The sequence below is a fragment of the Schistocerca serialis genome, chromosome 8, assembly GCF_023864345.2.
Source record: "Schistocerca serialis cubense isolate TAMUIC-IGC-003099 chromosome 8, iqSchSeri2.2, whole genome shotgun sequence".
NCBI lineage: Eukaryota > Metazoa > Arthropoda > Insecta > Orthoptera > Acrididae > Schistocerca > Schistocerca serialis.
In genome coordinates, this window is record NC_064645.1 from 623,852,881 (window position 1) to 623,924,969 (window position 72,089).

The following is a 72,089-nucleotide window of genomic DNA, read 5'->3' on the forward strand; positions in this document are numbered from 1 at the left end:
TGCGGACATACATTACCAATCTGTCTTCTTAACTGCAAGAACACGATTTGGCGTACCGGAGGCGATGGCTGGTTGCTTCGACGTCCTCGACCGAAAGGCGAGAGCCGACTACCTAGAGCACCTGTACTGGCCGAACACACAACATTCTCGCCCCCACGACAGTGGCCGTGGTTAAACGTTCCAATCAGCAACTCGAAAACCGGCGGAAAATTCCACTCTATTGCCGGAGCACTACCATTCCACCAATGGAGATTCTTGGCGCCAATTTCTGCGCTGATTTTGCTACGTCACGGAGCTATGCCCTGAGCAAGCCAATCACAGTTACTATTTTGCAGAAAGCGCGGGAATTTTCCCGCCACAACTGCCTGGGTACACAAGTCATTCCCACGCCTCGCTGGTAGCCCGCCAGAAAGTGTTTTCGCTAAGTTTCTGCGAAGTAACGGAACCTCTAGCCCAGCCGCTATTTCAGACCCCTCCGGGCGTGTCTTTTGACAATGTCGGCGTCTGCAAAGCATTCACTCGACTTCCTCACACCCGTCGGCTTAACCCTTTCCAGATCAGCAGACCCCGCCTGTCACCGGACCACCCGGGTGACGAGAGACGCTGCGTGGGAAGTCCGCGTGTGAAGGAATAGCGACTTTTCACTACATTCAATTAGAGAGGAACATCGTAAGATAGAAATATGAGAGGGGGCTCATGCCACCTCTCAATATGATAGTTTTTAAGTTGAATAAGTTTTGTCATACATGACCCATTATGTTACACATTTCAGAGTCTCTTGTGTGAAGTCAGTCATATAGACCGAAACCGGTTACTGGGATAAAAATAAATTATTGCGAACCGAGCTATGCTTTTCTTAATACTAAAGGTTCCTAAATCCCTCAAAAATTATCAATAAATAAGTATTCTGTAAAATATTGTAAAATAATAAACGTACAAGCGGCTTTCAGTAAGTAATGCAGCTAATTTTTGTAATGCAGCACATTTTCTTTCAGTCAGTTTCGGTTGAACAAATTCGGAATTTGATGTGGCACACCTTGGAATTTTCCCACTTGAGCCCCTGTAGTTTCATGAAGTTCCCATAGGTGACGGCGCAATATGTAGCCTTCAAAATTGCGTCTGTAACGGAAGTGCATTCCAACCATATAGCTGTTCCTGAGTTTTCTTTGGCGGAAAACCAGAGCATCGCAGATACTCATAGGTGCTTGCAGCATCGCAGTTACTCACAGGTGCTTGCAGAATCTCTACAGAGACCTATCAGTGAGCAAAAGCACTGTGAGTCGTTGGGTGATGCGTCTGTTATCATAGCAAGAAGGTCGCGCGAAACTGTCCGATCCCCCGCGTGCTGACCGGCCACACTCAGCTGTGACTCCTGCAGTGTTGGAACGTGTGGACACTCTCGTTCGAGGTGATCGACGGACCACAATCAAACATCTCAATGCTCAACTTGATGTCTCTGTTGGAAGTGCTGATAGACTCATCCATCAGTTGAGGTAGGCAAAGTTGGGTGCCCCCTGGGTGCCCCACCGCCTAACAGAAGACTTCAAAGAGTAACGAAGGACTGTTTGTGCAGTATTGTTTGCGCGTTATGAGGCTGATCGTGAAAATTTTATGTCGGACATCGTCAGAGGCGATGAAGCATGGGTTCATCACTTCGAACCGGAAACAAAACAGCAGTCCATGGAGTGGCGCCACACCACCTCTCCTCTAAATAAAAAATTCAAAGACGCACCCCCGGCCGGTAAAGTGATGACGGCGGTTTTCTGGGGTTGTTCTACTTGTTGTGCTCACTCATGGCACGACGATCAACTCTGAAGTGTACTGTGCTGCCATCAGGAACTTGAAAAAATGACTGCAGCTCGTTCGTCACCACAAAAATGCAAACGAACTTCTCTTTCTCCTTGACAATGCGAGGCCACACCCAAGTCTACACACTTGTGAGAAGTTCACAAAACTTCATTGCATTGTTATTGCTCATCCGCCCTACAGCCTGGATCTCGCACCATCCGATTTCCATCTGTTTGTTCCAATGACGGGTGCACTGCCCAGGAAGCCGTATGTGGATTATGGGAAATTTATTGAGGGAGCGAAACGTTGGCTGTGACAACGATTAGCAGAGTGGTAACACGCGGACAATCAGCACCTCCCAGGAGGTGGCTTGATGCTGTCGCACTCAACGGAGATGTACTGAAAACTAGGATTTTGTAACCAAAAGAGTTGGGTATAATATGGAGTATTGGGATCCTGAATACAAGCAATCTGCTTTCAGAAAAAAATATGTTGCATTTTTGTACTCCCGTTGTTGCTCTGATCTTCAGTCCAGAGACTGGTTTCATGCAGCTCTCCAAGCTACTCTACCCTGTGCAAGCTTCTTCATCTCCAAGTACCTACTGCAACCTACATCCTTCTTAATCTGCTTAGTGTATTCATCTCCCTCTACGATTTTTATCCTCCACGCTGCCCTCCAATACTAAATTGGTGATCCCTCGATGCCTCAGAACATGTCCTACCAACTGATCCCTTCTTCTAGTAAAGTTGTGCCACAAACTCCTCTTCTCCCCACTTCTATTCAATACCTCCTCATTAGTTATGTGATCTACCCATCTAATCTTCAGCATTCTTCTGCAGCACCACATTTCGAAAGCTTCTATTCTCTTCTTGTCTAAACTATTTATCGTTCACGTGTCACTTCCATACATGCCTACACTCCATACAAATACTTTCAGAAACGACTTCCTGACACTTAAATCTATGCTCGATGCTAAAAAATTTCTCTTCTTCAGAAACGCTTTTCTTGCCATTGCCAGTCTACATTTTATATCCTCTCTACTTCGACCATCATCAGTTATTTTGCTCCCCAAATAGCAAAACTCCTTTACTACTTTAAGCGTCTCATTTCCTAATCTAATTCCCTCAGCATCACCCGATTTAATTCGACTACATTCCATTATCCTCGTTTTGCTTTTGTTGATGTTCATCTTATATCTTCCTTTAAAGACGTTGTCCATTCCGTTCACCTGCTCTTCCAGGTCCTTTGCTGTCTCTGACAGCCCATAGTAGAAAAAAAAGTTGTAGACGTGACCCAGTGGTTTGCTTTTATTTTCCCAAGACCTATCACTTCTGTGTGACCCCAACAGTGTTTTCAGTCTTGATTTCAAAGGTGAGACTGGCCGTTAAAGGATCACGCTTGTCTGCTTTCACGAATCCTCTCTTTTTCTGCAATTGTGAGAGCCTTTTTCTTTGTGATCCCACAAAAGCGAATAGTTTTCGTATAATTCGTTAAGGTGGATGCTTTCATCCTCGTTCGGTTTCTGGCGGGCAGTAAGGAACGACATTTATACTACGTGAAACAAGAGAAGCGGGATACTATGTTTCACGCCCAAAACACCGCCAGGGGTTCGACTGACAGCAAAACAGCCTCGCGCAGAATGTTTTGCAGCGGGGACCAATTACGAGTATTCACTACGCGAGACTTGTCTCGCGAAACTGTTGCGCGAGGCTGACGCCCGTCGTGTAAACGCAACTGAAGACAAATTAATCTCGCGCCCGCTTCACTGCAGGCCCACTCGCCGCAGTCCCGCCAAAAGCGAGACCACGCGTCCGGAACACGTGAATGCGGTCGGCGTACTTTCTAGCGTCGCCCCCCGTTGCAGGAAGAACACCCATTACGCCTAAGCCACAACAGAAAATATTTGTTTTCCGTTATTATGCTCGACACAAACGTGTATTCGTGGTGGAGACGGTATACACAAGACGGGCGGCGGCGTCGAGTGTACAGAAGAAAAACAAACGTGGCGGTAAACACGCGGAGGAGGGTGGCCGCGGCGCGCCCGGTGAAAAGTTGGGCCTCCTTCTTCATTAAACTTTGAGGGACAGTCGCGGCTAAGTGATGATCGTCAAGAGAAATAAACGCCGCGGCTCCCGGCAAGGGCAGAAACAAAGCCAGATCAAAGATTCAAACAACAACAAAGCGTGACGCCGCGCCGAGCTGCGCCGCTCCCTTATTAACAAGTATTTTTCAAACAAGCGCTGGCGGCGGCGCGCTCTGTTTGGGCGGCGGTTCTGGCGCCGCGCAGTCGTGGCGTCGGCGGCGGGGGCGGCGTCGGAGGCGGCGTCGGCGCCAGTGAGCTAGCGGCAGCGTCTGCCGTCCGCCGTCAGACCCCACAAGGAAGCAGATAACGGTGTCCAAGCTGGTGCTATGTGCCTCGATTTCCGGAAGGCGTTAAAACCAGTCCTCCACGGTAGCCTAGTGCAGCGTTTCTCAACCGCCGTGTCGCAACACAGTGGTGAATCGCTGCTACAAATAAGGTTCAAAATGTTCAAATGTGTGTGAAATCTTATGGGACTTAACTGCTGAGGTCATCAGTCCCTAAGCTTACACACTACTTAACCTAAATTATCCTAAGGACAAACACACACACCCATGCCCGAGGGAGGACTCGAACCGCCGCCGGGACCAGCCGCACAGTCCATGACTGCAGCGCCTAGACCGCTCGGCTAATCCCGCGCGGTCAAATAAGGTTGTAAGGTGCCTTAATTATTCGTGTAGCGCCACCCTACATACTTTTATTCATATTGTCATACTCTCATGGTATTTCCCAGGTCCATTAACGTAATGAATGAGTAACTGAGATGTTCTTTTCATAATTATTACTTGGAAAATGCTTGTCAAGCTAGGAACTGAATTAGCTGTTTACTTCTGTTTGTGAGAAGCTGTATTTTTCTGTTTATTCGGCACATCCACAACGCTTTTGACATTGTACCTCACAAGCGGCTGGTAATAAAATTGCATCTTTGTGGAATATCCTCCCAATTATGTAATTGGATTCGTGATTTTCTGTCAGAGAGGTGACAGTTTGTACTAACTGACGGAAAGTCATCGGGTAAAACAGAAGTGATTTCTGGTGTTCCCCTAGGTTGTGTTGCAAGCCATCTTCTGTTCGTTATCTATATGAACGATTTAGGAGACAATGTGAATAGCCGTCTTAGGTTGTTTGCAGATGATGCTGTCGTTTATCTTATAGTAAAGTCATCAGAAGATCAAAACAAATTGAAAAACGATTTAGAAAAGATACCTGTATGGAGCGAAAATTGGGAGTTGACCCTAAATAATGAACAGTGTGAGGCCATTCACATGAGTGCTGAAAGGAATCCGTTATACTTACGTTACACGATAAATCAATCAAATCTAAAGGCCGTAAATTCAACTAAATACAGTTACGAGCAACCTGAATTGGAAAGAACACATAGACAGTGTTGTGGAGACTGTGAACTAAAGACTGCGTTTTACTGGCAGAACACTTATAAGGTGCAACAGGTCTACTAAAGAGATTCCCTACACTACGCTTGTATGTCCTCTTTTGGAGTACTGCTGCGAGGTGTGGGATCCTTAGAATTAACGGAATACATCGAGAAAGTTCAGAGAATAACAGCACGTTTTTTACTATCAAGAAATAAGGGATAGACTGTCAAGGACGTGGCACAGGATTTGGGGTGGACATCATTAAAACAAATGCGTTTCTCGTTGCGGTGGGATCTTCTCACGAAATTTTTCACGAACTTTCTCTTCCGAATGCGAAATATTTTGTTGGCGCCGACTTACATAGGGAGAAACGATCATTATAATAAAATAAGGCAAATCAGAGCCCACACGGAAAGATACAGGTGTTCGTTTATCCGCGCACTGTTCGAGACTGAAATAATAGAGAATTATTGTGAAGGTGGCCCGGTGAACCCACTGCCAGGCACTTCAGTGTGATTTGCGGAGTATCCATGTAGATGAGAGTAGCAGAGACGCGGCAGAGGAGAGCAAGCAACCGAACTTCGGGACATCCATCATAAATGCGTAGCTTAAGGTGGGTTTCAGGGCGGAAACCGCCACCACCCTCGCTATTTCTCCCGCCTCGGAGCTGCCAATGTTAACGAGAGTGGAAGTAGCTAAGCGTCAGGCAGCTAACAAGCGCTCTGCAAAGACGCTATGGCCACTTTAAAAAAATGGCTGCTGGAATCTTCCGTGGGAACTGACACAGAGTATCAACAGCTGCTTTGGAACGTAGGTAGAAAGACGGCTAGCTTTTGCCCTTGTCTCCATCTAAAAAAATAAAACAAAAAGTCTTCCTCTTGCAGACACTTGATCGAATCCCTGAAATTTCATCGGGCGGTGGCAGCAACCTCGGCAAAAATTGCCTAGAGATGGACAGCGCACGAAAAATGGTTCAAATGGCTCTGAGCACTATGGGACTCAACTGCTGAGGTCATTAGTCCCCTAGACCTTAGAACTAGTTAAACCGAACTAACCTAAGGACATCACACGCATCCATGCCCGAGGCAGGATTCGAACCTGCGACCGTAGCGGTCTCGCGGTTCCAGACTGCAGCGCCAGAACCGCGCGGCCACTTCGGCCGGCGACAGCGCACGAACCATTACCGTCCTTGGTGGATGACTTGGCACTTTTTCGGAACTTGAGACGGAAGTTAGAATTTTAGCAAGGAGACACTCTGCCTTCGGCCAGCAAGAACGACATTCTTGCAAAGATCGATCCCGAACACTGTAAAGTGGCGCACACTGCCGGCGCGCATACAGCCACGACTACTGCAAGTTATTTGTTGAGATTCGGGCAGCAGTGTCTTACGTGGTATAATTCAGGGGGCGCAGATTTGTTACCTTTGCAGAGTTAGTCCTTTCGGTAACTGATGGCCACACTCAGTTGCTTGATTTGCGGGATGCACTTTGCATCTTTGAACGGTACTTGCTCTTCTGAATTCACTTATCATTAGCACTTTCTGATATGCCTTTCATACGACCATTGGCAATATTCACTACGCGATCCCAAAATTGCTACCAAGATCAGAGTTAAACAGTATTGTTTCCTTAACTTCACATTCAATGTCGTCTTGTTGAAGGTTTTCTCACTTCAATGCCCATTAAAGGAAATAAATAACATCTCTTATAAGTATACGTTTTCATTCAATAGTTAGATCCCTCCCTTAACTAATATTTGGTATCGTACGGTGGTTGAATTGTGTATTTCATGCATAGCTATTAACTTTTAAAGGTGTGCCTATCCCTGTTAAACTTGGATTCAATAAGACATTTTCCATTACGCCACTTGATTGATCCCTTTTAAAAGAAAATTCGCGTGATTGCATACAGAGTTTCACTCAGTTTTCCCAGAAAGGGAACTTTAATTTTTTGCGCCTCAGGGTATGCACTACTATAACTACAACCACTCCACCTCATAAGTGGTGTCGCGAGATTTTTAATGTCTTCCGATACTCCACATATAAAATAACTAAAAAACAAAAAAATTATCGCCAAATCGTTTCTTGGAGTACCCCAATTTGCAAGAAATCGTCCATAATTATACGTGATTATACGAACCGTAATATAGACTCCATTCTATGCACTTTATGTATTTGCTTTATTGCTTCCGCCTGCTTAGCTGAGTGGTAGCACAAATTCTAATTCATTTTTTCGTACGCTCGTTCCTTGTGGTATGTGATGGTGAACGGCAAATTAGCCACACGCCAGCGCCCCCATTCCATGCATCTCACTGACCACCCTTTACGTCCGCACTGTGCAGTCGTCATCTCGGACGCGCACCGCCTGACATGTGCTGTGACAGGCAGCTGCTGGGATCTTGTACAACGTATGCTGGCGCTCCTGTTGCGGCGACACCCAGAATTTATCACGCCGGACGAACTCCTACGCCCAGATACCGTTTACTTTCCCACCACCAGAACCCCAGGAGTATACTGAATTCTTCCTGCTGTTGCTGCTGCTGCTGCTACTATCTGGGCAATCAGATCCCCTTCTGATGCAACAGGAGTTGCATAAACAAGGTTGCGCATCTCTCCCCACACAAAAAAGTCCAGAGGGGACATATCTGGGGATCGAGCAGGCCATGGTACAGCACCACCTATGCCAATCCACGTTTCTGGGAACCGTCGGTCCAGGAATCGACGCACACGACGACTGAAACGTGCCGGCTCCCAGTCATGTTGGAACCACATGCGTTGTCTTGTAGAGAGCGGGACGTATTCCAGCAATTCTGGCAATGCTCTGGGTGGATAATCAACTGGTTCCAGGTTGTGGACACGCTCTAAGTGAAATGGACGTAACAGTTGCTCTCGAAGGACTGTTCTTACATTCGTCTGATTCGTCCCCATGTTGCGTGGAATTGCACGAGTGCTGATTGAAGGATACCGTTCCACATGCTGCAAGACAGCTTTCAAAAATTGTAGCGTTCTTACCGTGCGACGGCGTCCCTGTCCAGGTAATCTGCTAAATGACCCGGTCTCACGCAGACGTTGGTACACAACAGCAAAGGTCGTATGATGCGGGATACGGCGATTAGGATATTGTTGTTGATAAACCCGCTGTGCAGCTCGTCCGTTGTGGTGCACTACGTAGTAAGCACCAACCATATCAGGGTACTCACTCCAGGTGCATCGCTCCATTAGTAAACAGAGACAATGCACTACTACACTGGTGGACAGCAGTTGCCTACAACTGAAGAGCGTAATACGGCCTCCACCGGTTTAAATAATCCTCATGAGAAAAAATAACATTAGGGAAAAATATTTGTTTTGATGTCCCCTACAACCTCCCAGAGTTTGTCGGTTTAAATACTTTTCACCCTATATATGGGAGACAAACGCATATATATATATATATATATGGTTATTACAAATGATTGAAGCGATTTCACAGCTCTACAATAACTTTATTATTTGAGATATTTTCACAATGTTTTGCACACACATTCACAAATGTTCGATATGTGCCCCTTTAGTGATTCGGCAGACATCAAGCCGATAATCAGGTTCCTCCCACACTCGGCGCAGCATGACCCCATCAATGAGTTCGAAAGCATCGTTGATGCGAGCTCGCAGTTCTGGCACGTTTCTTGGTAGAGGAGGTTTAAACACTGAATCTTTCACATCACTATGCGTGAAACTTGCCCGCACGCCTTCAACCGTTTCTTCGCTCACTGCAGGCCGACCCGTTGATTTCCCCTTACAGAGGCATCCAGAAGCTTTAAACTGCGCATACCATCGCCGAATGGAGTTAGCAGTTGGTGGATCTTTGTTGAACTTCGTCCTAAAGTGTCGTTGCACTGTTATGACTGACTGATGTGAGTGCATTTCAAGCACGACATACGCTTTCTCGGCTCCTGTTGCCATTTTGTCTCACTGCGCTCTCGAGCGCTCTGGCGGCAGAAACCTGAAGTGCGGCTTCAGCCGAACAAAACTTTATGAGTTTTTCTACGTATCTGTAGTGTGTCGTGACCATATGTCAATAAATGGAGCTACAGTGAATTTATGAAATCGCTTCAATCATTTGTAATAGCCCTATATATATATATATATATATATATATATATATATATATATATATATATGCGCTTGTCTCCCATGCAGCGGGCCCAGGTTCGATTCCCGGCCAGATTGGAGATTTTCTCCGCTCGTGGACTGGGTGTTGTCGAGTCCTCACCATCATTTCATCTTCATCATCGGCACGCGAGTCACCCAGTGTGGCGTTGACTCGCACTCGGCGGCCAAACTTCTCCGGATGGGGCCTCCCACCTGGCAAGGCCATACAGTCTTTTTTTTTTTGCATCTAGAAGAAAAGACATGCAAGTGTGTCGCGAAAGTTTGAAACGTACTTTGGTGTTCCCCAAAGGAAAAGAGGTTGAGAAACTCGAGTCTAGTGAGCAAAATATCAGCTTAAGGAATATAGGACCTGTTTCGGATCTGGTTTCAGAACTGAGCCGTGTTGCGGCTCGAGTTGGTGCCTTTGGTAGGTTGGTGTCGTGTAATGGGGACAGTGGCGTCTCGTTTTCTTCTTGTGTTTGCAGGCGCCACTACGTTTGCTAGCGCTGTCTGTCCGCTAGTGGCAGCAGCATCAGCGGTTATCGATACCTGGTATGGTGGTACTATCTTTGGTCGGGGAGTTCGGTTGTGACGGAGCAGCAGTGAGGTCCGCCAGCGAGAATACAAGCCGGGACCGCTGGCGGCACACAGGCACTGCCAGATCGAGTGGCTGTAGTTGCGAGGGCCACAACCTCGTTGTCCACCAGACCCAGGACGTTTGAGTTGAGTGAACATCAACCCAGTAGTGAAACCTCCACTATTTTGAGATCACGCCGTTTGTTCACGCATCGCTGCTCGCAAGGTCGCCGAGACGAAGGGCAACGAGTGGCGTGTTTGGAGTTAGCGAAATTAATTAGCCGTCCTCCACTTCTTAATATTAATCATTAAATTCCTTGTGTTATTATTGGCGAAGTTCAACCAGCGGTATTTTTCTGCCTAGTGGCCGCTAACGCCCCAGTTACCTGCCCTGGAGGTTAGCGTATTATCGCGGCAGCGTAGCTTTCGCCGCCTTGATTGTGGTTCGGATATTTTGTTTCTTTTGGACTACTTTGGTCGTAGTGGTCCCTTCTGCTTCTACATGTTCTAGACACCAGGCCGACCGGTGTGGCCGTGCGGTTCGGTCTGGAGCCGCGTGACCGCTTCGGTCGCAGGTTCGAATCCTGCCTCGGGCATGAATGTGTGCGATGTCCTTAGGATAGTTAGGTTTAAGTAGTTCTAAGTTCTAGGGGACTGATGACCTTAGATGTTAAGTCCCATAGTGCTCAGAGCCATTTGAACCATTTTTTTTCTAGACACCAGATTGTGAAGGCACAGTGCTGTCCGCCGGTTCCGCCCTGCCTGGGTGAATAACCCAGGTTTTCAGACGTTAGGTAGATTTTGCAAGAGTGTTGGTCTGCATTTAAACCGTTACTAGTTTGAGTTGCCATCCGGTTAAGTGAATACAACTCTTGGCTGCCTGTCTCATCGTTTGCGAAGTTGAGCGACTTTCCCAGGTCGATCCTTTGAGCACTGTGAGGCCCACTTCTCTCTTGATTTGATCAGATTGTGATGATTTTTTTTTAATATTTTAATTTTGAATCATTACTGTTTGGGCCTTCATCCGACAAAGAGTTTGAATTCCTTGTTAATTAGACCTTCAGCCGTGAGTGTAACTTGCTTAAGAATTCTTTTAGTTAGACATTGTGTCTTAACAGTCAAATCTGATAATTGTTCCTTATTGTCAACTTTATTAGCAATTATTTCCAAATAATGTGTGTGTGATTTAAAAGAAAAAGAAAGTGACCAACCAACGGGTACTGATTACGGCCGCGTCCACACCGCATCCTGCCTTTCCCTAAGTACCAGCTCTCAAGAACTTATTAGTACACAGAACTCAATACATCATTCTTACCAGAGCGAAATCGTGCACCCTAAAATGTTTCACTCTCACTTTAAATTAGTAAAAAGATGTAAGTCATCTGTCCGGAAACTGCAGACACTTTACGACCATAATGACATCGAAACGGAGGATGACAAAGAGAAGGCCGATATAGTAAACGTTTTTCAAAACATTTTCACTGAGGAAGATCACAATGCAGCCCCTCTTTTAAAACGTCTTGCGAAAGTCAAAATGACTGGTACCGAAGTAAGTGGCCATGGAACAGAAAGTAACTCAAATTGCTCAGCAGAAGAAAGATCACAGGACCTGCTTGCAAACCAACACAGTTCTACATAGAGTATGCGAAGAAACTAGCGGTGTAACGTGGTTGTCTGGAGGAGCGAAATGTTTGGGGCTCATAAGATACTAATTTATGGAGGTTACCACTAACAAGATCGGTACACTTGCGCCCGAAGATGCTGCCCCACGGTATGAGTGTTGGCTCTTGAGCAAAAAAGTTTGACGACCACTGGTCTAAAGGCACCTCCCACGTGCAGTAGCACACTTCTCTGTGCTTGCCGAAGAGCTCGTGCTGTTTTCTCATTTCTAGCTCTATGAGACCATGCACTCGACCAGTAGTCCACAATAGCGACTAAGATAGCATTGTGGCACGTTCTTATTGCATTTAGAGGCGGCTGAAAGCTGCTTTCTCCAATTGTTGCTCTTTCATTCAGGATCTTTACACATCTCTTACAAAGGATTTCTAAGAGTGCAAAAAAAGTTCCAATTTTCGTGGGTGTTGATGACGAAATACCTACATGCTTGTATTCTCTTTACAGGTTGTTCATTTATTCCGATTTTGGGGTTCTTCTGTCTTCTGTCCCTTTTAGTACGATATAAACTGTTTTGTGTGCTACCATTGCCAGTTTATTTTGTACGGACCAATTACTAAGGCAGCAACGCAATCAGGTCGTGACGGGCATGTAACCTGTAGTTCCCGTGTGAGTATATACGAATATTAACGGCAAATGCTTTCGTACTGGACGCTAAGTTACCAACATATTTGGAATCTGCCACCTCATACAAATGTCTGGCTGCAGCAATTTGTGGGATATGGAATGGAAACATCCTGCGAACCATTCTAGTATATCGCCCTTAGTGTGTGGGTTCGGTACCAGACAGGACTAACAGAGGATACTGAACGCTTACAAAGAAGGATGATGCGATTGGTCACACAACTGTTAGTGACTGAATAGCGTCACAGAATTTTTGAAAAATTTGAATCAGTGGTGGATGAACCCGTAATGGTCGATAACGACAAAGGTACCAGTATCTTTTTTCAGTCACTTATCTGATACAAATACATGGTTGTAATAGTTCGTAGGGATATGAAATGGTAGGGCCACATAACATCAGTTGTATGGAAGGCAGGTGACAGACTTCCGTCCATTGATAAGGTACTGGCAAAATGCAGTCAACCGTCGACGCTGCTTACTGAATACCTATGCGACCAGTCCAGAACCCTACTCAAGTATATGAGGCCTGTACGAAATAGGACTAACAGAGGATACTGAAGGCTTACAAAGAATGGCAGTACGACAGGTGATAGGTTTGTCTCATCGAGGCAAGAGCATCATGGAAATGCTGGAAAACATGAACAGGTAGACACTTGAGAATAGAAGTCAAAAAAAAAATGGTTCAAATGGCTCTGAGCGCTATGGGACTCAACTGCTGAGGTCATTAGTCCCCTAGAACTTAGAACTAATTAAACCTAACTAACCTAAGGACATCACAAACATCCATGCCCGAGGCAGGATTCGAACCTGCGACCGTAGCGGTCTTGCTGTTCCAGGCTGCAGCGCCTTTAACCGCACGGCCACTTCGGCCGGCTAATAGAAGTCAACTACTCTGCGCAAATCTACTTGCAAAGGTTAAAGAATGAGAAACCTAGGAACATACTACGATCCCCCTTTGTACCGTTCCCGTGTGGAATCGAGAGAACAAGATCAGACTAATTGCAGATGGCACAGAGGCGTTTAAGAAAGCATTCTTTCGCGCTCCATGTGCGAATGGATCGGAAAGAAGCCACAATACGTGGTACAATGGAAAGTACCCTTCGCCATGCACTTCATAATTATTTGCGAAGTTTTAATGTAGATGTTCACTGGTGTGCGAAACTTAACGACTAAAGTAACTTTCACATGATGTGTCACTGGCGAGTAAAATACACTGCTCAAGAAAAGTTTGGAATACTATCGTAAAACGTAGTCTCCGATACTAGAGGCGTCATTGACAAGGGCACTTCATGCATTTTCCAGTTAGAGCCTATATACTGGACGGCGCTTATTACTGGCGTGCTTTGCCAGTCATGTAAACATACAGCTGCGGCAGCGGCACCCCGCGATCAGTACAGTGTCAACAACAGCTTCATTCGGTTTGTGTCCAACACTGCAGTAACATGCCACGTACAGGCGTACAACACTTTGATAGGTTTAGGATATCGGCTTTACTTTCAGCAGTCAAACACAGCAAGACGTTGCCAATCGGTTACATGTCACTCAGAGTGCTGTGTCTAAGGCGTGGAAGAAGTATAGAAAGGTGGGAAATGTGAACGACAGACCTCACAGAGGTCGTCCTAGTATGACCGCATCAAGGCAGGATCGTTTCCTCCAAGCGCCGGGTCGCAGGCGCCCAAAATCTATCTGCCAGAAATCTTAGAAATGACTTCTCCCGGCAACAGGGACTCATATCTCAGGCCAAACAGTGCCGTAGAAGATTGCATCAGGGTGGTCTTCATTCCAGAGGACCAATGAAAAGTTTTTGAATCAACAGAACCGGCGCAGTCGTAGTACTTGGGCTTTTGCAAATCAACATTGGACCATAGCAGAGTGGGGTAATGCCATGTTTGCTGACGAGACGAGTATTGGTTTGCGACCGGACGCTAGGCGTGTTAGGGTTTGGAGAAGCGCTAGACGGCACCAGGAACGCCAGACGTTCGGGAACTTCATCCGTTTGCAGGTCGAAGTATAATGTTCTAGGCGGCAATAATGATGGGACGGTGGACTCCTCTAATTCCCATGTAATGCAATTTGACTGATCCCAGATACCGCCAAGAGGTCCTACAAACGAGTGTAAGGCCCTGCAAACGTGAAGCCGGTGGCAACTTCATCCTAGTCGATGACAATGCAAGACCGCACTGTACTCTAGCAGTATCCCAGTATTTTCAAAGACGCAACATCAGCCGAATGCTTTGACTAGTACAGTCTCCGACGTGAATACAACTGAGAATGTGTGGGCCCTGTTGAAGGTGGCCATCGCACAGCACGCAAATACACCCGTCGATCTTCAGGATCTCACTGAATCTGGTATTGAGGAGAGTGACCTCCTACCCCAAGATAAACTTGATGGTCTCATCCGGAGCGTGCCTCGCAGAGTAGAAGAAGTCATCATAATGAAATTTAGATTTTTCACTGTTTTTGTTTTACAGGACGTACACTTAGGAGAGAAGCTGCTTTGTTTTTTAATGATTTTTTTTTGTAGCTAACAAAAATCTTTCTTGTTTTCAGAAGGAATTATATTTATTTTGTTAATATGGTGTTGTACAAATATTGAACAAACCTCCATGGGTGTTCTATGGAAAGTCATTGTAATGAGCTCTATGATATTCCAAAATTTTGTTGAAGTACGTAGTTCTCTGACGCTTGGACCACACATAGAAAGAACTTCTACAGTGCAGCACAGAAGGTAACTGAAGGAAATACTCAACGACACAAACGGATAATACAGAATGATAGACATAGTTCCTAATAGGGTACGCAAACACCACGCACGACAGTGCATTCTCTGCAACATGCTCCCATGCTGACCACAAGGTTGGTAAGGAGTTCTTGTGATAGCGAGTCCGATTTCTCCACCAGCGCGGCTCACAACTACAGAATGGTCTTTGGTGAGTGTGAACGTGCTGCAGTACGTCTCACCAATGCGTCCCACACGAGCTCGAATGGATTTGGGTCGGAGGAGTGGGCAGGCCAGTCCATTCGTCAAATATCCTCTGGTTCCAAGAGCTCCCCACCTGAGCTATTCGATGCGGTCGCGCACTGTCATCTATAAGAATGATGTCAAGGCCAAATGGACCCCTGGAAAGACGCCCATGACATCATTGTTACGGGTGACAATGCGTGACCGCATCTAACTGCGCAGGTGGAGCACCGTATTGAACGAGAGAGTAAGCGGCGAATAGACGGGCCAGCAGCCTCTTCCCTGATCTCAAATTCCATCGAGCACGTGTCGAAAGTGCTTGAAGTGTTTTATGTAAACATCATAATTACTCTATCACGCAAACATTTGGGGTTACACTCGTCTGGAATTGAGACATTCCCCGGGGGGAGGGGGGGGGGGGGGGGGGAGGAAGGAATGTGTCTACTGGGTGCCCAACCGCACAGTTACCCTGGGTTCGGTATGGGGTGAGTAGACGGCTGTAACCTGTTGTGGGGTTGTGAACTACTGTGGGCTACGGAGGGGACGAAGCCCCTCCGTCGTTTCTAGGTCCCCGGTTCAATACGAACACACAATACAGAATCCCAACGATAGCGGCCCGGCCTATTGACTGGATGGTTCCCTTGAAAGCATCACGATCGATTTCCTTTCCCACCTTGATAGAGCTCACTATCTGACGACCTCTTCGGCAACTGGTCGTTACATCCTAATCATTCTCCCCTGCACTACATATCTTATAATATATGATTTAATTCGAATCAGATTGGTATTCTTTTCTTGTACACGAATTATTGACAGACTTGAAAATCACGTTGAGTGAAAGCATGGAGAAAATGGAATGTTATCTGATATTGCGATTTTTGGATTGATTACTGACCGCTTACCTATGTACTAACAACGTACAAGTCACACAGAATGAATAATAGGAACCGAACTCCCTATGCAGCCGAGGCTGCTAATGTACTCTTTTGCGGTGCCGCCCGACTAGTGGGTAATAAATCGCTTCAGGGGGTCCTGGTGATTCGAATCCTGGTTGCGAATGAAATTCCAACCAGCAGTACTTGAGAAGCAAGGCGACGTGGTTTCGTATACTTCCGTATCACGAGGCTTTGCACCAGTGTCCTGGGCTAAATTACAAACCTCCCCACAGTGTCTCATTCGAACGGTGACGTTAAGTTCGGCTTCTCTCTTGTCGCTATTAATAACACAAGCGGGATGCCAGAAATCTACTCACGTTCGTCACAGACATTTACAGTGAACATACATTCTAAGACACCACGGTGCATGAAGAAAGAAAATCTTTCTTATTGGTATCTTTCAGCCAATAATTTCATAAGACGTTACTTTTAAAGATGAAGGCCGCTGAAACTCTTTGTTTCACAGCTCTTCTCGTAAATGGGTACAATAGGCACTCTCTCTATGCCTAAGACGGAACTCCTCCGGTCAGAGGCAATTCCTGGTAATGAACAGCTCAGTATAAAATCAATTCTGAACAGACAAGAAAATCACTCAGACTCACTGCCAGACAAGTAAAGTGAAGCACTCAGAAGACATACTCGGATGTGAACGCAAAGCCGTCGGCGCACGGACCGTTAAGGCCGGTTCCCACTAGGGCTGCCGCGCGTCAAAACGGCGCGTCAGCGGCGTGGTTGCCATGGAAATGGCGTCAGCGGCAAGGCGCGGCGGGCTCTGCGTCGCGGTTTGACCATGTCGAACCGCTTCCGCTGCCGCGTGCCGCGCTCCAGGTGCGCGCCGCCAATCACAGAACGCGCTGAGCGTGACGTCAGGTACGGACTCCCGGGCCACACGAACTTTCGCCGAACCGCTGGCGCGGACGCGGCGGCAGCTATGAAATACTTATCATCCGATTCCAAGGAAACTATTCGGTAGAAAAATTTGATTCTTGGGCATGTTACAGCCTGATATCTTCTCTCGATAAAGGACCGAATTTATTTTCGTTATTCGTTGTGGTTACTTGCTGTATCGCATTTACGTAAACCTTTACACGAAATTTTAATGAGTGTGCAGAGGTAAAAACGCATTGCGTGGACTTTGCGTACAGTTCATTTTAGGTAATACATTATTGCGTATGAAATTTAGTCAACATATCGAAATTGTTTTTAAAGCTGAGAGCAGATCGATAGCTATCACCGTTCTCGAGATATTGACTGATATGTCGGCGGACGGGCTGTGCCGTCACCGCTCGCGGGTTGCTCGCGACGCGACCGGTACTTCGTCCTGCTCGTCGTAAACCATGTGGTTGTATCAACCGCAAATTTCGTAAACGGTTCAAGAAATCGAAATGTGTTTTTTTTGCAAACGATAACTTGTGAAAAGTCATGTATTTCGTCGCATGATAAATATCCTAAATCTGTTTATATACCGAGATATGAAAGTAACTACAGTTTTTCAGAAGGGATAGATGAATTGTTTGAAACGGCGTTTAATAGCATGTGGAATGAGTAGTTAAACCGAGACTAATTTGCTGGTACATTATAAGATGTCATTTGCTAAGTATCTACAGCTATTGATTATTTCCTTTCGTAAGTAACAAACGTTTTTTTTATTTATCCAGTGTACTTGATTGGTTCAAGACGCGTTTCGCCTTTTACTTTAAGGCATCTTCGGTGGAATCTAGAATGACTCAGTTTTGTTTTGATCTGTGATACTTGGAGATTATAAAACAGTTCACATCTTTGTTTACGTGAATGACTGATTACTTACAGTGAATTGAGTTTTTGGCGGACATATATGTTTCCCCTCACCTGCTCACATGCTGGAGGTTGAACTAAAACTTAGATTATGGAACAAAGCACATTTTCATGTTCGCTCTTTTTTCTTCTGTCACTAGCTGTAGACATTTTACCGAAAACACTGATTTGAAGTCGTAACTACAATGTGCTCACCTCATGCCCCTTCCTGTTTGGTTTGTTTATGTACATGTTGCCAACCTAAAGAATTATATGCTGAAGTTGTTTGTTTATTTCTGTTCTCCTTATATCTGTATATGTGTGGGGCTAGCCAGTGATAGTTATAGAAAGTTGAAAGTGAATGCAGTAGTTGTCGGACAGTGGTTGAAAGGTTTGGTGTTCAGCTGATTTCAGTTTTGGTTTAAATGTTTTGTGGAGGAGTGCATGGAAGACTAAATTCACTGCTTACATTAACAGATAAAATAGTAGAATAGCATTTGAACAAATGATTATTATCAGAATACTATCACCCAACCCCTTTGTCCTCACTCTTTGACGCCTCATAATATGTCCTGTCAGCTTACCCCTCTTGTAGTCAAAGTTGTGCCGTAATTTCCTCTTCCTACTCTATTTAATTCCGTACCTCTTCTTTAGTTACACGATCCTCATATCTAGTCTTCAGCATTCTTATTGATCACCACGTTTTGAAAGCATCCATTGTCTTCTCGACAAAACTGTTCATCGCCCACGTTTCACTTACAAGGCTGCACTCCACACAAATACCTTCGTAAAATAGTACCCAATCATTACAATTTATATTCCATATGAACAAATTTTCTTTTTCAGAACGCTTTTCTTGCTATTCACAGTCTTCATTTTATATCCTCTCTACTTCTGCCTTCTCAATTACTGCTTCCCTTTCAAGTCATTGAAGTCTTAGAAATGCAGTTTGGTTTCTGTGCAAGTTGTAGATAATCTTGTGTCCCTGTGTTTTATCGATGACATCTCCAGAGCTTCAAAGAATGTTTTAATTAAGATTGTCAAAACCTTTCTCTAAACATGCAAATGCTATAAACACAGTTTCGCTGTTCTTCAGTGTGTCTACTTAGTTAAGTGGTAGGATCAGTATTGCCTTGCGTGTTCAGACATCTCACAGGAATCTAAACATTGTACTTATGTTAGTTTGTACAACCCCTCCCCCTCTCCTGTCTTCATATTCCTTCCACTATCTAGCCTTCTCTTATTTGCTTAGTTCTGGCTTGCCAAATGAGTTCTTGACAGTTGCTTCTCCTTTGAGCAAAGATTTCTTTGTTCTTTCTCATTTTCATTCCCTTATGTTTTCCAAGTGCAAAATCGCGTTGCAATTTTGGACTTCCTGTCAACGTCATGTTTAGACATTTCTATTTCCAATGGCCTACTTTATTTGCTGCATTTTTATATTTTTCCCTCTTGTCAGATTTAATATTTCACGTTTTATCTAACGATTTCTACTGTACCTTCTTCCCATTCTCATACTCTGCTGCATTCACCACTTCTCTCAAAGATATCCATTCGTATTCTAGCGGATTCCTTCCTCTGTTTCAGTCAGTCGTTGCATTACGTTAACTTTAAGATTATCGAAAAACTGTGGTTCTTGACTCATTCAAGTTCCATTTCCTTAATTTGCTACCGTTTACTGTCTCTTTAGTTGTAAACTGCAGCTCGTAACTAATAAAGTATTGTAGGTTTGCGTCTGCACCGGGAAATGTCTTATAATTTAAAATCTGGTTTCGCAAACTTTGTTCCAAATATGTATTATTCTTTCATGATTCTTAAGCAATGTGCTAGATAGTGAAGAATGATGAACGGTAGTCATGAAATCTGTTTATGGTGAAATGAGAAAACATGCATAATGGAATATGTGAAAGAGTACATTGTACAGAAAATGAAAAATTGGTATGTCTTCACCCAAATTCGTCTTTCCTCCATGTAGGTGTAAGATATAGTTTTTCAAACGCACCGGGAGTTTCAGTGGGTCCTGACCCGTACCTAGTAGCTGTCCGTCATTGGCTACCGCTAGCGCCTGCCGCTTCCAGATGGGAACGCCAATTCCGCGAGCCGCCGCGTCAAAGCGGAAAACGCTTGCCGCTGCCGTTGCCGCACGACGCGCTGCCGCGCTCTAGTGGGAACCGGCCTTTACATGCGAACGTTGAGCGTTGAGCCTGCCGAGATTCTGACGCCATAGCGCGGAATAGCATATCCGAGAGCCTTTCTCAACGTGCAGAGCAATATCTAGCATGTCAGATATTCTGTACATGCGTTTAACTGTTGACCAATGAGATAGCAGAGCGCTTCCTACGTCACATGCACGCCATTTCCCTTCAGTACAGAGTCGCGAAGCGCCACATTGGCTTTCTGTTCAAGCTCATACGTATACACTGAAAAGCCAAAGAAATTGGTTCACCTGCCTAATATCGTGTAGCATACCGACATGGCATGGTCTCGACTAATGTCTGAAGTAGTGCTGGAGGGAACAGACACCATGAATCCTGCAGCGCTGTCTATAAATCAGTAAGAGTAAGAGGGGCTGGAGATCTCTTTTGAACAGCACTTTGCAAGGCATCCCAGATGTGCTCAACAACGTTCATGTCTGGTGAGTTTGGTGACCAGCGGAAGTATTTCAACTTAGAAAGTGTTCCTGGAGGCACACTCTGGCAGTTCTGGACGTGTGGGAATTTTCCTGCTAGAATTGCCCAAGTCCGTCGGAATGCACAATGTACATGAATGGATGCTTACGTACGTGTCACGTGTAAGAGTCGTATCTGGACGTATCAGGGGTCGCCTATCACTCCAACTGCACACGCCCCACACCATTCCAGAGCCTCCACCAACTTGAGCAGTCCCCTGCTGACAGGCTGGTCCACGGATTCATGAGGTTGTTTCCATACCTGTACACGTCCATCCAGTAGATACAATTTGAAAGAGACTCGTCCGACCAGGCAACATTTCCAGTCATCAACAGTCCAATGTCGGTGTTGATGGTCCCAGGCGAGGCGTTAAGCTTTGTGGCGTGCGGTCATCAAGGGCTCCGAAAGCCCTTGTCGAGGTGTTTCGTTGAATGGTTCGCAAGCTGATACTTGTTGATTTCCAACATTGAAATCTACAGCAATTTGCGGAAGGGTTGCACTTCTGTTACGTTGCACAATTCTCTTCAGTCGTCGTTGGTCCTGTTCTTGCAGGATCTTTTTCTGGCCGCAGCGATGTCGGAGATTTGATATTTTACCAGATTCCTGATATTCACGGTACACTCGTGAAATGGTCGTACGGGAATATCCCCACTTCATTGCTATTTCGGAGAGGGTGTGTCCCATCGCTCGCACGCCGACTATAACACCACGTTCAAACTCATTTAAATATTGATAATCTGCCACTGTAACAGCAGTAAACGACCTAACAACTGCGCCAGACACTTGTCTGCCGCAGCGCCGTCTTCTGCCTGTTTACATACTTCTGTATTTGAATGCGCATGCCTATACCACTTACAGGGTGTTTCAAAAATGACCGGTATATTTGAAACGGCAATAAAAACTAAACGAGCAGCGATAGAAACACACCGTTTGTTGCAATATGCTTGGGACAACAGTACATTTTCAGGCGGACAAACTTTCGAAATTACAGTAGTTACAATTTTCAACAACAGATGGCGCTGCAAGTGATGTGAAAGATATAGAAGACAACGCAGTCTGTGGGTGCGCCATTCTGTACGTCGTCTTTCTGCTGTAAGCGTGTGCTATTCACAACGTGCACGTGTGCTGTAGACAACATGGTTTATTCCTTAGAACAGGATTTTTCTGGTGTTGGAATTCCACCGCCTAGAACACAGTGTTGTTGCAACAAGACGAAGTTTTCAACAGAGGTTTAATGTAACCAAAGGACCGAAAAGCGATACAATAAAGGATCTGTTTGAAAAATTTCAACGGACTGGAAACGTGACGTATGAACGTGCTGGAAAGGTAGGGCGACTGCGTACAGCAACCACAGAGGGCAACGCGCAGCTAGTGCAGCAGGTGATCCAACAGCGGCCTCGGGTTTCCGTTCGCCGTGTTGCAGCTGCGGTCCAAATGACGCCAACGTCCACATATCGTCTCACGCGCCAGAGTTTACACCTCTATCCATACAACATTCAAATGCGGCAACCCCTCAGCGCCGCTACCACTGCTGCACGAGAGACATTCGCTAACGATATAGTGCACAGGATTGATGACGGCGATATGCATGTGGGCAGGATTTGGTTTACTGACGAAGCTTATTTTTACCTGGACGGCTTCGTCAATAAACAGAACTGGCGCATATGGGGAACTGAAAAGCCCCATGTTGCAGTCCCATCGTCCCTGCATCGTCAAAAAGTACTGGTATGGGCCGCCATTTCTTCCAAAGGAATCATTGGCCCATTTTTCAGATCCGAAACGATTACTGCATCACGCTATCTGGACATTCTTCGTGAATTTGTGGCGGTACAAACTGCCTTAGACGACACTGCGAACACCTCGTGGTTTCTGCAAGATGGTGCCCGGCCACATCGCACGGCCGACGTCTTTAATTTCCTGAATGAATATTTCGATGATCGTGTGATTGCTTTGGGTTATCCGAAACATACAGGAGGCGGCGTGGATTGGCCTCCCTATTCGCCATACATGAACCTTTGTGACTTCTTTCTGTGGGGACACTTGAAAGACCAGGTGTACCGCCAGAATCCAGAAACAATTGAACATCTGAAGCAGTACATCTCATCTGCATGTGAAGCCATTCCGCCAGACACGTTGTCAAAGGTTTCGGGTAATTTCATTCAGAGACTACGCCATATTATTGCTACGCATGGTGGATATGTGGAAAATATCGTACTATAGTGTTTCCCAGACCGCAGCGCCATCTGTTGTTGAAAATTGTAACTACTGTAATTTCGAAAGTTTGTCTGCCTGAAAATGTACTGTTGTCCCAAGCATATTGCAACAAACGGTGTATTTCTATCGCTGCTCGTTTAGTTTTTATTGCCGTTTCAAATATACCGGTCATTTTTGAAACACCCTGTACTTTGACGGTTCAACGTATATGCCTTTTCTGAGCATCAGCAAATTGAGGATCTCTCGAACAGCCATCGTTAATTATATGATTCGTTGTAATAAAATTACGAGTAACGTTATATTCACACTTAAATGATTTTTGTAGCTTGCATATTATGAGAGTATGCCAAATGGTTCAAATGGCTCTGAGCACTATGGGACTTAACATCGATGGTCATCAGTCCCCTAGAACTTAGAACTACTTAAACCTAACTAACCTAAGGACATCACACAACACCCAGCCATCACGAGGCAGAGAAAATCCCTGACCCCGCCGGGAATCGAACCCGGGAACCCGGGCGTGGGAAGCGAGAACGCTACCGCACGACCACGAGATGCGGGCGAGAGTATGCCGTTTGAAGGCAACGGCACATTGAGGATCCATCAAAAACGCGTCGTTCTTGGTGCAGTTCGTTATAAATATATTTCAATTAGTAACATGGTTACGATTAAAGTTTTCAGGACATGGTAACATGGTAGATACAGACGTTAAACATTTGTGGTCGGTATAGTGCAGTATGTAGTGTGAGGGACTTATAACAAGACATGGGAGGGGGTCATAGTTTGCGTCCCATCTCATGCAAATGTATTTTTTCACTAACCTTCACTTTTTTAATACACACATCAGAAAAGGTTTTATATCACCTCGGTTCCGAGAGTTCCGGAACCTGTACAGAGAATTGGAATAGAGATCAACACAAACATCATTTTCGCCCTTTTTGTTGCTCATGAAAACCACACATTGAATTTTGTACCACCATTCAAAGAGACCTTCACAGGTGGTGGTCCAGATTGCTGTACGCACCGGTACCTCTAATACCCAGCAGCGCGTCCTCTTGCATTGATGCATGCCTGTATTCGTCGTGACATACTATCCACAAGTCCATCAAGGCACTGTTGGTCCAGATTGTCTCACTCCCCAATGGCGATTCGGCGTAGATCCCCAGAGTGGTTGGTGGGTCACGTCGTCCAGCCCTTTTCAATCTATCCCAGGCATGTTCGATAGGGTTCATGTCTGGAGAACATGCTCGCCACACTAATCGAGAGATGTCGATGCGAAGAAGTCATTCACAAGATGTGCACGATCTGTAGTCCATGAAGACGAATGCCTCGCCAATATTCTGCCGATATGGTTGCACTATCGGATGGCAGTCACGTATCGTACAGCCGCTACGGCGCCTTCCATGACCATCATAGGCGTACGTCGGCCCCACATAATGCCACCCCAAAACAGCAGGGAAATTCCACCTTGCTGCACTCGCTGGACAGTGAGTCTAACGCGCTCAGCCTGACCGGGTTGTCTCCAAACACATCTCCGAAGATTGCCTGGTTGAAGGCATATGCGACACTCATTGGTGAGGAGAACGTGATGCCAGTCCTGAGCGGTCCATTCGGCATGTGGCTGGGCCCATCTGTACCGCGATGCATGGTGTAATGGTTGCAAAGATGGACCTCCCCATGGACGTCGGGAGTTTAGCTGCGCATCGTGCAGTGTATTGTGCACAGTTTGAGTTGTAATACGAAGTCCTGCAACTGCACGAAAAGCGTTATTCAGCATGGTGGCGTTGCTGTCAGGGTTCCTCTGAGCCACAATCCGTAGGCAGAGGTCATCCACTGCAGTAGTAGCCCTTGGGCGGCCTGAGCGAGGAATGTCATCGACAGTTCCTGTCTCTCTGTATCTCCTCCCTGTCCCAACAACATCGCTTTGGTTCACTCCGAGACGACTAGACACTTCCCTTGTTGAGAGCCCTTCCTGGCACAAAGTAACAATGCGGACGCGATCGAACCGCGGTATTGACCGTCTAGGCACGGTTGAACTACAGACAACACGAGCCGCGTACCTCCTTCTTGGTGCAATGACTGGAACTGATCGGCTGTCGGACGCGAACAGCGTCGAATGTTGAGTAATCACTGTGAAGGCCAAAGAGATGCCACAAACTCGTGTGAGACAGCGTTATCAGAATCTGACAGAGTTTGAAAGAGATTTCGTTGTGGATCTCCACTTGACCGGCTGGTCGAATCGTGCAATATCCAAACTTGTGGGACATTCGCATGTGAGAGTGGGCCGATGTTGGTCTTCATGGGAACGAGTGGGCAGGCATACTCATCGTGAATGTTGCGGTAGACCAGTTCTGCCCACAGAAAGGGAGGATCGCCGTATTCTGCCCCAAGCACGTCACAACCCCTTCACATCTGCGTCTGCCACCCGGGAACAAGTAATGGACTCCCTGAAACATTCTGTGTCATATTGAACAATCAGTAGGACACTACAGCAGCCTGACTAGGGATTTACTGGCCCTAGCCTAAGCCGCGGTTAACACGACGACACATACAGCTGTGTCCGATGTGGTGTCGTGACCTGGAAGCACGGACTGCTGGTGAGTGGCGTCACACAGTGTCCAGCCACGAACCTCGGTTCTGCAGTACCCAGCATGACGATCCTCGGCGAGTTTGACGGCGACCTCGAAAGAGGCCCCACTCTTCCAACGTATGTACTTTGGTCATGACTGGTACTAACTGAGAGGGCTCTACTGGCACACCGGTACGTCACAGCATGCTGTGTCCTCGTGTGCTATCTGTCATGCGACAGTACTGTGAGCCGATTTTTCATAGCACATACGTCTTTGAACTATCTGTGTGATGTTCAAGCACTTCCGTGGTTAGAAAGATTTCCAGATCTGTCCCCTATTGAACATGCGTGGTATCAGCTCGGACGTTAGTTGCATCTCAGTGCCAGTATTCTGGATATCAAGAACAAATTACAACATGCTGAATAAAAAGGACCGCTGCGACTGTTAAAAATCCTTATTCAGAACTCGACCGGTTTCTCAAACTACGTTTGCATCTTTAAGTGTTTATCTGTATACACAGCAACAGCAAAACGACAGGAGCACATTCTCCTCAGGCTATCTGTATTGGAGGTACAATATGACGTTATTTTAACAGTTGTTTCTCCATCAACGCTTTAAACGCGGTTCTTTTGTTGAAAATCTTTAAAGATTATTAACTTAACGTCAACTACGTTCCCAATTTTCACATTCTTAGTGGGTTTATTGACATTTACACATTTGCGATTTAGAAGTTTGATGAGAATGTTGCAGAATCTGATTTTCTGTAGACTGTAAATAAACACAAACCTTTTATTTTCCATTACCTGCCATTATCAAAAATCTAATAGATTGTTTTATACATTTGTATACAGATAAACACGTGACGACGCAAATATAATTTGCGAAACCGGTCGTGTCTTTCACTAAGGATTTTTAACAGTGGCAGCGGTTCTTCTTATTGAACACGGAATATTTCATCTGTGGATGCCCTACATACAAAATGTTATGTTCCAATTACAACAACGGTGATAAAAATAAAAATTAATTTGTAGGACACCGAGTTGGAACACTGCTTTACGCCTAAATAATCTTGGAGATACTTTGGATATGTCTTTAATATGCCGCAAACACTGCCTCAACACCAAGCTAAAAGTATCAGCCCGAAATAACATTATATCTCTAACGACTGCTACCACAATAGTAATTTGCCTATAACGCTACTCCTATGACAGAAATTTGGAATTCTTACCGCGAACGTATGCTAATGAAAAAGGTATTGGACTACGTTACGGTATCTAAAAGATTACGTTTGATAGAGAGCAGTAGTGGAACTAGCCCGCATCTCGTGGTCGTGCGGTAGCGTTCTCGCTTCCCACGCCCGGGTTCGATTCCCGGCGGGGTCAGGGATTTTCTCCGCCTCGTGATGGCTGGGTGTTGTGTGCTGTCCTTAGGTTAGTTAGGTTTAAGTAGTTCTAAGTTCTAGGGGACTGTTGACCATAGCTGTTAAGTCCCATAGTGCTCAGAGCCATTTGAGTAGTGGAACTAGTGCGAATCAAACCAAGGTCGTGGTAGTTATAAAGTAAAATGTAAATTACGCGAATGAACGAACGGTCGCCAGCCTGACTAGCAGAGCATACCACGAGTTTATACCGTTCATGAAGAAAATAAACTACTATATATGGCTTTACGCGGTACTAAGATATGTTTTACACATAGGATACGAAACAGCAACACGGTCTAGCAAGATCGTTGTACTCGTAGTGACACTAACCACAGCAACATCCAAATCCACAAAAATAACTGTAACATATATCTATTTAAAAAAGCAGATAAACATTTTTTCTTGACGCCTTCCTAAGAGAGAGCCTCCACTCCTTCACATCTATGTAAATGTAGACGAGATATGGCTTAAATTCAAAGTTATAGCATCTGAGGTAATTGAGCGATTTATACCAAACAAAATAATAAAAGATAGTCCGCCTGCTTAGCTGGGTGGTAACGTGCTCGCCTCCCATGCAAGCGGGCCCGGGTTCGATTCCCGGCCGGATTGGAGATTTTCTCAGCTCGGGGACTGGCTGTTGTGCTGTCCTCATCATCATTTCATCCTCACCACCGGCGCCCAGGGTGGCGTCGACTGAAATAAGACTCGCACTTGGCGGCCCAACTTCCCCGAATAGGGGTCTCCCGGCCAGTGATGCCATTCGCTCATTTCTCATTTCATTTAATAAAAGATGGTGCTGGTACCTCATGCTACACGAAATAGGCGAGAAAGCTGTTGTAGCAGCAACGAGAAAAGCACTCCAAATTTAAAATCTCCAAGCTCGAAATCAGCGCGCACTTTGATGCGAGATGCTTTTAATAGCTTCCACAGAATCTTCTGACAGAAAATACAAAGAGATTCTAGTCGAATGTAAAGTTCACCAGGGGCAAGATACAATCAACACCTTCACTACACAATACCAATGGTAATATCGATGACAGCACCACTAAAGCGGAATTATTGAACACAGTTTCAGAAATTCCCTCACCAAAGAAGACGAAGTAAATATTCCAGAATTCGAATCGCGAAAACTGCCGAAATGAATAACTTAGAAGTAGGTACTGTATCTTCGGTGTAGCGAAGCAGCTTAAAGCACTCGATAAAGGCAAGTCTTCCGGTGCAGATAGCATACCTTTCAGAGTATGTTGATGCAATAGTCCCATACTTAGCAATCTTATACAACCGCTCGCACAAATCTCGCCAGTACTCAAGAAAGGAAGTAAAAGTAATTCGTTGAATTACAGACCCATACCAGTAACGTCGATTTGCAGTAGGATTCTGGAACATATTCTGTGTTCGAACATTATGAATTACCTCAAAGGTAACAAATGGTCTGGCCTTCCCCACGGAAGTATTATAGGCCATCTGGCGTTACCAATTTACATAAACGATTTAGGAGGTAATCGGAGCAGCCCTCTTTAGACTGTTAGCAGATGATGCTGTCATTTACCTCTAGTAAAGTCATGAGAAGATCAAAACCAATAGCAAAATTACTATCTCAATGGTGTCATCCACGTGAGTCAAAAAGAAATCCCATAAATTTAAGTTGCACGATGCAGAACACAAATCTAAAGACTATCAATTCGACTAAATACCTAGTACTTACAATTAGGAACAAATTAAGTTGGAACGCTCATACAGACAATGTTGCGGGGAAGGGAAACCAAAGACTGCGTTTTATTGGCGGAACACTTAGAAGATGCAATGGGTCTACTAAAGAGACTGCCCAGACTGAGCTTTTTCGTCCTGTGCTAGAGTACCGCTGCACTGTATGGGATCCTTGCCAGATAGGATTGACGGAGGACTTCTATAAAGTTCAAAGAAGGGAACCTCGGTTTGTTTCATCGGGAAATAGTTTGGGTTGGGTTGTTTCGGGGACAATTCCAGACAGCGAGGTCATCGGTCTCATCGCATTAGGGAAGGACGGGGAAGGAAGTCGGCCGTGCCCTTTCGAAGGAACCATCCCGGCATTTGCCTAGAGCGAGTTAGGGAAATCACGGAAAACCTAAATCAGGATGGCCGGACGCGGGATTGAACCGTTGTCCTCCCGCGATATAGGGGAGACAGTGTCAGGAATAAGCGTTTTGGGATGACTATCATTAAAACAAAGGCGTTTTTCATTGCGGAGAGACCTATTCACGAAATATCAATCACCAACTTTCTCCTCTGAATGTGACAATATTTCGCTGTCGCTAGCCTACATAGGAAGAAATGATCGTAATAAAATAAGAGAAATCAGAGCTCATACAGAAAGATTTAATTGTTCACCTTTTCCAGGAGCTTTTAGACAGTGAAACGGTAGTGAAATAGACTGAAGTGGTTCGAAGAATCCTCTACCAGGCACTTAAGTGTGAATTATTTGAGATACACGCGGTGGCGGAAGTGGTCCTCTGCTGCTAAAGTAAAAGCGGCAAATGTACCCATGGGCCTTGCTGTATAAAGTGCTCTGAAGACCATTTTACTGACGTCGAATTTTTGTAATTCAGAACCAGCCAGTAAAAGCCACTAATAACCAGCCAACGATCTACCACATCCGAGCCATTATTACTCACTCTTGCTGCTTTCCGTGCCTCCTTCAACTTACGAAATATGAACAGTTTGCAGGCTAGCCGCCAACTGACTGTGCCACAAAGACTCATAGAGGTTTTACAGCCACATCCAGCTTTTCTACACCCACCGTGCGGGTTTCGTAGCAGTGAAACTTCCCTCCAGCTTTTACATCGTTACAAGCCTACTTGCCCTACCATTGAACCAGTTCTACGAGTACTGTTTTAACAAATCAGCATTTAAACAGAACATATATTTGACAATTACATGCACATATAAATTAAAGTGAGATGAATTGACAGGAAATACTAATGAACATTTAGATAGATGCTTAACTAAAGACCATGGTGACACAGATGTCACATGAAGCACAAGAAGATAATACTGTGCAAAACTGTTACAACATCATTCGGAAAATCACAGTAACTGAGGAGTCCAACCCCAATTCATCAGAACCTCCGCCTTGGCACGCCGTTTCCCTGCAGGGGAGTACACGTCGAGCATATGGTACAGTTCTTCCCGGACAAAACAAGTGTTCGTCGGACTGAATGAAAGTACATGACTCATAACTGCATACCTGAAAGCGATACCTATAGACAAGGTTAACTGCTTGGCAGGTATTGCACCACTGATATGCAGAGGAAAGTAGCTGCAGACGTCGGAAGGAGAAAGGTTGAACTAAATCATTTACACCCTCTCCATGGCCATCAACCAGCATGATCTACGTTGAAATCCAGAAGTAGTTTCCTTAGTTGAGTGTCAGCACTATCTATGTATCCATGTGATGCTAGAGACCAATTGTGGGCAGCAAAATGTGACCAAGTATAGGCACAGATAAACGTGATGAGTGCGTACCGCATGGAGGTGCTTTTGATTAGCTCACCTGGAGATGTCTGAACAGGATAAGAACAGGTGTTGGTGAATCCAGGGACAACCTTGACGAATGGAGACTTTTAGAAGGATGGACACAACATGAATGTGCAGGAGAATCGACAAGAGATCACCTGATGCCTTAAGAACTGTTCCAACTCTCAAAACTATTAAAAAAATGCATGATATTGTCTATGACACTTGTACAAAGCTTGTTAAACGCTAGGAAGAACTGGTACAATTTTAGATGGCATAAGGAGGTTAAAAACGCACTCTACAGGATAGTGTCTACAAGTTACGTAGGATTCTCTGGGGATTAAAATCACCAAGGTTGCAGTCCAGACATCGAACATAGAATAAGTGGGTGAGCCAGTGTGTATTTCCTCGATTCATCTTTCATAATGGTTGTGTAGTATCGACATACGCACGTGGCATCGTAATGGACAATGGGTGGAGAAATGACGTCAGAGTACATTTCCACGGAAACCACGCTTAGCATTGTCGTGCTTCTATATAAGGAAAGACGCAGGGAAGTTTAGGCAGAGTTTCAGAGACAGGTGCGCTGCGAGCAGACAGCATGCTGCAGATGCGAATGTATGTGGACGACGACGCCGCCTTGTACAAGCAGCTGGAAGCGCAAATCCGAGGAAGTGGCAGCGTTGATGCTGTTTGCTAACTATACGAAGGTATGCCGAGATGTCTGAGCGCGTAAACAAGATTCCACGACTCCATGTAAACTTCTGCTCATGTACTCTCTCTCTCTCTCTTTCAGAGTCTTTGATCTATTTGAGTACGGCGACGATAACTCCGCTGCCTTGCACAAGTCGCTGGAAGCACAAAAGCTGAGGAAGTGGCGGCGTCGATGCCGTGTGCAACGACAAGAAGGTATGCCGTGGTGTCTTGAATACGTACGGGCTCCCACGACACGCAGTAAACTTTTACTCATTTACTCCTTTTTTCAGAGCCTTCGACTTACTTGCTTAAGGCGACGACGCTGTGAACAAGTTGCTGGAGCACAAAAGCTGTGAGAGGGGGTGGCGGCATCGAAGCCGTTAGCGAACTGTACGAAGGTATGCCATTGTGTCTGAGCACATACGGGTAGGAAACTCTTCCTCATGTAGTCTCGCTTATTTTTCAGAGCCTTGGATTTGTGTACGACGACGGTGATGCCACTGCGGTGTTCAAGACGCTGGAAGCGCAAAAGCTGAGGAAGTGCCGTTCTCGAAGTTGTTTGCAAACCACACCAAAGAGCACCATGGTGTCTGACAGCTTAGGCCACTACAAAACTCAAGACACGTGGCGACGGCGGAGGAGCAATCTAACCAAGCTGTACCTGACGAGAATAGAAGATGGAGCGTGCGCGCTGAATTTCTGGACTCATGCACTTGCAATTAAAATAAAATGAAAGTGAAATAAGTAAACTGATTTTATCTAACTCTAGCGGTAGACATATATAAGACACACTGGTTTAAGACTCATAATTTTCAGCAGAACGCAAAATCATTTCCTCTTTGGTTTATAAATATATAGAGCCCGTAGCGGTAGACGAGTGGGAAATTGAGGCTTATAATTTTTACTAGAGCAGCTAAGCTCATAAAGTATAGGCCGTAAAGAGGAATGGATTTTATCTTATATATGTTGATTACGTTTGCCACGTAATAAACGTCTGCCATGAACGTTCTCTTAAGAGTATACAAAGCTACGTGTTGCTCAGAAGTATGTGTTACATATAAACCAGCGCCTACAACTCTTGCATAATATATTTGCCTCACGAGTATAGGGCCTGTGCCTCCCCTTGAAACTTCTGTACTCGCTGGCGCCACATTAGCCTATTGTCCAAAGTGACCTCGAGGTAATATACAGCCCTGCTTCATCGCAACGAACGCTCGCTGACCCACTATACTTGGAATTTAGTATGAATACTGAACTGCTGAGCCGTGCACGTGGATGGGAACAGGCATTCCACCTCGTAACCTCTGGGTCACGTAATTCAGATGGCGTCGACAGCGCATGCGGCGATGAAAAGACACATCACTGCATGGGAACAAGCTCCGGGGCATTAAACCTCTCCCAGGGGCTTGGACAACCTCCTCTCGGCCCTCTCGCCACAAGGTTGCTTATTGGGCAATGTCTTTTTAGCCATAGCCATTTGTTAAATCGTGATCCCTCACCACTTTGAGCTCATTGCCCCCAACCTTTGACGGTTCGCCATTTCCTACGGAAATGCCCTTTTTTACCGCGTTTTACTTTTTATCCGTCGTAGCAATGTGGCGAAGGGCATTTAGTTCAGGACCCCCGTTGTTTCTATGGCGTGTTTTATGGACCTTTCTTCCACGCCTGTTTTTAGCTGTCTTTCCTTCCGTCAACTGCGCTTAAAGTGTAGTTGTTTTTAACTCCTTTTTCGTCTTCGTGTTCTACGGTTCTGACGTGGGCGCGTATTACCCTAGTTGTTTTTGCGCCCTAAAACAAAACAAAACAGAAACTCTATCTTCCTCAGGAAGTTCTTTTTACATAGAATGGAGTGTACTAGCACACTCGTGGCCAGCATTGCTGCTCACATAGAATCGTGCAGACACACTAGCTGGTAGAAAGGATTGCTGAATTACACCACCACGACAAGGGTTATAATGTTACGGATAGTGGGCCATTACAGTATCAGAGGAGATCTCGCTAAAAGGACTGTTCACCATGGAACAAAAACCTATGACCATTTTGCGTAAATAGATCTTAAAGAGGTGTGATGCTAAATGATACTCATGTGGTACCTACTATAACAACTAGGGAGAAGACGTTGTGCTGATATTGTGCAGAAACTACTATAACAACTTGGAAGAAGAGATTGTGCAGATATAGTCCCGAATATCCCTCCATAGCAATGGTACACCTTTGGGATGCATCACAGAAAATTCCTCGTCGTTCTTTTTATTTAATCATGGTAGATTGATGCAGCAACTCTGTCGTCTGCAATGAAATGAGACACACCAGGTGGCTGTGCAGCAGAGAGAACACCGAACACATCATTTTCGCCCACCTTTGCGGTACCATTCGACATTGAATTTATTGCTCGTGCGTCTCTCTCTCTCTCTCTCTCTCTCTCTCTCTCTGTGTGTGTGTGTGTGTGTGTGTGTGTGTGTGTGTAGCTTGAGATTACAACACAGCTCAGAACAAAGCGTTGCCTATATACAGGCACTCACAAGTAGTGGGATGATATCAAATTGATGTCAAATTTATTAAGAAAATTAATTAAACTAATCAATTAAATTATGATGGATGATTGATTTATGACCTTACTCTATTGTTCTGCTAAGTGGCTTATGAGCCTATGATGATTGATTTACGAGGCCTGTCTAAAAAGTATCCGACCTTAGGTCAGAAAAAATATTTCGAATACCTGACGGGGTTGGGACCGCAATCTCCTGTCGGGAACACCTCTGGAAGTCTTCTTTTGGGATGGTATTCAGCTCTGTCGTCGTGTTCTGCATTATCTCTTCTCTACTCTCAAAAAGAGATCCTTTCAGTGCCGTCTTCAATTTTGAAAACAACCAAAAAACGCTAGGAGCCATCTCTGGGTAGCAGGAAGGTTCGCCAAGAAATTTTGAATGAAATAGGATGAATATGCAGGGGGTTGTCGTGATGCAGTTGCCAGTTTTTCGCCGTCCACATGTCTAGTCTTTTGCGCCGAACTGCGTCACGGAGTCGCCGAGGAACATTTGTTAGTACTCCTGTGTCACTGTTTGTCCTTACAGTGCGTATTCGTGATACACAATTCCACGGACATCAGAGAAGACAGCCAGCAACACCTTGATTTTGCTTCGCACTTGCCGCACTTTCTTCTGCCTTGGAAACTCGGGATGCATCCATTGCGACGACTGTCTTTTTTTGTTTCTGGGTCGTACCCGTACACCCATGACTCCTCTGCAGTTACCATGGTGTTCAGAAACCCAGGGTCAGTGTTGGTGGTGTGCAGAAGGCCCTGTGCAACGCCAAAACGGAGGTCTTTTTGTTCCAGCGACAACAACTTGAGCACGAATTTCGCAGCCACTCGGTGCATGTTCAGATCATCACGCAAAATTGCATGTGCAGAATCTTTACTCACTCCAGCCTCTTGGGCAATTACCCGCATTCTCAAACGGCGATCTGCCATCACCAAATTTTGCACCCTCTCAACAACAGCTGCACTCTGAGCAGTTTGGAGCCTGCCAGAACGCTGGCCACTCTCTACTGATGTGAGTCCATTTCTGAATTGGTTGAACCAGTCACATCTTCTCCAAACACCTGCTGAATCTTACGAATTGTTTCGCTTTAAGAATCACCAAGCTTTTGACAAAATTTGAAGCAGTATCTTTGCTCAACACGTTTAGTCATCTTGAGAGAATCCGTAATCCGACGAACACCTTGTGTAGCTCCTCACTCAGCGACCGACAGGCAGCGACTGACGAATTAGAAGGCGGAGACAAAATTCACGCATGCGCATTAAAGGTCTCTTCCTTTACTGTCTACAGTGACGCCGCACTATCGTCTCTATTTTGCATGGGAAAATCAAAGGTTGAATACTTTTTAGACAGACCTCGTATGACGCCCTGGGGATAATCCATCCTTCTGAGAAACCACCCACTCCCATCCCAACCCCACCTACACTCTCACCCCCATCCGCACTCCCTCCCCATCCAGCTTTCTGTGATAGCCAATGGGTCAAAAAGTGTTAATGATGTCTTAGCACCTGCCACAGAAATCGAAGCCATGGTAGAAAAGAAAAAGGTATGGCCCTGTACGAAGTTGTTGTCATACACTGCTTGGCTTTGCTACAGCGAAAAAACTATATGAAACTGCTTACAAAGCTATAACTTAAGAAACTTCTATTATGAATGATAGTCTGTGGGATATGGGCTTCTTCTAGTGCAGGTGATGAAACTTTACACAGGTCTGTGGATGCGACTTCGATCACTCGTCACCTGCTCCAGTGAAGCAATATGTGTATATTTAATGGAATCATCGCCTGTGCACGATGCCGACATGCAGACAGTATTTGTTTTCGATATTTCAGAAGAGAGAGAGACAGTAAAACCTCATCAACTTCTCTACCAGCTGACATTAGCGGAGCTCTATTACAGTGCATGGTATGGAGCTTAAAAGTTTGGTTGCATATAGTTTGTAGTTTTTCTCTGTTGTGTGGTACAAAATAAGGATGTTTGGGTGACAGACATGAATGCACACCGAGGAGTGCAGATCTCCTTCGGATTGTGGTACGTGTGTGTACTTTGGAAACGCACTGCAATGCAGTAGCAAAATCCTCATTCTTTCATTTCCCATATGACGTGAAGTCTTCCTAAGGTTCAAATGGCTCTGAGCACTATGGGACTCAACTGCTGTGGTCATAAGTCCCCTAGAACTTAGAACTACTTAAACCTAACTAACCTAAGGACAGCACACAACACCCAGCCATCACGAGGCAGAGAAAATCCCTGACCCCGCCGGGAATCGAACCCGGGAACCCGGGCGTGGGAAGCGAGAACGATACCGCACGACCACGAGATGCGGGCGAAGTCTTCCTAATTTTCCGGATAAGAAACACCACTGTAACTGCACTGACTTTTTGTACTATAGGAGAAAGCTCTGTTTGGCATTGGCCTGACACATCGTACATGGTTGGTGGAGCTACGACAGCATGTTCCCATTTCCAACAAGTGGTCAAGATATGGTCCTGTTGCATTAACTCAGCTCACCCTGTTTCTCCACATGATGTAGAAGGTGGTAGGATGTAGCACCCTCCGACCTCTGCTCAGTTTGACTTGAATTGGAATGACCACATGGACAATGGTGCATGGATGGCAGGGCAGAGACCAAGGAGCAGTTACAAGATGCAGAGAGACCGTCTAAAACTACGCGATAGTTTTGCTGTATGGGGCTCTCAGCAGATAGGTTCGAAAAATATGACTCATTTTGAGATACGAGAGTGCCACAAATATGACTTTCCAGTGGCTGTAATCATTAAAAATCATGGGATCCAACACAAGTGTTTAGTTGAATGGAGAGACCTAATTCCAAATCGCAGACAGCATTTCTACCAGAAAGCGTAACACTACAGATCTGAAAAGCCAGTGTATAGCTCACAGGATTTTGTACATTTCTTATGGCTTCAAACAAACGTTACATTTTTAAGTGATTCCTCACGTAACACACCATCTATACTCCATCATAAGAAAAAACCTTATGTAAACATTATACTATTTATTCTTCCGCATATGCTGGAACCTCATTGGATTTCTTTTCACGTGGAGCAGAAGCCAATCTGTCTTGATTACAGTCAAGTGCGATAATCGGGATACGTTTCATGCTATGCGTTACGCGCACGTCGACTCGGTGATAATAAGGGACAACAGCCTTACGGACGCATGTAACCACAGAACCACTGGCCAGCCACCTGGTCCAACTAACCTGCATTGCCGTGAACAGTTGTAGTAAAGACGTAAAAAGAGACGTGCAGAGAACAATATAGCCTTGAATGTCATTAATTTTTGAACAGAAGGAAATAATGGTAAAACTCAGGCAATAGGCTTCTAAATCTTAGTTAACATAGTACTGTACTTAAAAAACTAGAGTGATGAAAATTCCGTCTTTAACAAGGATAATTTTTCTGCATGAGCTGTGCGCGGTGTAAAATCTGAACTTCTTCCATATCGGACTCCGAGGAAAATGGTACATTTCAGTACTGCTTCGCTGATATCGAGGCGATCAACAACAGAATCCCAAGCCACCAAAAAGTCCACATTTCCTCCTCCTCCTTCTCTTTAATGAAGTGCTGTTCTACATTTCGCCATCGTTAGGTAGTGACGTGTCACAAAGCTTCATGCATTAGTTTCAGTAAGTTTGGCAGCTTAAATGTCTTGTTATTTCTCGCGACAAACCCCTTACCTTGGCTCCAGATCAGTTCTATTTGGTTCAGATAGCAGTGGCACGGTGACAACTGCAAAAATGCAGCATTTGTACAGTGTACTCGACACCGTGAAAACTGTTTTCCCATGTTTCTACGAAGCTTATCACTGTGGCTCATGTGAAACCACATCTGTCCTATAAAACAGTGGGCATATTCAAGCAAAGAGTATTTGATTTTTCAATTTTCTTCCAAAAATTTAATTGTGTAAAGTTTTCTTAACTTCAAACTCTGTAACAATGATTTAGAAATTATCGATAGTTAATAATTTGTGTTTGCAATGAAAACCAGAATTCTGCGTGTGGTATGAAACTATAAACCAGAAGACGTGCATTTTTCTTGAAAAAATGGTGGTTAACTATGAGTTAATTACCACATATTAATAAATTTCATATTTCAATGGTTTAGGTATTCAAACGGACCAAAAAATTGTTGATCACAATGGATTTCGAACCACCGCCCACCAGCCTGCTTAATTATTTCCATCAACGACGCCACTGATTACGCCAAGCCTACATACATGTGACACTGTGGTGCTTAATCTACTACATCATGTTTCCCAACAAAGGACAAAGCATATTTTTCACTGTAATGTCGTGAAAAACATTAAGAACAACTTGTTTCTAACCATTAAGGTGTCGTGCGAGCGTGTTTCGCTACGAAGCAGGAAGCAGTGTCACCCATTCCCGCCGTACACGTGAACAGTTAGACAATCAGAGCAAAAGTAGCGCAGACAGAGACTGTGACCGTGTACACTATTTTCGAAGTATGATTAAGACAAACTTTGATGGCTTATTACATCAGAATGTCTTAAAGTTTCATTTACTGTGACATAGTAATCAAATATCCAGCACATAAGGTGGACCTACTTACAAGAGCGGAACAACACCAGAGTACGATCTACAGCTGCTGACCAGTCATCGCGTTTCTGTTCGTTTGCATCAGGTTTATTCTTATGATGTATGGAGTATACTATATGTGCTCATTCTCGATCAACCATCGACCTCCCTTGGCTTTAACCACTTGGATATATCGTTGAACGTGTCAACGTGTCAACGTGTCATTTGCAATGGCAGTTCCAGGCTTATGTTCTTTCTTACATTTGTTTTTATACCTTTATAGTTTATCCATACAATATTTCTGTATCATTTACCATCACGCAATTTCCTGTACATGATGTTTCTGCTTCTGCAGTTTTCAAAGGGCCCATTTGCAGTAAGTCAATTTCTTTGTGCTGTTTAATCACATGACTGTTATTTTTATATCTACCTCTAGATCGACATCTGTACTCTGCAGACCACGGTGAAATGTGTGGCATAGGACATCTAGCCACAACAGTTATTAGAGATTCTTTTCTTTCCATTCGCGTTTAGGGGACAGGAAAAACATCTCTGTGTGCGCTGTAAATACACGCATGCTCATAAATTAATGATAATTGCATAATGTGGTGCCACACAACGTGGCACTACACAAAACTGGCGCTAATAGTATAGGTACCTAGGGAACACACACGACACATAATCTGTAAGTCCACGGTATTGGTGATAAGTTGAGAAAACCGTCCCGAAACACATGTGCTACAAAACGCCACTGTTTCCTCCGTATGTACCCCGACATCAGTATGGGATGTGATCACCATGCACACGTACACAGGCTGCACAATGGGTTGGCATACTCTGGATTAGGTTGTCGAGCAGCTGCTGGGGTACAGCCTCCCATTCTTGCACCAGTGCCTATCGGAGCTCCTGAAGTGTCGTAGGGGTTTGAAGACGTGCAGCGGTACGTCGACCGAGAGCATCCCAGACGTGGTCGATGGGGTTTAGTTCTGGAGAACAGGCAGGCCACTCCATTCGCCTGATATCTTCTGTTTCAGGGTAGTCCTCCGCGATGGCAGCTCGGTGGGGCCGTGCGTTATCATCCATCAGGAGGAAGATGGGACCCACTGCACCCCTGAAAAGGCGGACATACCGGTGCAAAATGACGTTCCGATACACCTGACCTGTTACAATTCCTCTCTCAAAGACATGTAGGGGTGTACGTGCACCAATCACAATCCCACCCCACACCATCAAACCACGAGCTCCGTACAGGTCCCTTTCAAGGACATTAAGAGGTTGGTATCTGGTTCCTGGTTCACACCAGATGAAAACCCTGCGAGAATCACTGTTCAGACTATACTTGGACTCGTCCGTGAACTAACCTGGGACCACTGTTCCAATGACCGTGTACTGTGTTCTTGACACCAGGCTTTACGGGCTCTCCTGTGACCAGGGGTCAGTGGAATACACCTTGCAGGTCTCCGGGCGAATAAACCATGTCTGTTCAGTCGTCTGTAGACTGTGTGTCTGGAGACAACTGTTCCAGTGGCTGTGGTAAGGTCCAGAGCAAGGCTAACTGCAGTACTCCGTGGCCGTCTGCGGGCACAGATGGTGAGATATCGGTCTCCTTGAGGTGAACACTGTGGACGTCCCGTGCTGTAGCGCCTGGACACGTTTCCTGTCTGCTGGAATAGTTGCCATAATCTTGAGATCATACTTTGTGGCACACGGAGGGCCCGTGATACAACCTTCTGTGATTGACCAGCCTCCAGTCACCCTAGTAATCTGCCCCTCATAACGACATCAATATGTGTTCTTTGAGCCATTTTCAACACACAATCACCATTAGCATGTCTGAAAACGTCTGCACACTTATTCGCTGCACCGTACTCTGACATGCACCAACACACCTCTGCGTATGTGAACTGCTGCCAGCGCCACCGTGGGACGATCGCGGGTCAAATGCACCGCATGGTCACACCCCGAGGTGATTTAAACCCGCAAACCGCCCACCAGAGCGTTGTTTCACCATGTATCAGCATTATCCTTAATTTATGAGCATGAGTGTAGTTTAATCTTGTCTTCGTGATCCCTGTGGGAGCAGTACTTCATGGGTTGTGGTCAGGGCCAGTTTAAGGCCAAAGCGGCACAAGTTGCTGCTTGCGATGCCAGACTGAGAGGGACGTTAGAGGCTACTTAAGTATGAGATTCCTGTACAGGATGTACCACAATATCATCAGTGGCCACTTGGGGCAAGCCGGCCGAAGTGGCCGTGCGGTTAAAGGCGCTGCAGTCTGGAACCGCAAGACTGCTACGGTCGCAGGTTCGAATCCTGCCTCGGGCATGGATGTTTGTGATGTCTTTAGGTTAGTTAGGTTTAACTAGTTCTACGTTCTAGAGGACTAATGACCTCAGCAGTTGAGTCCCATAGTGCTCAGAGCCATTTCAACCATTTTGAACTTGGGGCAACATGTTGAGAGTGGCGTTGGAGGCGACTCAACTGTGAGATTTATGTACAGGATGTGCCACAATATCATCAGCGGCCACTTGGGCAACAAGTTGAGAGTGGCGCTGGAGGCGACTCAACTGTGAGATTTATGTACTGGATGTACCAGTATATCACTAATGGCTGCTTGTGACGCCAAGGTTCAAATGGTTCAAATGGTTCAAATGGCTCTGAGCACTATGGGACTCAACTGCTGTGGTCATCAGTCCCCTAGAATTTAGAACTAATTAAACCTAACTAACCTAAGGACATCACACACATCCATGCCCGAGGCAGGATTCGAACCTGCGACCGTAGCAGCAGCGCGGCTCTGGACTGGAGCGCCTAGAACCGCACGACCACCGCGGCCGGCTGTGACGCCAAGCTGAGAGGCGCGCCAGAGGCGCCGAAGTGCAAGATTTGTATACAGCGCCTACCACAGAGTGGCTGTCACGAAATTAGACACCTCAAGGTCACACCCGCCTCCAGCAGTCCATCGACGCTAAGCGCCGTGATCCGCCACTCCCATAGCTTTATTCCTGTATGTCCACTGTTAGCAGCGCACTAGGTCAGCGCCAGCTGAATCTTCTATGTTTCTGTACGATATCGTGAGTTCACATGTGGTTTCAGTCTTCGACGGCATGGTGCGTTGACGTGTGTTTGGTATTGATTGAAATACAGAAGCAAGGGCCTAAGCGTAGTGCTAATCCAGTCGCCGTACGTAAAGGGCGAAAACGCATTAAAAAACGATCTATAATTCTCCTGTCGAACGTACCAAAGATTTTTTAGTAATCTGGGCAACAGTGAAGAAGACAGGGATAATAGAAATGTTGCACAAGTTCACAAAATGACAAAAAAATCTTCTGGTATTTCCGAATAGACTGTATTCGCATCAGCAGCGCAGTAACATCGGCAGAATTCTAGACGGCAGCACGTGTTTTGGTTCTCCAAGAAAGAGATACGAATAGAAACGGAAATTACGCAGTTTGATGATTTTGACAAAAAATTAGTACATAAAACTGTACCTTGACTCTACGACAGAGGGGAGTATCCGACTGCTAGAAAAATAGAGAGTGGCCTCCATGAGAAAAGTAATTATTCTGACTTAGAGACTCAGTTCGTTGTCTGCTCCAGTCACTTGGTTTTTGATTCAGAAAGTATAATGAAAGACAAAAATTTTATGTTTTGTGTTAAATGTACTTCCTGCGTGCTGAGGGAAACAGTCTTGTAGAATACTTCGATAAAAACTTGGGGCTCACAAAAATCACATCCAAAAACATATTTTGCTCGACTTTAGAGGAAATATTGGCCTGAAACTACCTACAGTTGCGTTTCTATAGTGCATATCGGCTATTTGGGTGATGGGTGCAGTGACGAAGGGTCAGTAAGAGCTGCGAATAAAAAATTTTCTGGAGGTCGGGAATATTCAAATGGTTCAAATGGCCCTGAGCACTATGGGACTTAACATCTATGGTCATCAGTCCCCTAGAACTTAGAACTACTTAAACCTAACTAACCTAAGGACATCACACAACACCCAGCCATCACAAGGCAGAGAAATCGGGAATATTCTCGATCGAATTACGGCGAGCCGACGGCACTAAAATCCTGGGTGCAACATACAAATACTCGAGCATTGTCACAGATTGAGTCTCTCGTAAATAAAATACTTTCATATCTGACACGATACAGTAATGTCCCACACGTTACCAAAATTAACTCCATAGTTTTCTCGGTGGAAGTTTCAGCTAGGTCTAATGGTACCCAGATTAATTATCGACGACGTTTTTAGTTACACCGGTAGAACTGTTTCACAGCTCTGACGATATTCTGTTTTTTTACTTCGGAATGATTTTAAATTTTCACGATGAAGTATGTATGACTTGCATCTATAAACTTTGAGAATGTTCGTATATTATTTTCAGTCCAAATATGTTAGTGTTTCTGTTTCTTCCACTGATTGAAGTAAAAAAATATTTTTCTTCAAACTTTCTAGTAAGGTTAGCTTTTTTTTCTAGTAGCAGTTGGCATAGCTGTAGGACGACGAGATGCCCTTGAGGTGTAAATATTCTCGTGACGGCTGTAGTAGCTGAACTGACACGGCTGCAAAAGTACAAGAGAACTGGGAGTGGTGGGGTGAGATGGAGGGGTGGGAGGGAGGCGATCGCGAAAAAATGTCGCTTTGTGGAAATACGATCTCAAGTCGGCCCTGGTCATAGTGGTTTCTTGGGTTGCTTATCTAAAGCTTGTCCATGAGATTTTGTTGCAACTCTCAAACGCGCCAGATATATTTATTATGCCGCCGAACTGCTGCACTACGCCGGGAGGCCTTCGGACGTGGTAGTAGGTGGTATCCCATGACCTTTATCACCTCAAGGTACAACATGAAAGGTTAGGGTACCACACACCGAGGCCGCCATCCCCTGTTTGCAGCCGTCCTGCTCTGCACGTGTTTCGTCGCAGCAACGTGACCAGTCAGTACAGTGCAGTTCGTAAAACAGCTGTCCCGCGACACTGTAGCGGCGTCTGCATCGCCAGCTAGCGGGCCTGCAGGCTGCAGTCCGCACAACGCCTCCGCAGCCTTCTTCAAAGGCTCGCCACCCATCTCTGTGCCACGAAGATCTACACCAGGAAGGGCACCTTCGATGTGACCGTCCACCTAAATGTCAGCACAAGTTAACAGGTTTATTTTATTTATTTCTTTTCTGTTTTCCGTTAGTCTGTCACCTACCTGGGGCGTTTAACTAGTAATACAACACATTATTTTTCGCAGCCAGTTCCAGTAAAAAAATGCATCGTTTGTTGTGGGATATCGCGGAATATTCCCGCTTCGGCGCCTACACTTTCATGACGTGCCGATAGGTGGCAGCGCTATACGTAGCCTCCAAAATGGCGTGTGTAACGGAGATGCGTTCCATGCGGATAGCTGTCATTTACTTCCTTTTGGTGGAAACCCAGAGCATTACAGATATACCGAGGTGCTTGCAGGATGTCCACGGAGAGCTGACAGTGAACAAAAACACGGTGAGTTGTTGGGAAGGGCGTCTATCATCGCAACAAGGTCAAGCAAACCTGTCCGATGTCCCGTGCGCCGTGCGGCCGCACACAGCTGCGTCTCCTGCAACGTTGTAACGAGCGGACGTTCTCATTCGAGGTGACCGATGGATCACAATCACACCCCTTGCTGCACAACTGGATGTCTCTGTTGGTAATGCTGACACACACGTCCAGCAGTTGGGGTACTAAAAGTCTGAAAGAAAACCGTAAAGAGCTACGAACGACTATTTGTGCGGAATTGCTTGCGCTTTATGAGGCTGATTGCCACAATTTTTTGTCGAACATCTTCACGGGCCACGATACACGGGCTCATCACTTCGAAGCGGAAACAAAACTGCAATGCATGGAGTGGCGCCACAACACCTCTCCTCGGAAATAAAAACTCCAGGGCCGCGCCTTCTGCCGGTAAAATAATGGCGACGGTCGCCTGGACTCTGAATGGGTCACTCTGTTTCATGTCCTCTCTCGGCCGGTTGGAGTGGCCGAGCGGTTCTAGGTGCTACAGTCTGGAACCGCGCGACCGCTACGGCCTCAGGTTCGAATCCTGCCTCGGGCATGGATGTGTGTGATGTCCTTAGGTTAGTTAGGTTTAAGTAGTTCTAAGTTCTAGGGGACTGATGACCTCAGAAGTTAAGTCCCATAGTGCTCAGAGCCATTTGAACCATTTTTTTGTCCTCTGTCATGGCACAACGGCCAACTCTGAAGTGTACGGTGCTTCCCTCGGGAAACTGACGAAACGATCTCAGCGTATTCGTCCTCACAAAATTGCAAACTAACTTTTTCTTCTCCATGACAACGCATGGCCTCACACAAAACTGCACCCCGAGTGGAGCTCACAGAACTCACTGGACTGTTCTTCCTGATCCACCGTAAGCCCGGATCTCGCACCTTCCGACTTTCATCTGTTTGGCCCAATGCAAGACACACTCCGTCGGAAGCAGTACGTGGAATATGAGGAGGTTACTGATGCAGCAAGACGTTGCCTCCGACGACGACCAGTAGAGTGGTATCGTGCGGGCGTACAGGCCCTCCCCAGCACTGAACCAAGCTGAAGTTGAAGAACAGGGTTTCTTTGCCAGAAGAGTGGCGAATAATATTGTGTATTGGAATCTTGAACAAAACCAATCTTCTTTCAGAAAAAAGTGGTGCATTACTTAATGAACGCCCCTCGTTGATACAGGAACAGGCCAGATGTTTCGCGTAAATTAATATGTATGAACAATTTTAATAAACAGTTTTGGAACAGTGATCAAAAATTTTTTTAAATTTTTCTTACAAAAATTCAGTCTTGATCACACCACGTATGCTTCAAGAACATAGGTGACCGGTTTCGGTCACATCACATGACCATCATCAGACCAATGGCGTCCATCGAAGATGGTAGGTGGAGCATTCTTCTCAGCTGCTGTGTTGACATCACAGCAGCTGAGAAGAGTGCTACATCTACCACCTTCGAAGGACGCCATTGGTCTGATGATGGTCATGTGATGTGACCGAAACCGGTCACCTATGTTCTTGAAGCATACGTGGTATGATCAAGACTGAATTTTTGAAAGAAAATTTTTTAATATGTTTGAATTTAAAACATAGTATTTTAACATTATTCCATATTCATTTCGGCCGGAAGAAATATGCTACCGGGCTGGTGTTATATGCCACATTGGCACATCACGAATTTGTACTTTGTATTTCTAGGCTACACTATGCTATACAATACTACACTCACTAGAATAACTGCACTACACTACTGTATTTGGCATGAGAACGAAACTAGATCTCCTCGATTGTATGGACAGACAGATCCTGCTGCACTGAGCCAAAATTCAGAATTCACATGCGCTGAGTTGTCTTCTCACCGACGGTGTGGAGACAGGGAGATGGCGGTCAGGGTCTCAGGAAATCCTTCCTGGTCCTCCCCGAGGCTAATCTTCTCGCTGCTTCCAGAAAGTTGCTGGAAGTGGATGTTCCGCCATGGTGCATTTCGTTGTCATGCTGGATGGCCACTTTTTGGCTGTGTCTCGGCCATGTAGGTTTGTAGTTCGTAACCAGACACTTTGGCTGTCATCAAGTTCAGTTTGTGCCACAGCTCCTCATTCCTTATTATATTATAGGCATATATACACATGCCTGAAGGAACGAACATTGCAGTGTGAGTCGGAATAACACAGGCACTGCAATATCGTATTCATCCGCCGGCATCGGGCAAGCGACTTTCAAGTACGATTTCTCCCCTGTGCTGGAATATACATAACAGACGTACGAGTACAGGTTGTAGACGTGTGGTTGACGACATTTAGAAGTTGAGTCTGGCCGTGAGTCTTGCTCGGATAGCCAAATGGTAAGGCGACCACTCGTAATAAGTTGGAAATCCGGGTTTTTTTATTTTATTTTTTTATTTGGCCTTTGAGTGTGTACTCAATTTAGCCATCGGCAACACATAGTGGCAATGTACACGTAATTGAATAAACTCATACAGAAATGCATATTTACAAGAATAAAAAGCTTAACTGTTACAGGTTTCGACCCAGTCTGGCACAAATTTTCATTGTCGTCATTCCATTGTATAGCTGATGGTTGTCCACATTCGCAACTGCGAATACATCTAATGAAAGGATATTGAGAGACATGGCTAAATCACAGTCTGGGAATGGAGGCTTGGTTTGCTTCCATGGCACTTAATCTGCCACTAAATTTCAAATCGGCACGCACTCCGCTGCAGAGTGAAAATTCATCCAGGAAACGACCTCCCGGGCTGTGACTAAGCCTTGTCTTAGCAATGTGTTTTCTTCCAGGAGGGCTAGATCCTCAAGGTATGCAGAAGAGCTTCTGTGAAGTTTGAGAGGCAGCAGACAACGTACTGGCGGAAGTGAAGCTATGAGGACGGACCGCGAGTGGTGCCTGGAGGACTCGGTCGGTAAAGCACTTGCTCACGGAAGGTAAAGATCTCAGGCTCGAGTCCCATGTTTGAAATCAGCACTCACTCAGCTGCTGCGTGAAAATTCTTTCTGCAGTTTATGCGTCCCTTGGTCCGAAGCAAGTGTGGCATTCTTGATCTTTCTTTTATGTTGAGAGGGGACGAGTAGGCTCTCTTCACTGTTTCTGCTCCGTATCAGATTTCTTGCTATTCACGGTCAATAAACGCCTATATTTTCTTCTTCCATGCGGCTCTTCTGCCCAGTATCCTTTACTTATCATAATTACGTTTTTTGAATCAACATTGTGTGTCAGGTCTACTTCTTACTGATGTCCAGTATTTGTTAGGTCTAGTATCACCAGGGGCTCATGAATCGACTTTGGCCTATCGCAGTGGTCGTCAAACTGCGGCAAGCGGGCCGCCTGCGGCCAGAATGAACTATTCGTTCGGTCCGAGGTTCTCAGCCGGATTTTACACACATCAAAATAAGTTTTGCATGACCTCGGTTCAGAGAGTTCCGGAACCTGTGCAGAAAATTGGAATAGAGATCAACATAAACATCATTCCAGCACTTTTTATTGCTCGTGAAAACTACACATTGCATGTTGTACCACCACACAGCAAGACCTTCACAGGTAGTGGTCCAGATTGTTGTACACACTGGTACCTCTAATACCCAGTAGCACGTCCTCTTGCATTGATGCATGCGTGTATTTGTCGTGGTATACTATCCACAAGTTCATCAATGCACTGTTGGTCCATATTGTCCTCAATGGCGATTCGGCGTAAATCCCTCAGAGTAGTTGGTGGGTCACGTCGTCCAGCCCTTTTCAATCTATCCCAGGAATGTTCGATAGGGTTCATGTCTCGAGAACATGCTGGCCACTCTAGTCGAGCGATGTCGTTATCCTGAAGGAAGTCATTCACAAGATGTCCACGATGGAGGCGCGAACTGTCGTCCATGAAGATGAATGCCTCGCCAATACGCTGCCGATATGCTCGCACTATTGGTCGGAGGATGGCATTCACGTATCGTACAGCCGTTACGGCGCCATCCATGACCACCAGCGGCGTACGTCGGCCCCACATAATGCCACCCCAAAACAGCAGGGAACCTCCACCTTGCTGCACTCGCTAGACAGTGTGTCTAAGGCGTTCAGCCTGACCAGGTTGCCTCCAAACACGTCTCCGACTATTGTCTGGTTGAAGGCACATGCGACAATCATCGGTGAAGAGAACGTGATGCCAATCCTGAGCGGTCCATTCAGTAGTTGGACCCATCTGTACCGCGCTGCATGGTGACGTGGTTGCAAAGATGGACCTCGCCATGGACATCGGGAGTGAAGTTGCGTATCATGCAGCCTATTGTGAACAGTTTGAGCCGTAACACGACGTCCTGTGGCTACACGTAAAGCAATATTCAACATGGTGTCACTGATGTCAGGATTCCTTCGAGCCGAAATCCATATGCAGCTGTGAGCCACTGCAGTAGTAGCCCTTGGGCGGCCTGAGCGAGGAATGTCAGCTACAGGTCCTGTCTCTCTGTATCTCCTCCATGTCCCTACAACATCGGTTTCGTTCACTCCGAGACGTCTAGACACTTCCCTTGTTGAGAGCCCTTCCTGGCACAAAGTAACAATGCGGACGCGATCAAACCGCGGTACTGAGCGTCTAGGCATTGAACTATAGATAACACGAGCCGCGTACCTCCCTCCTGGTAGAATGACTGGAACTGATCGCTGTCGGATCCCCTCCTTCTAATAGGCGTTGCTCATACAGCATTGTTTACATCTTTGGGCGGGTTTAGTGAAATCTCTGAACAGTCAAAACGACTGTGTCTGTGATACAATGTCCACCGTCAACGTCTATCTTCAAGAGTTCTAGGAACCGCGATGATGCAAAATTTTTTATGATGTTTGTATAATAAGATGCATCTAGCAACGAACAGCCGAGACCAAAAACATTGGCTAACGTTCAAAACTATTTAAGAGTGTAATTTTCATGCTCAGCAACAAACAAAAATACAAAAAAATGGTTCAAGTAGCTCTGAGCACTATGGGACTTAACATCTGAGGTCATCAGTCACTAGACTTAAACTACTTAAACCTAACTAACCTAAGGACATCACACACATCCATCCCCGAGGCAGGATTCGAACCTGCGACCGTAGCGGTCGCGCGGTTCCGGACTGAAGCGCCTAGAACCGCTCGGCCACAGCGGCCGGCACAAAGATACAGAGAGAGTAATATTTCAGTATGCCCTTAACTTTAACTGATGTTGGTTCATTCGGCCGTGAACAAATTAAAGTTGGTCGCTTGCCTGAGGGTAGACCGATAAGTATCATAGCTCCTGCGGGGTGAGAGGGTGTAAGGAAGGGAATGTTTTGTTGTTTCTCTTCCAGTACTGACAATCAAAGACATGCACGAATGTACCAAGCAGCTGCAATGACATAAAGTTTGACATGGAAGTAAGATGGATTCGTGAATGCGCATTGTAGAGACAATCATCTTCAAATGATTTTCATGTTTGTAGAAAGAAATATAGAATTGAATTAAGACCGTTGTAATTCCATGCAATGAGTAGAAGAAGAAAAATCATTCAAAATATTTACGAAGCATTTGCGATTGTCTCATATTGCGTTGTTGTTGTTGGGGTCTTCAGTCCTGAGACAGCTTTGATGCAACTCTCCATGCTACTCTATCATGTGCAAGCCTCCTCATCTCCGAGTAACTATTGCAACCTACATCACTCTGATTCTGCTTACTGTATTCATCTCTTGGTCTCCTTCTACGATTTTTATCCCCCATGCTTTCCTCCAATACTAAATTGGTGATCCCTTGATGCCTCAGAACGTGTCCTACTAACAGGTCCCTTCTTTTAGTCAGGTTGTACCACAATTTTCTCTTCTCCCCAATTCTGTTCAGTACCTCCTCATTAGTTATGTTATCCTCCCATCTAATCTTCAGCATTCTTCTGTAGCACCACATTTCAAAAGCTTCTATTCTCTTCTTGTCTAACCTGTTTATTGTCTATGTTACACTTCTATACATGACTAAATTCCCTACATTCCCTTTAAGAAAGGACTTCCTGACATTTAGGTCTATATCCGATGTTAACAAATTTCTCTTCTTCAGAAATGCTTTTCTTGCCATTGCCGTTATATATTTTATATCCTCTGTACTTCGACCATCAAATGGTTCAAATGGCTCTAAGCACTATGGGACTTAACATCTGAGGTCATCAGTCCCCTAGACTTAGAACTACTTAAACCTAACTGACCTAAGGACATCACACACATCCATGCCCGAGACAGGATTCGAACCTGCGACTGTAGCAGCAGCGCGGTTCCACACTGAAGCGCCTAGAACCGCTCTGCCACAGTGGCCGGCACTTCGACCATCATCATTTCCTAATCAGCATCATCTGATTTAATTTGACCACATTCCATTATCCTCGTTTTGCTTCTGTTGATGTTCATCTTATATCTTCCTTTCGAGATACTGTCCATTCCGTTCAACTGCTCTTCCAAGTCCTTTGCTGTCTCTTACAGGCTTTAAGTAATTCTAACGGAATGTTGTCTACTCCCGGGGCCTTGTTTCGATTTAAGTCTTTCAGTGCTTTGTCAAGTTCTTCACGCAGTATCGTATCTCCTTTCTCATTTTCCTCTACGTTCTCTTCCATTTCCATAATATTGCCCTCAAGTACATCTCCCTTATATAGACCCTCTATATACTCCTTCCACCTTTCTGCTTCCCCTTCTTTCCTTAGGACTGTTTTTCCATCTGAGCTCTTGATACTCATACAGGTGGCTGTCTGTTCTCCAAAGGTCTCTTTTAATTTTCCTGTAGGTATTATCTATCTTGCCCTTAGTCATATATGCTTCTACATCCTTTCGTTTTTCCTCTAGCTGATCCTGCTTAGCTATTTTGCACTTCCTGTCAATCTCATTTTTTAGACGTTTGTATTCCCTTTCTCCTGTTTCATTTATTGAATTTTTATATTTTCTTCTTTCATCGATTAAATTCAATATCTCTTGTGTTACGCAAGGATTTCTACTAGCCCTCATCTTTTTATCTACTTCATCCTCTGCTGCTTTCACTATTTCATCTCTCAAAGTTATCCATTCTTCTTCTATTGCATTCCTTTCCCCTGCGCTTGCCAATCGTTCCTTAATGCTCCCTCTGAAATACTCTACAATCTCCGGTTCTTTCAATTTATCGAGATCCCATCTCCCTTAATTATTGCCTTTTGCGGTTTCTTTAGTTTTAATCTGCAGTTCATAGCTAATAAATTGTGTTCTGAGTCTACATCTGCCTCTGGAAATGTCTTTCAGTTTAAAATATGGTTCCTAAATCTCTGTCTAGACATTATATAATCAATCTGAAAGCTTCCGGTGTCTCCAGGTCTCTTCCATGTATACAGCCTTCTCTCATGATTCTTAAATCAAGTGTTAGCTGTGATTAAATTATGGTCTGTGCAAAATTCTACCAGGTGTCTTTCTCTTTCATTCCTTTCCCCTAGTCCTAGTCCATTTTCACCTTCCACTTTTCCTTCTCTTTCTTTTCCTACTATCGAATTCCAGTCACCCATGACTACTAAATTTTCGTCTCCCTTAGCTATCTGCATAATTTCTTTTAACACATTATACATATCTTTAATCTGTTCATCATCTGCGGAGCTAGTTGGCTTATAAATTTGTACTACTGTGGTAGGCGTGGGGTATGTATCTATCTTGGCTACAATAATGCGTTCACTATGCTGTTCGTAGTAGCTTACCCGCGCCCCTATTTTTTATTTAGTATTAATCCTACTTCTGATTTACCCCTATTCTATTTTTTATTGATAACCCTGTATTCACCTGACCAGAAGTCTTGTTCCTACTGCCACCAAACTTCACTAATTCCCACTATATCTAACTTTAACCTATCTGATTCCCTTTTCTAATTTTCTAACTTACCTGCCAGATTTAGGGATCTGACATTCCACGCTCCAATCCGTATAACGCCAGTTTTGTTTCTCCTGATAATGACGTCCTCCTGAGTAGTCCCTGCCCCGAGATCCGAATGGGAGCTATTTTACCTGCGGAATATTTTACCCAAGAGGATGCCATCATCTTTTAAACATACAGTAGAGCTGCATGCTCTCGGGAAAAATTACGGCTGTAGTTTCCCCTTGCTTTCAGCCGTTCACAGTATCAGCAAGGCAAGGCTGTTTTAGTTCATGTTACAAGGTCATATCAGTCAATCATCCAGATTGTTGCCCCCGCAACTATTGAAATGGCTGTTGCCCTTCTTCAGGGATCACGTGTTTGTCTGGCCTCTCAACAGATATCCCTCCGTTTTGGTTGCACCTACGGTAAGGCTATGTGTATCGCTGAGGCACGCAAGCCTCCCCACCAACGGCAAGGTCCATGGTTCATGGGAGGCTCATACTGCGTAAGGCATTTAAATACAGTACAGTTTCTATCATTAAGCAATTAATCGTCCGCTGATACAGACAGCACAACAACAGCTCGTCAGTGTCACAACTTCGGGATCGCTGAAGGTGGCAGTAATATGAAACAGAGAACAGTCAACACGAAGGGTTCCGAATGGTGCCGACTTAACGATCAGTACTAAGGGGCCTGTGGTCAACTTACAGAGCCCCTACTGCAGCTGGGCTCTCATAAGATACTAATTTACGTGATTTACCAGTATTGAATAGGATTGGGGAGAAGAGAAGTTTGACTAGAAGAAGGGATCGGTTGGTAGGACATGTTCTGAGGCATCAAGGGATCACCAATTTAGTATTGGAGGGCAGCGTGGAGGGTAAAAATCGTAGAGGGAGACCAAGAGATGAATACACTAAGCAGATTCAGAAGGATGTAGTTTGCAGTAGTTACTGGGAGATGAAGAAGTTTGCACAGGATAGAGTAGCGTGGAGAGCTGCATCAAACCAGTCTCAGGACTGAAGACCACAACAACAACGTCAATTACAAGATCGGTACATTAGCGGCCAATGGTGCTGGCCTACAGTGTCGTTACTAGTTCTTGAGCAAAAAAAAAAAATTTGACGGCGACTGATGTAACAGCTTTTTACATTCGCCACTTGCCTATATTTGCACACAGAATGAGTCTGCTAGGTCGTCTCACCCGGGGACTATCGTTGTCGTGTTATTTTGGTCACGTGGGTCTTTAGACCAGACCGCCTCACAGCCTCTGTACATTTCCTCATGATGTGGCAGGCCTAAAAAATTTATACAATAACAGAACCACAGGCACACATTTACCACTGTCCCCTAGCCCTTGCCCCTTAGAAATCATTTGCGAGAAACGAGGCCTTTGTGTATTAGTACACACTGCTACGTTGTGAAAACCGATGTGGCAAAAGTGGATGTTGTGCGCCCAGGTTGGTGCCACCACAGAGGGCATAGAATAATTCTAGATCCGGCACTTGGAGACTGTAGAGGGACACAACTTGGTGAGACTTACATCCGCTCGCTGTCGTAAGTGAAGGGCAGGTAGGCGCACACACAGTTGCAATGTTTCCGGTGGGCAGCAGATTATACTGGACGGGAGAACCTGTCCAGTTGCAAAAGACCCCGGTAGACACCACTACAAATGACAAAAGTAAGTTAAAGAACTCCGTGTGTAAGTGTGTGTATTTGTGTGTGTGTGTGTGTGTGTGTGTGAGAGAGAGAGAGAGAGAGAGAGAGAGAGAGAGAGAGAGAGAGAGAGAGAGAGAGGGAGGGAGAGAGAGAGAGAGAGAGAGAGAGACAGAGAGAGGGATCATGAAATTTACGAAAATTTATGTCTTTATTTTACCAAAAACTGCTAACATTTAAACATTTTAACCACACTCGTTTTTCACTACTTTAGTATAGGCTCTCATTTTATGTGGAGTGTCCTGCGTTTATAGTAGTCTATCTCCACGTAGGTGTTCCCTGAAAATTAATTTATTCCCTGAAATTTAATTTAATCCCTGAAAATTAATTTGCGTAAAAATGACATTGTAACACGGGAAGATGACGTGTAATTTACATTTAATTGTACGGCCGGTTTCGGCCAGAAATCATTTTCCAGTACAGCTTTTGTGAATAACAGGTGTCACCATATATCTCATAAAACAATTATCAGAATATAATATTTGCAAGTAATATTGTTTTATCCAGAGGTAGATGCGTAATTTGTCAGTTGATACACCATGTATGTGCCTTTACATAACAAAATATTATTTACGAATATTATATTTTGACAATTGTTTTATGAAGTATATGTGACATCTGTTAGCGACGAGAACTGTATTGGAAAATGGTATATGACCAATTAAAAATGAATTATACAGCTGCTTTATATGTTACAATATATCCTTTCCGCAATTTATCAAAGCTGTGGAACACAATCAACCAAAAATATTTAACGAAAGACAAGGTTTTCGTTAAATGGTCTCTTTGGGTGTATATAATTCCAAGTCGTTCACTAGTAAAAATTAGTGCTGACTGTGTTGATCTTGTCTGTACGGAGTAGAGAACTGAGAGCGTTCAGAACAGCGCAGAGACACACGGACTGAACGAGCATTTTTTCAGAATTTCAGCAATAATAAAAATAAACGGACCAGCGACACTCTGAATTAGACATGAAGACCATATCGAATGAAGACATTCAGAGCAGAGAAACATTCAGAAAAACAATGAAGCAAATACAGAGCAATCTTCATTGAGGAACACAGATTACCTGTTCGATCGGTTCTCGAGTGTTGTACGTCAGGGACCCTTATCAAGTTGGATTAATAGAAGAAATAGAGAGGGTCCAACGAATAGCGGATCGTTTAATCAGTGCGAGAGCTTTTCGGAAATGGTCAATAAACTACAGTGGCAGACGCTACGAGAGAGGCGTTGTGAATCACGGAGAGGTTTACTGTTACAATTCTGAGAGCGTAAATTCCAAGAGCCAGGCAAAATATTTCTTTCTCCCACGTGCGTCTCGAGAAATTACATAGACGAGATCACAGCTCTTACCTTGGTTTGCCGACACTTGTTCATCCCAAGTACCATTCATGAATGGAACAAGGTAGGGAGGGTGGGGGATGATACTGCTACCAGACGTACACCTCTGCCGCGTACCATAAGATAGCCTGCGGAGTGCACATGCGCTGAATTATTCAATCGTGGTGTTACAAACATTCAGGGATGATGGAGAAGGGTAAATGTATCAATTTGAGATAAGAGACCCTGGTCCGCAAAAACCTGTGTCGAAAGTCATAGGCGAAAATCGTTCTGATCCCTCTGGCAATGGAATACATGTGCCGCAGGGTAGGCAACCATCAGGGGTGGCAGTATGCACCAAAACAAGGAAAAAAGTGTCTAATAAACATGGGATCTAAGCTGCATACCATACCTTAGGGGCTATGAACATACGATACTGCGAAAACAACATCTCTTTTACTGCAAACTCTTTAGTTTTCATATTTTTGGAGGAGGTAGTATGGACCAAAACAAGAAAACTACGTCCAGTAAATACAGGCTGTAAAATGCATGCCTTAAGTCCATGTTCTCATTCAAATGAACAAAAAGTAGAAGTTCGGAAATTTTTTGAGACAGTGAAAAGACATACAAAGGATATACCTGGGGATTATGACTCAATACTCTACGAACTTTACATTGGATTTTCAGTACAAAAACAAAATGGCGCCAGTAATTATGATTGATCAAAAGTCTGCGAGTTTGAAGTATGCAGACTGCGTGCGGTGTAGCCTCTCAGGAGTTATATGAAATCAAAAATGGATAACATCAGCCGATAATACATTAAAGTTATGGGAACTTACACCTAACCACAATGAAATAACCATAAATTTAACAATATGGTGCTAACTCGAACTTTGAGTTCGTTTCCTAGGGGTTTGTTTCACTCTTGATGGCTTTACAAAAAATAGTTAGTTAATTTCGTATATTACAGGTATAAGTAGATCAAGAGAAGTGTTTACTTTTCGGGTAAAAGGCAGAAGTTAATAGGTTGAAGCTTTTTATTTCATGCTGCACGCAGTTTTGAAAAATCGTTTCTCGAGAAAAGTCTGTTTAAAATTTAGGGATAGCTTTTATATGTATTATTAGTTCATGTCGCATAAAGTACATGTTATTATACATTTTTGATGTCGCTGAACAAGAATCTGAATCTAGATTTTCAAAATTGAAAATGGTTAATCCAATATGGGGGACCAAAAATTATGTATTGACCAATTTTGACACAAAAAAACAGAGTTTTCGTTACGTATCTTTAGTCTGCAATTCCAGGACCGTATATGAACCCTTCTTATAACTCGAATTGTTCCTGGAGAGCAATTCCACCGTTCTTCTTGGCGAGGAAAACTGGTCTGGCTGAGCTGGATATGCTGCGATCGGCAGCCTGCGCACGCCGTTCATCAGTTTTTTCGGCGAATATGTTCGCGTGCCTACTGCGATATAAGTCATTTTGTGGGCGTGCGTCACGGCACTTTTCTACCTGCGTCGGTCGCCTCCGGCTGAGAGTGTCCCTAGGCGGTTGTGCAACTACTCCGAACAATGGGCTGTAGAAACTTTTGTAACGCACGGATTTAAAAACCTTTTCGTCCCAACATTCTAGACACATACATCTTTCAAAAAATACAGTTACCAAAAAAATCGAATTTTCCACTATTCTGAATGAGAACCTGGCCTTAAGAGCTATGGGCACTCGTTCAGTAGAAGAGATGTTGCACAGCAGGGAAGAGGAACAAGTGCGCATATGGCTTAAGGTATGCGTTTTAGATCCCATGTTTAGTGCACTTTTTCTTGTTTTTGTCAGTAGAAGAGATGTTTCTCAGCAGTGAAGACGAACAAGTGCACATAGGTCTTAATTTACGCATTTTAGAGCTCATATTCACTGGACTTTTTCCTTGTTTTGGTCCAGTCGTTTCCGGACCAAAGTCCCTTGCCTGCGCAGCAGCCTTGCCCACCATCTCTGAAAGTTTGTAACATCACGGAGTCACCCTGTAGAAGTAGAGGAAAAGCTAAAGAACAAGAAGAATTACACCGAGGTGACAAAAGTCATGGGACTGCGATATGCACACACACAGATGTCAATAGTATCGCGTACACAAGATATAAAAGGGCAGCAGTGCATTGGTGGAGCTGTCTTTTGTACTCAGGTGATTCATGTGTTAAGGTTTCCGAAGTGATGATTATGGTGGCATGACGGGAACTAACAGACTTTGAACAAGGAATAGTAGTTGGAGCTAGACGCAACGCACATTCCGTTTCGGCAATCGTTAGTAAACTCAATATTCCGAGATCCACAGGCACCACGGACAACGCAGTGGGCAACGGTCTACACTTAACGACTCAGAACAGAGGCGTGTGCGAAAGGTTGTCAGTGTTAAGAGACAAGCAGCACTGCGTGAAATAACTGCAGAAATCAATCAATGTGCGACGTACGACGAATGTATCCGCTAGGGCAGTGCGACGAAATGTGGCGTTAATAAGCTGGCAGCAGACGATCGACTCGAGTACATTTGGTAACAGCACGAAATCTCCTACAGTGCCATCCTTGAGCTCGTGATCATATCGGTTGGACCCCAGACGACTGAAAGACCGCGGTCTGGTCAGATGAGTCGCGATTTCAGTTGGTAATAGCTGATGGTAGGGCTCGAGTGTGGCGCAGGTCCCACGAACCCATTGGTCAACAAGGTACCGTGCGAGGCCGTGGTGGCTCCATAATGGTGTGGGCTGTGTTTATGTAGACCATTGACTGGAAATGGTAATGTTCTGCTACTTGAGGACCATTTGCAGACATTCATGGACAAGTTCCCTTCCCAAACAACGATGAAATTTTTGTGGATGACAATTCGCCATGTCATCGGGCCGCAAGTGTTCACAATTGATTCGAAGAACTCTGGACAAATCGAGCGAATGATTTTGCCAACCATATCGCCTGACGTGAATCACACCGACCATTTGTAGGGCATAATCGAGAGGTCAGTTCGAGCACAAAACCCTGCACCGGCAACACCGTCGCAGCTGTGGACGGCAATAGGGGTAGCGTGGCTCAATATTTTTGCAGAGGATTTCCAACGACTTGTGGAGTCCACGCCACGTCCAGCTGCACTACGCTGGGCAAAAGGAGATATGACCCGGTATTAGGAGGTATCCCATGAGTTTCGTCACCTCAGTGTATTTCCCACAGAAACAATAAATCACGAATATTTGTGGAGGTATATTCCGTCTATGCGACTAAATGAAGGCAGTTTGTTTATTACCATTCATGTTTCGCTTCTTTTATTTGTGAGTGGTTAGCACACTAGACTCGCATTCGGGAGGATGACGGTTCACTCCCGTCTCTGGCCATCCAGATTTAGGTTTTCCGTGTTTTCCCTAAATCGCTTCAGGCAAATGCCGGGATGGTTCCTTTGAAAGGGCACGGCCGATTTCCTTCCGCATCCTTCCCTCACCCGAGCTTGCGCTCCGTCTTAAATGACCTCGTTGTCGACGGGACGTTAAACACTAATCTCCTCCTGCTTTTATTTGTGAAGCATCTTCAGTGGCGATTTCCAGCGCAGTTAGTATATGTGTGTTGTCCTGGAGATGTATTCATTAGTCTCCATGCTCCAGTTGGCCTTTTCCGGCGTTCTTTCATCGACATTTGATTCAGCACATCGCATACGTGGGCTAAAAGCGCTGGCAATCGGCAATGAAGATGCATCACAAGTAAAAGAAGCAAAACTCATATGGCAACAAACTGCGTTCAGTTAGTTACACAGACGAAATATACCTCCACGAATTCTGAAGCGACCAAGGAAAGACGGAAAACAGAAAAAAAATGACATGAATATTTGTTTCGCGTGGCCATGAATTGGTTGGATCCGAATCAAGAAGAAACGTATGTCGTATATTAATTTTCCGTTTTCTTTGTTTTTATATACGCATTGCACGGCCAATATATCAGCCGCCTGGCCGAACCAGTTACTTAATCCATCAAGGATACTAATCATTCTCAGATCCAGAGAGGACACGTTGTATGTTCGGTAAGAAAAGAAGGAAGTAGAGCGCATCACAGGAACGAGGCGAAAGGAGGAAGTCTAATCAGGCTCAGCCCAAAAAGCAGTGATCCTAATGCGCTCTCATTGCCAGCCGAGGCGACTAATACCTTCTTTCATGCGGACACGGAGAGTCCCGAGCCACCGACGTCTTATCTCGGCGCAGACTCGGGCGGCGAGGGATGACCGGGAGTAGACATCTTTTGTAGCCGGAGGCCGCCACAGCTTCAAAGAAGGCGGCAGCCGGCTTTTTGGGACGGGCTCACAGCAAAGCTTCCACGTCACACTGCCTCTTCTTTGTCAGCCCCGCCCTCGGTAAACACGTTCATTGCATCCAGGGCGAAAGAGTTTGTTAACCGCGACCTCAGATGTAATCTTCACTTACGCTCGCTCATCAGATAGCGCGAGCGCCTCCTGAAACTCCTGTAAAGTGAATTGAGAAAAGTTAAACCCCTGTGGCAAAATTCCTCTCTTAACGATAAAGGGGATAGATACTGCGCCTGATATGGGATCAGTTCGCCTTGAATTAATGCTCGCTTTTACGTGAAATACGAGCCTTCCCACTACAAGTTTACGCGAGATATCATATCTTCTTGTAAAGCAGCTTGTAGGTGAACCTTCACAAGAGAAGTAAACGAACGATGCCAACCCATTCATTACAAAAGTAGCTTACTGCAATTACTGTCCACATCTACAGGATAGATAAAAAAAAAATACATACACACTTTGATAAAGATAGGCCTGACCGGCACGACGTGTAGTTCGACAGCCTTTTAAGCTGTTTGGTTCATATTTTGCTTAGAGTGGTTATTGTTCCCTTGGCTGTTTTTAGACGCCAATTTCTGAAGACGTAGTGCTGTTCGTATCCTCGTCCTCGGCCGATATTTTCCATGGTTGTGCCGTTGGTCGGACGGAAGGGAAATGGTTAAATTGTTGGTCGGTCCTGGGCCGTCGTCCCTAGTTTGGATTGCCATCCGATTATTTAACTTCATCTCTTGGCTGCCTGTCTCACCTCACCTTACGTTTGAGCTACCTTCTCAGGCCGACCCTTGGAACACTTCTGAGCACCACTTGTTCTGTTTGTTTTAGATTGCGATTTTCATTTTAGTTTGAAGTATTGTGCGAGGCCTCCGGCCGTCTATTAATTCAGTTCCTTTTAAATTTTACATAAAGGCCTTCAGCCGTATTAACTTAAAATTTTGAAGATTAACTTTATTTTTCAAAAAATATTTTTCCTTAAAATTTGTTCTATCTGAAATTGTTCGTAATCCAGGCCCTAAGCCAAAGTTGTTCGATGTGTTATGTGTGGCCTTCAGCCGACGATTTACGCGAACCCCTTTTAATAAGGCTTTCAGCCGTGATTATTCTTTAAAGGAAAACTTTTTATAAGAAGGAAGGGTTTTATTTTAAATCGTTTGTCTGACTTGTTGTTCAGGCCTTCAGCCGTTGTTTCAAATTCGTTTGTGGCCTTCAGCCGTACAATAAGTTAATATTTCTTTAATTAGGCTTTCGGCCGTTCTGTTGCAAGTTTAAAAAGAAATTTCTTGGTTAGAAAAAATTGTTTATTAATGTGTTTCAATTATAATTGACCTTCAGACGTGTAGTCAAGGCCTTCGGCCGCTAATTGTTTTCAATTGCAAGTTTTTTTTTTAATTTTACCTTTTATTTTTTAATTGCTTTTGATTTCTAAGCCAAGCCTTCAGCCGTCCTTGTTTTTGGTGTGGTTTTTGGCCCTCAGCCCAGAAAGCATCTCAAGCTCTTTAACTGGGCCTCAGCCGTATTGTTTAGTTGTGATCTTTTAAAGCAATGTGTAAATGAGTGGTTCTTAGAAAAATAAAGTTGTGTGTTTGATTATGCAACTCACAGTAATTGTTTACGGCCCCATCCACAATCATAACCTTCTCCTGTGCGCTCTCAGAATGCCTACCAACCTGGTTTCAAATACATACACACTCTGATAAAGATAAGCCTATATATTATTGTCAATATTCCAATAACTGAAAGTGAAACGATTACATGAAGTATTCAAACTGGAAACCACTAGCCTTCTGAGCATGATATTGTAAACTCAGGGTCACATCTTCCCGAGTAGCTACGGGATTGCTTGACAAACCGTCTTTATTTCACAGCGCAGTTCTGCTAGTGTGCGTGGCTTCCTGCTGTAAGCTACTTTCTTGAGAGTGCTCCCAAGTAAAAATCAGGTGCGTTCAGTTAGGAGAGCGTGCAGTGTACTCGATGGGACACTTTCTTCTAATCCAACGACCCGGTGCAGTGTTATCCAAATAGGAGCACACATTCCTATGAAAGTGGGGTGGAGTGCTATATTGTTGGAAGAAAAACGGTTCATCACCAACCTTTGTTCATCATGAAACAAATCGCAAATGAATGGAAAAACTACTGAGTCCAGCATCTCCAGATAAGTCCTGTCAGTAATCATACCTTGGAAAAAAGAAGGTTCAGTCCATCCCCTGATAGTAAACCGTACCAGACATTAGGTCCCAAACCACTGATCGCTCGCTCGACATAAACAAGTGGATTTCGCGGGGTCTGTTTACCGTGCCATTTAATTTATATATATACCTTTGTGCATGTCAATAACTGTTCCAGCATTTTCGAAATTATCCCGTGAGCGAGTGATGCTTATTCATGTTGATGATTCAGTTCCATATTCCTGCCTCTAATGTCATTGCACTTTACTGATGTTCTCGAACTTCCAATATCGTTTCATAATGCTTTTTCGCTGCTCGATTCTCAGTCGTGTTGTCGCCATGGCCTCATTTCGTACACCGACAATGGCGCGTCACAACACCTCTGCCATCCGTTGCTCAACCACTGTACTGCACCCATCCCCATTCTGATTTCAAGGCGTATGATTTGTATAGGCAGTTTTAAAGTATGTGTACATTTTTTATCTACCATGTCCATCCAAACTCTGCAAATCATTGTGGAGTGCATGGCAGAGGATACTTCCTGCTGTGGCACAACATGAATGGAACAGGACGAAACCTTAATATGTGGACTAATGGAAAATAAATCATCATCTACTTCCCGTTATACTATATATTTTTTTCCCGTCATATTTGTGTATGGATCTCACGATACCAACTCCCATATCTTTTATCCCACTACTGGCATCCCCCAGGGCTTCGTCCTCTCCCCTCTCCTCTATCTCCTGTATATTGCAGATATGCCCCAGTACACCTCCTTCAAAATGCTGATGACACCACCTTCCTGGCTCTCTATCCTACCCTTCAACTGTCCCAACACACCCTTCAATCCGACCTTGACCAATTCACCACTTGGTGCAACCAGTGGTTCCTTCGTATCAACCCCTCCAAAGCCCAGGCAATCATCATAGGCTGCATCACCAGCTCCTTCCGTTTCCATGATTACTACCTAACCATTTATGGTCGTCCCATCCACCTCACCCCCACCGTCAGATACCTTGGCCTCAAACGTCACCTCACCTGGACCCCTCATCTCCTGACCATCCAGCAGAAAGCCCATTTCCGCCTCCGCCTCCTGGAACTCCTGTCTGGCCGGACAGGGGGATTGCATCCTTCCACCATCCTCCAATTCTACAAATCTCTCATCTGTCCTATCCTCTGTTATGCCAGCGTTGCCTGGATCTCCGCCCCTTCCATGCTTTTATAAGGCCCTCCGTATGCTAGAACGCCTCGTGCTCTGCCTTGCCTTCTGTATCTGCCTTCCTTCCCCCACACAACTCCTGCATGACCTCATCCCCTTCCCCCACCTCCTTTTCCTCCAGCGTGTCTGCATCCTTTACACTGCCTGCAGGCTTGATCCCCACCCCCCACCCCGTGGTGTCCTCCTTCCTCTCCACCCCCCCCCCCCCCCAATGCTGCTCCTCTATAGCTGTATCGCTCCATCTCTTCATCTCTCCATCTCCACACCCTCCATCTCCTTCATCAGGGCAATTTCCAGCACCTACCCCTCACTGATGTTGAACTTCGCTGTGACGCCTACCCTTACCACCAACTGTAGCACAGCCTTGTCCCCTCCCCTTTCCCCAGGGCCTCCCTTTTTCCTTCCCCTCCACCACAGAAAATTTTCTTCCTTCCCCCCCCCTCCCGAGTCTCTGCACCCACTCCTTGGCTGTTTCCCTCCCTCGTCTTTCCCTCCCAACCCCTTGCAGTGTGCCCCCTGCCCATCTCCCCCTCTCCCCCTCCCTCTAGCACCGCTCCTCTCCCCTTTCTTCTCTTCTCCCTCATCTCCATACCCCTGGCAGATCCTCTCAGTTTGCTCATCATCATCCGTGTGCTACTTCAATGTTGTGTTTGATGCTGTTCTCCCATGACGTCAGGAGCTGGGATTTTAATCATGTGCTGGACTTGTACATAGTGTTCCTGTCAGTGTGCTACGCTACCCAACGCAACTTTTATGCTCCGGCCGTACTTTTCCTTGTGTTTCCTTTAATCGTCCAGTGTGTGATTTTTTTGTGTCCAGTTTTTACATTTTTATCACCTTATAATAGTCACTCCCTTTTTACGCTATCTTTCATTATATTTACCCTCTTATATGTCTGCTTCGCCGTATTTCCTCCAAAACGTTGTTTTAAATGTCTCCTTGTTATGTACTGCCTCTCGGCTGAAGAGCGGCGCCTATGCTGCTACCAGCCCACCCCATATGGGGCATTGAAATACAATCAAGAAAAAAAAAACAGTGTACGGATCTCGGAAGAAAAATTACTGCTGTGCAGAATATCTGGTTCTTAACGCCTTAACTGAATAGCATTCTAGGCTCCAACTAAATGCTAGTACATGTACAACGGTGGAACCCTCGTACACAACTAATAAGGCCCCAACGAAATTAATCAAACAGGCTACATAATCTGATACACCTAAGGTTCATTGTTTATTGCAAGTTTTTCGCGTTCCCAAGAATATAAATACGTAAATGGACAAATTCATGGCTTTTGAGGGTGCTATGCTTAACCTTCAAATTTTTTGTTTCGTTATATCTTCTAAGCGTGCAGGTTCACGTCTTTCTTCGTTGATATTGTTTGCATGTCCAAAGAGAAATAAATGATAATTCTTGTATAATATGCTTGTTTCATTACATTTTCTAAACAAATATGTATACAATGAAAAATGCTCCTATCGTAGCACAAAAAAGGAGAAGTATATGCTGGGCAGAGTGAGGGATGTAAAAGATAGCAACTAGTTTTTCGACTTACCTGCCAGCTTCAAAGACATTTAAATCAAAACATCTTGACATGTTCGCGCTTTTTTACTTGTTAATATTAGTACCTATCTCATGTAGTACACTGAAGAACCAAAAAAACTGGTACACCTGCCAGGACACAAAAGTGCCGCAACACGACGTGGCAAGGATTCGACTAACGTCTGAAGTAGTGCTGGAGGGAATTGACGAATTGACACCATGAATCCTGCAGTGCTGTCCATAAATTCGTAAGAGTACGAGAGGGTGGGGATCTCTTCTGAACAGCACATTGCAAGGCATCCCAGATATGCTCAATAATGTTCATGTCTGGGGAGTTTGGTGGCCAGAGGATTTGTTCAAACCCAGAAGAGTGTTCCTGGAGATACACTGTAGCAGTTCTGGACGTGTGGAGTGTCGCATTTTCCTGCTGGAGTTCCCAAGTCCATCGGAATGCACAGTGGACATGAATGGATGCAGGTAGTCAGACAGGATACTAACGTACGTGTCACCTGTCACAGTCGTATTTAGACGTATCAGGGGTCCCTTATCACCACAGCTGCACACGCTCCACACCATTCATAGTCTCAACCAGCTTGAACAGTCCCCTGCTACCATACAGGGTCCATGGAGTCAGGAGGTTGTCTCCATACACATACACTCGCCTATCCGGTCAATACAATTTGAAACGAGTCTCGTCCGACCAGACAACATGTTTCCAGTCATCAACAGTCCAATGTTGGTGTTGACGGGCGCAGGCGGGGTGTAAAGCTTTGTGTCGCACAGTCATCAAGGGCACACGCGTGTGCCTTCGGTTCCAAAAGCCCATATTGATGACATTTTGTCGAATGGCTCTCACACTGACACTTCTTGATGGCCCAACATTGAAATCTGAAGCAAAAAGTGGTTCAAATGGCTCTAAGCACTATGGGACTTAACATCTGAGGTCATCAGTCCCCTAAACTTAGAACTACTTAAACCTAAATAACCTAAGGATATCACACACAGCCATGCCGGAGGCAGGATTCGAACCTGAGACCGTAGCAGCAGCGCGGTTCCGGACTGAATCGCCTAGAACCGCTCGGCCACATCGGCCGGCTAAATCTGCAGCAATCTGGGGAAGGGTTGCACTTCTGTCACGCTGAACGATTCTCTTCAGTCGTCGTTGGTCCCGTTCTTGCAAGATCTTTTTCCGGACGCACCGATGTCGGAGCTGATGTTTTACCGGCTACCTGATATTCACTGTACACTCGTGAAATGGTCGTACGGGAGAAACCCCACTTCATCGCTGTGTCGTGGATGCTGTGTCCTATCGCTCGTGCGCCGTCTATCAGTGCATAACGCATCACACCAAGTAATGTAAGATGACACACGCCATCATGTCATTCAACGTGGCCTTTGTCATATCGTGCAGTGCGACGCAACATGTCATCGAAGTTTAGTACGCATGCATCCCCCCTCTGGCATACTTCTTGTTACAGGTGCGCCACCACTTTCGGATACTTTCTATTGTAGATGCATCCCACTCTCTAAAGCACATGAATTTGTGTTTATTTGTTGTTACATTCCTCACCACACACGTAACAGAGCGAGGGTCTAAGAGAGCTCACTGCTGTGGGAAAGTAGGGTTACTCGTAAAAAAAATGCGAATATGTCAAGATGTTTTGATTTAATCATGAATCAAAACAAAGCCACATAACTGGAAAAGTAGCATGTGAGCCTAGGGACCGATGGCCTCAGCAGCTTGATCCCTTAGGAATTCACACCCATTTGAACAAACGATGTAGATTTTTGTTGCGTCCGACGACGATTGAACCTGTATAGATTTTTTTATTGTCCTTAGAACCGTCTTGCTTATATCGTGGCAACAGATAAAGCTTTGACAGAACAATAGGAGGACCATCGATTACATATATTTGTCTACTTTCTTTCATACGAGTAATTTGACCGTTTCGCACAAGACTGAAACCTAGAAATGGCTCGCGTAAAAAACCTAGCAAAAACGTGGTTTTTTGAGCGTAAATTCCGAATGAAGCTAGATTCTTGAAAGTGAGTTTGCAATTTCGTCCCAAGAATGCATTTCATTCATTTCATTCACTTTAAAATGTTTCCGCGCATTCAATTCCCGTAAGAACGAATTTTACGTGCTACATTTAGCTCGGCTTTAAAGCATCGTATCTCAACAACGGACGAAGATTATTGGATAAAAAATTTCGTTTTACCTTTATCCATTTATGTACCTTGTGTAAAGTTTGAACCGATTCGCACAAGTTTAAAGTATAGAAGTGGCGTCCTTCGAAAACCTCCTACAGAAATGTGTTTCTTGCACATAAAGTCCAAACGAAGAAGTATTTTTATTGGACGGTTAAAACTTCTCTTACATCAAAGTCCGGTACACCGGTGGATCAAATTTGAACCATGAGCCTCACTGCAGTCCGAAGTTGTTTAAGGTTGACTATTTTTGCAGGTGAAGTCCGAACTAGGATGGCTGTTTCTGCTCATAAAATCCGAAGGGTACCTATGCAAATGGTGCCTTTAGCTGAACATTAATTTCAGCTCTATGAAAATCTTTCGCAAACAATTTTAATCGAATCGCTCGATTTGCCTGGGCGCCAGCTTCACTTCGTCGTTCAAACCTTGCTTAATATAGTGTAACACCGCTACAGTACCACAGATGGAATGACTATATCAACGGCCGTTGGTCCGGGCTAAACCAAAAACTTTGCACCCGTTGTTCCTAGCTCAAATAGGAAACGAACGCCAAGACCCCACCCCCTTTCCCTCCCCCAAACCGCGAGTCTGCGCGTGGCCTTTTCAACATATTTGTGACGGTGCCCCCGCGCTCTAACAACTGACGTTGGCTGGAAATTTAACGCGGTTGGAATCAGTGATGACAAATAACAACCGTCACAAGAGTACACTGACAACTAAACAAGCAAACACTGACTACCACCCTTCTGCTTCTTTTAACCAGGGGCTATTGACGTAACCGTTAGAGTTACAAGCGAGCTATACTAAGTAACGACATTACTTGTAAATCATTTTACTCATTACATATTGTTAATCTGAAAGCTTTCTGCATAATTCACTAATTCATGACATAAAAGAATTCAGGCCCTTATTGTATGCAACTTTTAATTTTATAAAAACCAGCTCTACACTGAGTTGCTAGTGACACAAACACACCAAGAACAAATTTTACCACAATGTTATTGAAATAAGAACTGAATGGAATGTTTTCATCTTGCTTATCAAACGATGGCTTCTGATCGAAGGACTATGAATATAGAACTATATTTTATCGAGGCGACACTGCTGCGAAGTAATTCATGTATTACATTGATGTCTTAATTTATTAAAACGTCGTCTTGTATGGGAAATTATGTGTGTTAATCGAGATATTTCAAATTGCTGCTTTCATTGAAATAGTTCAGTTACTTCAATAAGCTGTGTCTAAAATTTGTCTGAAACCAAGTGATGCAGGCTGGGGAAAGGATCTATAGGGCAAACCGCCTGGCGATATCCACAGAGATTATGTAATAGTAAGAGAGAAATTTAGAAACAGGTTGTTTCCTGTGACGCATTTCCAGAAGCACTTATGGAGACTTAATTGGTTATGGAGTGGGGAATAAAGATGAATAAACTGAGAAACAGGTATAACATTAAGGAAATAGGACATGTGAGACCTGCTAGTCAAGGGAAGGCAGGATTCGGTTACGATTGTGGGCGGGGCCGTAGTCCGTTACTGTTGGTTTCCTTTTGCAGTTACACACAATTTATTTTAAACTAGTAAATCCAGACTCAACAATAAATACAATACCACACGTTATTAATGAAGGAATAAACAACTGTACAAATAATAGTGTTTTCAGTGAGCTACAATTTAGCAAATCACCATTAAACACAGATACAACAGATAATGTTTTAAGAACAAATGACTGTGATCTGGGCAGAAGGCCTTACACGCCAGGAATGGCAATAAATTAAGAATTGTGTAAAACTCATTGCAGGTTACAAATTACAGGTATTGAAATATTAAAGGCAAATCGCCAAAAACACAGCAGAAGGCATCAGACGCCAGGAATGGCAGTAAATAAGATTTTAAAGGCTTACTGAGTAAATACAAATACCAAATTAGAATTTTAAGGCAGGTGGCCACAATCACGGCTGAAGGCCTTACACACCGTGAATGGCAATAAATTAAGAAGTGTTCAAGGACTCTCTGCAATTTACAGCTTACAGATATTGAAATATTAAAGGTAAGTCGCCACAAACACAGCAGATGGCATCAGACGCCAGGAATGGCAGTAAATAAGGTTTTAAGGCTTAATGCTAAAATACAAATACCAAATTAGAATTTTAAGGCAAATAACCACAATCACAGCTGAAGGCCTTACACGCCAGGAACGACAGTAATATAAAAAAAATTTAGAAACCTGCTGTAAAACAGCAAGTACAATAGCAAAGGTTAATTAAAAAAAAAACAAGCAACTGATCACCAAACGGGTGAAATAAGATGACGGTAAACTTTGTAACACAAGGGGCCACGGACAGTGCTCCAGGAATCGACCTCTGAGAAGGTCTCGCAACAAACACTTTCGCGAGATAGGCAGCCAAGACTTGCATTCACTTCACAAGATGGTAACTCAGACTAGTGGCAGTCTAACGAATGACTAATGATAATCTTGCTGAAGCTACCTAACGTCCGATAAACCCAATTGCAACGATGGAACAATACGCCAAAGTCGGAACCGGCGGTCTGCACTACGTCCCCAGAATACTGCGTTTAGAGCGCCTAGAACGAGGAAGGAATCTTCGCTTCGGCGACACTACGAGCAGCAACACGAACCCAAGTCACTGGAGAATCGCGAGATATCACAATGGTGGAGATTTCTCTACTTGGTTTGAAATGCACTCATCTTAAAGCTTGCTGGATCCGTTTTACGACGAGGTTGTGCACCCTGGTGACCACAGCCTTTGCATCCGGCAGTCCACGCGTGCTGTCAGCGGTCCCGGCGTGTTCTTGCACTGCGCGGACCTGGCTCCTCCTGGAGTCCCCAACCGAACTGGCCCACTCACACCCAGAAAAACAACGACGTCCCCCCAAAGATAGGACAACAGTTACTACATATCGATAACCGCCGCTGCTGCCACTAGCGGACAGGCAACGCTTGCGAAATCGAGTGGCGCCACTCAACACGAGAAGAAGACAACCGCAACCATTCCAACTAAACGATACCGTCTGGCCACCAACAGAGGGCAGAAACCTACAAACAGCACCAACGCGAGCCGCAGCACGGCTCAACATGGATAAGTTGAAACAATGAGGGATTGTTGAGAGATTGAAAGAGACAACTGGGCAATGACTAACAAATACAGGGAAAAGAAATATAATTGAAAAGAAATATGTAGTTCTGAGAGAAGAAGTAAAGAAGACAACAGTGGAAAAACTGGGCAGAAAGTGGAGACTCAGCGAAAAACTTTGTTTAACAGGAGATTTATTAGATTTTTATGCATGAGAAAATATAAAAATACAGCAAATGAAACAGACATAATGGAATGTAGACGCCTAAAACTGAGACTGAGAAGGAGAGGAAAGTAGCACAGCAGAAATCACTGAAAGAGAGTTGCAAACCAGTAGAAGCATGTTGGTTATAGAGAAGCAAGCGCTGCTTGTAGGAAAATTAAATAACTCTCTGAAGAAAAGGGAATTAGCTTTATGAACATCAAGAGCTCATATGGTCAGCTGGTACTAAGCAGTAAGAGGGACATTCAAAGGAAAAAAAGAGAAGAGGAAATGGATGAAGGTGAGATGGGTGATATGATACTAACGGAATAATCTGAGAAAGTACTGGAAACCTGGAGTAGGCGACAGTCCCCCTTCAGAATTATTAACTTCCTTTGAAGAGAAAAAAAAATGGTTCAAATGGCTCTGAGTTCTATGGGACTTAACATCTGAGGTCATCAGTCCCCTAGAACTTAGAACTACTTAAACCTAACTAACCTAAGGACATCACACTCATCCATACCCGAGGCAGGATTCGAACCTGCAACCGTAGTGGTCGCGCGGTTCCAGACTGTAGCGCCTAGAACCGCTTTTTTTTTTTTGTTTTTTTTTTTTTCTTTTTTTTTGAACTTTGATAATTCTCTGAAAATAAAAAATTAAAATTTTCACTCGAAGGAAGACTTGAACCAAGGACCTTTTTTTTTTTTTTTTTTTTTTTTTTTTTTTTTTTTTTTTTTTTGACAGTTTTTTTTTTATTCTATTTTTTTTATTTATTGGATTTTGTTTTGTTTTTTTTATTGTTTTTTCTTGTTTTTTTTTTATTTCTTTTATTTTTTTTCCTTTTTTGTTCGTACTGTGTGCCCGACCGAGACTCGAACTCGGGACCTTTGCCTTTCGCGGGCAAGTGCTCTAACCAACTTTTTTTTTTTACTTTTTTTTTCTATTTTTTTTTTATTTTTTTAACTAAAAAAAACAAGTGCCACCGCCACTTTTCATCCTATAACAAAAAAAAAAATCTAGGCCACTTCAGGCGTTGGCTCCTGACTAAACCTACCCCAGAGAGCTGCCTATATACCAGGGGAAATATGGGAAATCAAGGTTAGGGCTATCATGAAAAACAAAACATAATCTTCCTTTTTCTGAATTGTATTTTAATTTTTTTTTTGTTTTATATTTATTTATTTATTTTTTTTATTTTTATTTTTATTTTTTTTTGTGTAATTGATCAGAGGCCTTCTGCGCCCCGCTGGTAATATGTTGAGTCACGTCTTCTCGAAATTGATGTGTTCCGTTCAATTGTCCAGAAATGTTCATTGGTTCAAACAGGAAACCTTCTTCTCTCTTGGCTTAACACATTCCAGCTGCGAGGCGGCTCGTGGAAAGCACTCCCAAGGAAGTTCGAGAAAAATTGTCTGTATTTTGGGTGACGGACAACGACATAATGACGGTCATTGAGGTATGTCCAAAAATCGAGTGCAGAGTCTACAGTTTGTCCAAATAAGTAGTGAATGGCATGTCCGCGAATCCAATTCACAGCATTGGTCTTTGTCCGAGGAAAATAGTCACGTTCCGGAAATAATAATGAAAGGGGAGGAATCCGATCCGGAATGTCCCGCGTTAGAAAAGCCACAATACGTCGAACCAAGTGCCAAACCTCCGCCGCCGGTCCGCAAACAAACCGATGTTCATCATTGTCTGGCACTCCACACGTGGAGCATAGAGGTGATTGGGCGAGGTGGATACGATGAAGGCGAAATTGGTTGATTTGCTTACCATTGACAGTTATGTACCAGACAGATTGAACATTCGTGTCAAGGTAACTGGCGAACACCGCGCGCCATACATGACGCCAGTCAACCTGGGGGAACTTTTGTTCAATCGGGTTAGGTGGACGACCTAATTGGAGGACATTGTATACTGCCTTTGTCTTGAGCAAAAGCTGTCTTGGTAAGGTGAGGCGTAGATAACTGAGTTCCAGAAAGAAGTACCGCATATAATGGAACTGGGCCGGAACATCCGAGATGATCACTGGGGCTGACAGTGAGACCGGCGAGTATGCCGACAGGAGGAGACTAGTGAGGCTCATTGGGCAACGTGTCCATACCGCCATCTGGGAGCTGACAAATAGGGCGCGAGCTCTATCCGGCACGTGAAACAGACCTATCCCACCTCGTTCACGGGGAAGAGTAAGGGTCGCATAGCTAATTTTGAACAACATCCCAGAGCTGACGAAAGATGCCATCGCTGCCAACATGCGACGTGCCACAGCAAGCGGGAAAGGTAGAACTTGCGCTACATGGGGAACTCGGGATGCGATATATGTATTGACATATCGAGCTCGTTGGAGAATATCTAGGGATCGAAGGCGATGGTCCATAAGACCTGCTCTGATCATTAAAAGGAGGCGTCGGCAGTTGATGGTGGCTGAACGCCGGAGATCAGATGAAAAATCTATTCCCAAACAACGAATGGTATCAACGGTGGTGAGAGGTGTAACGCACTCCACTGGAAGTCCCGTGCCAATGAACATAACTTGTGACTTACGTACGTTTAAAGAGCTACCCGACGCCTCACCATAAGTCGCTACCCACGTCAAAACAGCTCGAACTTCGTCGGCATTACGTAAACAGATGACGACATCGTCAGCATAGGCTGTGCAACAGAATCGGTAGCGATCTATGGACAACCCTACCAAACGTTGTCTTAGTCCACATAGCAAGGATTCCAAGGAAAAGGCGTACAAAATTGCTGATAGAGGGCAACCTTGACGTACGGATCGACCTATTATTATCGGTGGAGTGAGTCTGCCATTGTACAGAATCCTGGATGAGGCACCCCGCAGAAGGCGCATCACTACCGTGATAACGGC